This window comes from Amblyraja radiata, chromosome 38 (assembly GCF_010909765.2).
Source record: "Amblyraja radiata isolate CabotCenter1 chromosome 38, sAmbRad1.1.pri, whole genome shotgun sequence".
Lineage (NCBI taxonomy): Eukaryota > Metazoa > Chordata > Chondrichthyes > Rajiformes > Rajidae > Amblyraja > Amblyraja radiata.
The window spans coordinates 1957057-2029145 of NC_045993.1; the positions used below are offsets into that span (position 1 = coordinate 1957057).

The 72089-nt window shown below is 48.7% G+C and overlaps 2 protein-coding genes across 2 annotated transcripts; one reads left to right on the top strand and one right to left on the bottom strand.

Annotated features, from left to right (window-relative positions):
- Positions 1-7798: 7798 nt before the first annotated feature.
- Positions 7799-39882, top strand: slc17a7 (solute carrier family 17 member 7). Its single transcript, XM_033013303.1, has 12 exons — positions 7799-8459; positions 26463-26715; positions 27687-27805; positions 30432-30546; positions 32096-32183; positions 32966-33052; positions 33819-33961; positions 34764-34913; positions 36384-36516; positions 37509-37619; positions 38442-38569; positions 39312-39882. The coding sequence occupies exons 1-12, from the start codon at positions 8398-8400 to the stop codon at positions 39642-39644; spliced, it is 1722 nt and encodes a 573-aa protein (XP_032869194.1). The 5' UTR covers positions 7799-8397; the 3' UTR covers positions 39645-39882.
- A 12239-nt stretch (positions 39883-52121) lies between these two features.
- Positions 52122-54206, bottom strand: LOC116966780 (uncharacterized protein C1orf94-like). The gene has a single exon (XM_033013120.1). The coding sequence runs from the start codon at positions 54204-54206 to the stop codon at positions 52158-52160; it is 2049 nt and encodes a 682-aa protein (XP_032869011.1). The 3' UTR covers positions 52122-52157.
- Between the last annotated feature and the right edge of the window lie 17883 nt (positions 54207-72089).

The following is a 72089-nucleotide window of genomic DNA, read 5'->3' on the forward strand; positions in this document are numbered from 1 at the left end:
ATTTTGTAAATAACTGGGGTCCCAGCACAGAGCCTTGTGGCACCCTACTAATCACTGCAGCCTTGTAGCACCCCACTAGTCACTGACTAGTAGGGGTTCAGAGAACAAGGGGGACATCGGTGTGTACATTGGGGATGCAAGCAATGGAGATACATACAGTGGGCACCATGTTATAGGAAATATATTGTCAAGCTTGAAAGGGTTCAGAGAAGATTTACAAGGATGTTGCCAGGACTAGACGGTCTGAGCTATAGGGAGAGGTTGAGTAGGCTGGGTCTCTATTCCTTGGAGCGCAGGAGGATGAGGGGTGATCTTATAAAGGTGTATAAAATCATGAGGAATTAATTGGGTAGATGCACCAAATCTCTTGCCCAGAGTAGGGAAATTGACGACCAGAGGACATACGTAGGTTTAAGGTGAAGGGGAACAGATGGAATAGGAATCTGAGGGGTAGCTTTTTCACACAAAGGGTGGTGGGTGTATGGAACGAGAGATAGTTAGAATGAGGAGGTAGTTGAGGCTGGGACTATCCCAATATTTAAGAAACAGTTAGACAGATACATAGATAGGACCAAACGCAGGCAAGTGGGACTAGTGTAGCTGGGACATGTTGGTCTGAAGAAGGGTTTCAGCCCGAAACATTGCCTATTTCCTTCGCTCCATAGATGCTGCTGCACCCGCTGAGTTTCTCCAGCATTTTTGTGTACCTTCGATTTTCCAGCATCTGCAGTTCCTTCTTAAACACATGTTGGCCAGTGTGGGCAAGTAGGGCCGAAGGGTCTGTTTCCACACTGTATCACTCTATGACTCTATGACAAGCGAGGGTTTGGTCATTGCAAGTGTCAGGGAGGGAGCAAAGCCTTTCTTCCATCCAGGCAGGTCCTCACAATTGGCAACGTTTGACATTTTTTCTCCGGCTGTGACCCAGTCACGCCAGAGCCAGAGCGGAGCTGGTCAAATGCCCAAGGCTGATTTGGTGGGGAGTGGGAATGGGCAGGTTTCCAGTCTCCTAAGCTGAGCTTTGCTTTGACCCAGATTTGGTGCTGCAGTCTGTTTGAATGTACATACTGGGGGAAAAAAACATTCTCTTCATATCTTTATCCAGGACAGGCTGAATTCCTCGTTAGATTATAGAAACTGGCGGGCACTGCCCAGTCCACCATGGGTACTAACCTACCCACTATTGAAAGGATTGACAGGAGATGCTGATATCATCGCACCACCCTGGCCACGCTCTCGTCTCACTGCTATCATCAGGAAGAAGGTACTGAGCTATAGGGAGAGGTTAGGCAGGCTAGGCAGTACGAGAGACCCGGGTTCAATCCTGACTACAGGTGCTATCTGTACAGAATCAGAATCAGAATCAGAATCACAACTTTATTTGCCAAGTATGTTTTGCAACATACGAGGAATTTCATTGGCCAGGTCGGTCATACAATTATAAGCAACCGATCATTCAAAAACCCATTTTAACATGAGTTTGTACATTCTCCCTGTGACCATGTGGGTTTTCTTCAGGTGCACCCGTTTCCTCCCACACTCCAAACACGTACAGGTTTGTAGGTTTAAGAAGGAACTGCAGATGCTGGAAAATCGAAGGTAGACAAAAATGCTGGAGAAACTCAGCGGGTGAGGCAGCATCTGTGGAGCGAAGGAAATAGGCAACGCTTCGGATCGAAACCCATAGATGCTGCCTCACCCGCTGAGATTCTCCAGCATTTTTGTCAACCTTCAGGTTTGTAGGTTAATTGGTTTTGATAAAATTGCCCCTCGGGTGGAGGACAGTGCTTGTGCACAGGGTGGTCGCTGGTCAGCACGGCCTCGTTGGGCCGAAGGGTCTGTTTACACGCTGTATCTCTAAAATCGTTTTTTTTTTAAAGGGTGGGGAGTCAGAGACTTTTTCTCAGGACCAGGAAGTCTCGAACTAGAGGGCACAGGTTGAAGGTGAGAGAGGAGAAAATGTAAGGATATCTGAGTGGGAAAGTTTATCCATACAGGGAGTTGTGGATATCTGGAATGAACAGCCAGAGGAAGTGGTAGAGCAGATATAATGACAACATTTAAAAGGTATTTGGATGTACTTGGATAGAACAAGTGGGATTTGTATGGGTAGTTGTGGATGAGCTGGGCTGTACGACACTGGGATTGTGAGAAGATAAATGATGAGAATATGAGTTCTGTGGAGAGCAGAATTTCATCAAAAACTCACAACTAATGTAAAACACCAAAGGGTCAACATTCAAGAGGATGATGAGTTGTCAATTGGAAAATTGTGGGCCTGTATTGATCACAGCCAATAATCAGATCAGGATCTCAGATAACATCATAGAGCAGGCAGATGTGGCCAGCTGTGGATAGTACTGGTCAGAATCCATCGAGGCTGCACAAAACGATGCAATGGTTTGTCTTTTCCACTTATGGCTCCTCCAGCCCTAATCTAGTATCTACACCCTTCCCCCACCTTCTCCCTCCACTACCCACACTGAAGCCACTGACCCACTGAGGCGGCATGGTGGCGCAGCGGTACAGTTGCTGCCTCACAGCGCCAGAGACCCGGGTTCGATCCTGACTACGAGCTCCGTCTGTACGGAGTTTGTACGTTCTCCCCGTGACCTGTGTGGGTTTTCTCTGGGTGCTCTGGTTTCCCCCCACACTCCAAGGACGTCTGGGTTTGTAGGTTAATTGGCTTTCGGTAAGGATTGTAAATTGTCCCCAGTGTGTAGGATAGTGTTAGTGTGCGGGGATCGCTGGTCGGCCCGGACTCGGTGGGCCGAAGGGCCTGTTTCTGCGCTGTATCTCTAAACTAAATGAAACTAAATTACTATTAACTGGGGGCTTGAAGCAGTATCTTAATAACTGGGTGACCCTGGCCTTTCCTGAGGAAGTCCCTCTGGATGAGGATGACTTGCACACCTCTGGGTTTGTGCATTCAGAGGCCAATGTGTTCAGAGGCCAGACGTTCATCCCAATCACTGTGGCACTTTTTTACACAGAGCGTGGCGAGTGTCTAGAAGGCGCTGCCAGGGTGGTGGTGGTGTAGGCAGATACAATAGAAACATAGAAACATAGAAATTAGGTGCAGGAGTAGGCCATTCGGCCCTTCGAGCCTGCACCGCCATTCAATATGATCATGGCTGATCATCCAACTCAGTATCCCGTACCTGCCTTCTCTCCATACCCTCTGATCCCCTTAGCCACAAGGGCCACATCTAACTCCCTCTTAAATATAGCCAATGAATTGGCCTCGAGTACCCTCTGTGGCAGAGAGTTCCAGAGATTCACCACTCTCTGTGTGAAAAAAGTTCTTCTCATCTCGGTTTTAAAGGATTTCCCGCTTATCCTTAAGCTGTGACCCCTTGTCCTGGACTTCCCCAACATCGGGAGCAATCTTCCTGCATCTAGCCTGTCCAACCCCTTAAGAATTTTATAAGTTTCTATAAGATCCCCTCTCAATCTCCTAAATTCTAGAGAGTATAAACCAAGTCTATCCAGTCTTTCTTCATAAGACAGTCCTGACATCCCAGGAATCAGTCTGGTGAACCTTCTCTGCACTCCCTCTATGGCAATAATGTCCTTCCTCAGATTTGGAGACCAAAACTGTACGCAATACTCCAGGTGTGGTCTCATCAAGATCCTGTACAACTGCAGTAGAACCTCCCTGCTCCTATACTCAAATCCTTTTGCTATGAAAGCTAACATACCATTCGCTTTCTTCACTGCCTGCTGCACCTGCATGCCTACTTTCAATGACTGGTGTACCATGACACCCAGGTCTCGCTGCATCTCCCCTTTTCCTAGTCGGCCACCATTTAGATAATAGTCTGCTTTCCTGTTTTTGCCACCAAAATGGATAACCTCACATTTATAATTTATAGTGACCTTTAAGAGACTTTTGGATAGGAATATGATAGGAATATGAACATGGAGAGAAATGGATTATGTCTGAAGTCTGAAGAAGGGTCTCGACCCGAAATGTCACCCATTCCTCTTCTCCAGAGGTGAGAGGTGCTGCCTGACCCGCTGAGTTGATTTTGTGTCTACAATGGATTACGTGTAGGCAGATAGGTGATGGTTGGCATCTTTATCAGCACTGACATCGTGGGCTGAAGGGCCTGTTCTAGTGCTGTACTGTGCTATGTTCTATGTTCCAGTGCTGGTTACTGCTAATCAATGGTTAGAGTGCCAAATAGCCCATCTTATACTGTGCCCATAGCATCATCCATTTATCAATGTCTCTCCTCTGGGATTATCTTTATGTCCATTAGTTTGCATCTATCTAGCTCCCCACATCTCTCTTTACGTTCTCTCAAGCTATTTCCTGACATGGTAACATTGTCCTATAAAAAGCATAGAGTGATTTCAGTCAATGCTCTTAGAGTGCTGCCTTTAATCATTTATTTATGGAATATGTAGCTATGAATGTATTTAAGCCTATATACTTAGCCAATGATAAGGGAGTTGTCGTTACCATGGTTATTGCTCAGGCAGATGTTGCCATCGATGCACATTAATGAATGTCATAAGACTAAGGAAGTTCAGCATGTCCTCCATAACTCTCCCCACTTTCTGCAGATGCACAGTGGAAAGCATCTTATCTGGATGCATCGCAGCTTGGTTTGGCAACAGCTCGGCCCAAGACTGCAAGAAACTAGTACAGAGATATTGTGGATGTAGCCCAGTACATCACACCGACCAGATCAGACCAGACCAGACTCGCCACCATCGACTCCATCTATATTTCACGCTGCCTCGGGAAGGCAGACAACACAATCAAATAGCACCCACTGCCCCGCTCATTCCCTCTTCTTCCCTCTGGTGTTGGTCAGAAGATGCAGAAGGTTGAAAACATGCACCATCAGATTCAGGATGTTATCAGACTACTGGCCAGCCTTCCCATAAAATAGGGGAGGGGTCTCCAAACTATGGCCCGCGGGCCACATCCGGCCCGCCATGACATGTTATCCGGCCCGCACAAGCTCGTAACACGTCCCATGCAGCGGGCTATTTAGCACGGTGGGGCAGCGGTAGAGTTGCTGCCTGACAGTGCTTGCAGCGCCGGAGACCCAGGTTCGATCCCCACTACGGGTGCTGTTTGTACGGAGTTTGTACGTTCTCCCCGTGACCAGTGTGGGAGGAAACTGGTTCTTCGGTTTCCTCCCACACTCCAAAGACATGCAGGTTTGTGTTTGTATACCTGTAAATTGTGTAGGCTTGTGTTAACGTGCAGGGATCGCTGGTCGGTGCGGACTCGGTGGGCCAAAGGGCCGGTTTTCGTCCTGTATCTCGAAACTAAAACTAGACTAAAAAGCTCTCCGCTGTACCTCGGTACATGTGACAATAAACTGGACTAGGCAGTGAAGGCATTCATATCCAGATGGATTCTCATAATGATCCGATAGTTTCTTCCTGCTTGATGCTCGTGATACTGCCTCTCTATTCCAAATATATCCATCTAGCTAAATTTAAACCCCCTGCTGGCTTAATACTCCATAAACCTCCAACCACTATCACTTCAGCATACTGCTGATATCACACTTGGAGCACTGCGTGCAGTTCTGTTCACCCAGCTACAGGATGGATGTCATTGAGTTGGAAAGGGTAGAGAAGAGATTTGCCAGGATATTACCTGGGCTTGCGGGCTTGAGATATAGAGAGACGTAGGATAGGATGGGATGGGATGGGACATTTCTGTTTGGATCATAGGAGCATGAGGGGTGACATTATTGAGGTGCACATGATCACGAGGGGCATGGATAAAGTGAATGTAACAGTCTTTTTCACAGGGTAGAGGATTCTAAAACTAGAGGGCATAGACTTTTAAGGTGAGAGGGGACTGATTTAAGAGGAACCTCAGGGGCAACGTTTCCACTCAGAGGGTGGTCCGTATCTGGAATGAACTGCCAGAGGAGGCTATAGAAATAGTTACAAGCATTTGGACAGATAGATGGGTAGGAATGGTTGAGAGGGATATGGGCTAAATGCAGACAGATGGGACTAGCTCAATATACCAACGATCAGTATGGGCCAACAGGCCTGTTTCACCGTTGTACAAGCTCTTTGCTTCTACAGGCAGTGAAGAAAGCAAATTGCATGTTGGCCTTCATAGCGAGAGGATTTGAGTATAGCAGCAAGGAGGTCCTACTGCAGTTGTACTGAGCCCTGGTGAGACCACACCTGGAGTATTATGTGCAGTTTTGGTTTCCCAGTTTGAGGAAGGACATTCTTGCTATTGAGGGAGTGCAGCGTAGGTTCACCAGGTTAATTCCCGGGATGGCAGAACTGACATATGATGAAAGAATGGATCGACTGGATTATATTTAGGACTGAGATGAGGAAAACATTTTTCACACAGAGAGTGGTGAATCTCTGGAATTCTCTGCCACAGAAGGTAGTTGAGGCCAGTTCATTGGCTATATTTAAGAAGGAGTTAGATGTGGCCCTTGTGGCTAAAGGGATCAGGGGGTATGGAGAGAAGGCAGGTACAGGATACTGAGTTGGATGATCAGCCATGATCAAATTGAATGGCGGTGCAGGCTCGAAGGGCCGAATGGCCTACTCCTGCACCTATTTTCTATGCTTCTATGCTTCTATATTCACTGAAATTTAGAAGGATGAGAGGGAATCTTATAGAGACATATATAATTATTAAGGGATTGAACAGGCTAGATGCAGGAAAGATGTTCCCGATGTTGGGGGAGCCCAGAACCAGGGGACACAGTTTAAGAATAAGGGGTAGACCATTTAGATTGAGATGAGGAAAAACATTTTCACCCAGAGAGATGTGAATCTGGGAATTCTCTGCCACAAGAGGCAGTGAAGGCCAATTCACACAATGTATTCAAGAGAGAGTTGGATGTGGCTCTTAGGGCTAATGGAATCAAGGGATATTTGGGGAGAAAGCAGGAATGGGGTACTGATTCTGGATGATCAGCCATGATCATATTGAATGGCGGTGCTGACTCAAAGGGCCGAATGGCCTACTCCTGCACCTGTTTCCTATGTTTCTATGTTTCCATCCTTACATTCCTGCAACTATACTTGAATCTACACAATCATACTGTATGTGTTGTTTAACAAGTAGTTATCTTATTATTGCATATGGAGTTAGTCATTGTCTTCAACATGAGTGGGTTTGATACTACTTTCTCTGGATGCTTTCAAGAGAGAGCTAGATAGGGCTCTTAAAGATAGCGGAGTCAGGGGATATGGGGAGAAGGCAGGAACGGGGTACTGATTGGGGATGATCAGCCATGATCACATTGAATGACGGTGCTGGCTCGAAGGGCCAAATGGCCTACTCCTGCACCTATTGTCTATTGTCTATTGTCTACTTTGGCTTTGGGCTTGGTTCTCATGGTTCAGAGCTTATCCTGGTGCTATAGCACAAGTACTTTGTGTTTTAATAGTAATTTCCTGGCCACACTTGATCTTGGCTTTCCTTTCAACCCATCCATGGAATTAGCTCCACAGTGCTCTACAGGAGAATGGATAGAGAAGTTTCACTTGAAAATTTCATTCCAGATTTATTCCTTCTCACGTTTCAGATTCCCTGACACGTTTTCACTGTGCATAGATTGCACAGATAGACGCGTTGTTGTACGCTGCTAATTTGCAATGTGTGACCATATGCTCTCAGCAGTTAAGATGATCAAATCTCGGATGGTTACCATAGCATCCGCGATGGGAAACCAAGACCGATTGGCTTCAACCCAGACAGATAGAGGAGAGTGGCGGTGCGGGGAGCCAATGGCCGGCTCATTCGAGCGAAGCGGGGTTGGTAGGGATTGGTAAACGCCGTGAAGTTTAACGCTGGCCCGGGTGTGGGATTGAGTGGACAGTGCCGGGGAAGTTTCAGTGGGGAGGAGACTGGAGCTGTCCGCTGTGCTGAAAGGCGCACAGGGAGCTGTCCGGCTGCCGCGGTGCTGAAATACTCCACTCGACTCCACTCAACTTGGGCCGTGTAGCTCACGACTTGCTCCCCCGACACGATACCATACCATACCATACGATAGAACTTTATTTATCCCAGGAGGGAAATTGACTCTGACGAAAGGCGTGGGTACAAAGGACTTACCGCCTCCCGACAGCAAGATTAATCCGTGAAACCATGACCCAATCGAATCGAATGTGCCTTGAGCACATGTAATCCGTCGGAAGAAAAAAAAACATGTCTCTGTTTTACTATCTTGTCCACGGGACACGTTATATTTCTGTTACAACCCACCAATAGAATTATCAAGGACGTTGGGAAAGAAAAAGCGGTCACTTTACTAAACTTCTTATAATATATTCCGAGCGGCCTTAAATTTCGCGATGGTTGCAACTGGAATTGTTTAGGGCGACCCGCTGATCAGAATAACTGCACACATTCGCGGCGGGGTCGTAGCTGGCGGCAATATGGAGATAAGGAAGGAACAATTGAGGAAATTGGCTGGTGATGGCCTGGGACGCCTGCACAGGTGAGTGGGGTTTTTTCCCCGAGAAAGAGTCGCCCCATAATTGATATGTGCAACTGCCGTGCGTGTTTAAAGGCAGAATTATTCGTTGCTTTCCCCGCGCGCGTTGCAGACCGACTGATCTTCCTCTTCCGGGTGTTTCCAAATGAGAGATTAACATCTTAGATATTGAATATATACCAGGAATATTACCTCTCTTGCAATTAGCGTGTGTCTAATGTGTCGGTAAACTGCCCTGCGATCCGGTTAGAAATGTCCACACCTACTCCTGGAATCCCTCGCCGGCGCCTTTCCACGATGCCTGCAATTCTGATCACTCCTTTTCACCTTTATTTATAATCATGTTATCAATTATTATTTGACTTGCAAGGCGACGGGCTCAAAATGATAAAACGAATATCGTGGATTAATGATTAGCTGGGTGGGCTTTCTATAAACGGGCTGTGAAATTCGACATCCTTTAACGAAGATTACATCCCCTGTTCCAATTATTGTGTTTGGATTTCTTCGTTTTTATTAAATTATCCCGGCGAGGTTTGTTTAGTTTATAATGATAATATTCGTGTTAACTAACTCTGGGGAAATCCATCTTCGCCCCACATTGCTGACATATCCTTACCTGGCGCTACTTTGGTGGATTGAGGGGCATTTCTAACAAGATGTGCACATTCGAATGCTTCATTTTTTTGCCCCTAATCGTGTTCCATCCACCCGATCAATAGTAAAAGAAAAATGAAGGATGTGCCGGCTTGCACCGGCCAAGGATACGACATCTTTATTTTACAAAGTCAAAAGGGGCATTGACTTGACAGGAAAATGGGAGTCTGTATTTTTTTTACTCGGGAATGCATCAAATATGGGCGATTCCTTCTACGCAATATAGCAGAAAATCGGCCACTTTGCGATAATATTGCATCAATTTAACTCTGATACCCTGGTGTACCGTGTCACGTACTCATTTGCCCCAGTCTTGCGCCTGGCCATTCTGTTGGGTGATTTAATCCTTTCCTTCCACAAATTTGCCCGATGCCGTCGAGCAATACACGTCCAGTTAATTTTGCTCTTGAAGTTTAAAATAAGATGCTTATCTGATTTATATATGGCACAGGTTTAAACCGTTCCTTCGGCGATTAGCTTACACTAATTGCAATTTAATGGCTGCACTCTCTGGTCAAAAAATACCGTTGCAAACAAGCGATTTTCTGAATCATATCCTGTTTTGAATTCCTTCCCTTTTAGCTTGGCTGAAAGTCATTCCCCGTAGAAAAGAAATGATCTCTGGCTGATAAATAATTTAAGCGAGTGCAGCGCATTTCTGTCCTTACCCTCTCTAATCATCCCTCTCTTTCTACATTTAGACCATCTTCCATCACGAAAGCAGGCAGATTTCGGCAAATGTAGCCCTGCTCTTAGTAATCTGCATCATACATGTTCTGCAGACAGTAATGTACTTATGATGGCAAGCTCTTGGCTGAAAGGCTGATTATTTGTGACGATTTCACAAGCATATTATCATTCTAATCCTACTGGGGGTTAGATGGAGCGTTGAGTGATTTTTTTCCCCCTCTAAATTATAATTCCACAAGTGAAGTTGGAAATATTGAACGGTGAAGGGGTTGATTTTTATTTAAAACAGCTGCCAGTTATCAAAGCAACATCGTTTTCAAGTTAAATGTTGAACCTAGGAGCTGCAAATACTAATAATTTGAGGGTTTCGCCATTTACCTCGTGTTACTCCAAAGCCGGCGTTAACCACGGTATAAAATGTAGTAACATAGTTTGGGGGAAATATCAGTTTAATTATGTCACTAACAGACAACCAAGAGGTTTTAAAATACAAGAAAGTGACGATTTATTCAGCAATTGTATTGAATCCGATCCAACCCTTTTTTATTAAACCCAACCTTCTGAATTTTGTCCAGCTGAGTTACTCCAGCATTTTGTGTCTATCTTCAGAACGTTACCCCGTTCTCCTCCCGTTACATACTCGGGGGACCTGAGCAGGCGCTTAAAGACTGCATTTTTCGATACGATTATTTTCAATATTTCAGTGTAAATCTGGGGCATTTCCCGTGCAAGACCTACCCTGAAACTTGCCCATCTAAAAACTGGTCTCGAACGCCTTCCAATCGCTTCCTCTTTGAAAGAGTGACATTTTTAAATGTCCTAAAAAAAAACGTGGCGGAATGAAGTCCGACGATGCCGTGTGAATGGCGAGTCTGGTTTCCGATTGGAAACTTCATCAAAAAAAGTCGAGAATTGGTGATAATCAGCCTGAAACCATTGGCTCGGCGACCAACAAACGTGGTAGACGCCGGCACGAAATCTGAGCAAATTGCCGCTTTCTGTTATCAACGCAATTATCTAACATTTACAAGAACGGATCGGTTAATGATAACCAAAATCGTTAATAATTCATGTGATCAATTAGTCCCCGGCCAGGCAGGTTTCGTTTGAATCTCTTCCAGTCTAATTATTGAATCCGCATATAGAAATCCCTAGTTGTGTTGAGATCTAAATATCTGTGAATTATTTGTAAACCTTGTTCTGGTCTGAGATTCCCGCATGTTCTCTCCTATCCGATCTAGTTATTCATTGTTGTAGATAGAATTGGCCGTTCAAAATTCAGTTAGCCATTGGCAAAAGGTATCAACCAAACATTTTTTTTGGGGGGGGGAGATGGTGTTTGCAGGGGGGATTATTGTCAAAACGCAAAAATGCGACGAAATTATTAATCAGGCCAACTCAATTTGATCATCTTTGATTAAAAATCCGTTTCTGTTTAGTTTCAACGCCACGTCAAACGACTTCGCGTGCTGAGGATTAAGATTGATGAATTGGATTCCTGGATTATTGCTTGTACCGGATGGGATTAGAATCAGGTTTCCAATTCTAAAGGGAATAGAGGGAGGGATGTGTGTAGGGATGGGGGGGGGGGGGGGGGGGGGGGGGGGGGGGGGGGGTGCTGTTCGTGTACACACTGAATCGCACCAAAGATAGACACAAAATGCTGGAATAACTCAGCGAAATGTCGCCCATTCCTTCTCTCCAGAGATGCTGTCTGTCCCGCTGAGTTATTCTATCATTTTGCATCTATTTTCTGTGTAGACCAGTTCCATCTTGGCACACTGAATCATATCAACCTGCCTCGCCACAACGCAAACTTCCACTGGCAATTTAATTTTTGTAAACCACCCTTCTTTCTCTCACGACCAGCTAACAGTCCACAATGGGTTACTGACGACAACTCGCCTCCAGATATTCGTTACAAAACCAGTTAGCTTTCCAAAGGTAGACTCAAAAATAATTCAAGCTGCAACATCAATATCAGGAGACTATTCCTACTCGGATGAAAGGGAATGAAGGGTAGACACAAAATACTGGAGTAATTCAGCGGGTCAGGCAGCATCGCTGGAGAAAAGGGGATACGTGACATTTCGGGTCGAGACCCTTCTTCAGACCCGAAACGTCACCTATTTCTTCTCTCCAGAGAAGCTGCCTGACCCGCTGAGTTTTGTGTCCATCTTCGGTTTAAACCAGCATCTGCAGTTCCTTCCCACGCAGTTAGATTTCCAAATTTGGGTTGGACCCAGAACTCACTAGTATTGCTCTAACTCATCCATAATTCAATCCCTGCCTATAGCCCATACTCTGAATTTTCCTATAATTATGTCCATTTATAATGAATGGAAAGCAGTGAAGATGAACCATTAGTCAGATCTATACCGATGTGTTGGTTCATTCTAAATTTGGCGCAGGCAGGCGGATTTAATGTTGGAACGGGGAACATTTGGAAATAACCGGAACCCTGAATCGGAGGCGATTTTCCGTCGGTTTTTTCGATTATTTCTCAATCAAAATTCCGGGCCGGTTATTTCAACAACAAGCGCGGCGAACCTTCGTGCCGTGGGGGGCGTCCTTAGTTCAAGGGACAACATCTCTCAAGGGCGGCTTAAGGATGGGTAAAACGGCCAATGTCATCACTATCACAGGAACCGAGATGAATAATAGATTTCACATTTCCACGTGATCTGATCAAGAGGTCAGATAATTCCTCTGGGGAACGAGATTCAGCAATTTATCCGCCCTACAGCGGTTTTTGGATATCAAGTACCTTGCAAATGAGGGCTCTCAACGAGGGCCTGAGCTACAGGGAGAGGTTGGGCTGGCTAGGACTGTTTCCCCTTGGAGCTCAGAAGACCGAGGAGTGAGCTTATGGAGGTGCATAAGATCACGATGAGAATCGGTGGGGTGAATGCACAGACTCTTTCTCCCACAGTAGGGGAATCAAGATCCTGAGGGAATGGGTTTAAGGTGAGAGGAGAAAGATTTAAAAGGAACCTGAGAGGTCCACAACATAAACCTTTCCTATCCGTGTACCTGTCCAAATGTATTTTAAATGTTGTTATAGTACCTGTCTCAACTAGGTACTATAACAACCTCTGGCAGCTCGTTCCATACACCCACCACTCTCTGTGGGGAAAAGGTGCCCCTCAGGTTGCTATTAAATTGTTTGTCTCTCACCTTAAACCTTATGTCCCCTGGTTCTTGATTCTGTTAGTTAAATCTGACAGCATGTTCGGCGTGGACATGGTGGGCGCAAGGACCTGTTGCTGCACTGTACTGTTCTATCTTCTATGAGTATTTTGAAAAGGATGTGTAAGGCACTATAGAAAGGCACTGTGGCACTCGAGACCCGGGCTCGATCCGCTGTCTGTACGGAGTTTGCCTGTTCTCCCTGTGACGTAGGTTTTCTTCGGGTGCTCTGGTTTCCCACCACACTCCAAAGATGTACAGGTTTGTAGGTCACAAAAATGCTGGAGAAACTCAGCGGGTGCAGCAGCATCTATGGAGCGAAGGAAATAGGCAACGTTTCGTCCCGAAACGTTGCCTATTTCCTTCGCTCCATAGATGCTGCTGCACCCGCTGAGTTTCTCCAGCATTTTTGTCTACCTTCGATTTTCCAGCATCTGCAGTTCCTTCTTAAACAGGTTTGTAGGTCAATTGGCTTCTGTAATAATGGTAGATTCGTCCCTAGTGTGTGTAGGACGGTGCTGGCGGACAGGTGTGATCGCTGGTCGGTGCGGACTCGGTGGGCTGAATGGCCTGTTCCCGCACTGTATCTCTAAACTAAACTAAATGTAAGTCTGCCGCGATTCAACATATATCCCAATTAATCAATAAAGCATTTGGAGGATGCAGTTATTCGTCAGAGGCTGTTTGACGTAATATTTGATCAGGAGTGAGATGATGTTCCCGTCAACGTTGGATCGACTGACACTGAATTGAAGTTATTGAGATGGTGCCAGAATTCTTCAGCCCCCCCCCCCCCCCTCCCCTGGAGAAGCAGCTGTCAGCCACAATTGTATAGCACCATGGCACAAACTCCAGGCAAGGTTATCAGCCTGTTTCCCTTTGCTCTGCTTTATTTATCTGTAAATGTTTTTCATTCTATATTATCCAATTGATCCCAGGACGTGGGTCTTTGCATCTCGACTGGGCTACAGCTCAGGCACTCTGACCGTAGAATCACCAGAGCTCTGGCCTTCGTGTTATAGTCAAGCAAAGCCAGGCCTTTATTTCAAGAACGCTTTGTTCTTTAAGACTTAAGGTCATCAGTCTGATGCTTGACGCATGCGTCACAGAACCCTTGACGGTGTGTTTCGAATCTTCCTTTTATCTTTCGAATGTGAAGACACCAAGGTGGAATCGCAAGGAACTGCAGATGCGGGTTGACAAGAAAAGGCACAAAGTGCCGGAGGAACTGTAGAAGGGTCCCGGCTCATAAACGTCACCTATATCCGCCTTCTCCAGAGACCTGCTGAGTTACTCCAGCGCTTTGTGTTATTTTGTGGAAACCAGCATCTGCAGTTCCCTGTTTCCAGTACTGGAGTAACTCAGCGGGTCAGGCAGCATCTGTGGATAGGTGACGTTTCGGGTTGTGACTCTTCTTCTGATTGAACCGTCCCGGCTTGAAACGTCACCTATCCATGATCTCCAGAGATTCTGCCTGGGCCGTTGAGTTACTCCAGAGCAGCTTCAGCCCAATGGTTCATTTTGAGACGGATCCATCCCAGGTTTAACACCTTGCATTACTTTAATCCTCATCGCTGCCCTGGGGGAATAGTGTTGGGTGACAAAGAGTTGCTGTTCCATCCAGTCCCAGTGTTTTTTCGTCTAGTTTAGCCTTAAAATTGTGGTCACTGCCAAACCAAACCTTTAATGCGGTAACCGCCTCGTGAACGATCAGCCATTTTGTGAATATCTGCAAGAGTTACATTTGGAGACTTTCAAAATGATGACGAGATTTAAATCTATTTAAAAAAAGTCCATGCCGTGAAATGCGTCAATAGTATCTAGATCAGAATGAAAGGTTGTTAAAGATAGCAAAAATTGCCGTTAAGCTGGAAAGGCTGAAGGAATGATTTACATCAATATTGCCTGAGTTGAGGGTTTGAGCTACAGGGAGATGTTGGGTCGACTGCGACTCTATTCTTTGGAGTGCGGGAGGATGAGGGGCGATCTTATAGAGGTGTATAAAATCATTGGGCAATATATAGGGTGAATGCACAGAGTATTTTTCCTAGAGTATGGGGAATCAAGAACCAGACCGCATAAGGGAAAGAGTTAATTGGAACTGGCAATTTTTTTCACACAGAGGGCGATGGGTATATGGAACGAGCTGCTAGGGGAAATAGTTGAGATATTTAAATGAGGTAGGCAGGTAAATTGATTGGAAATGTGTAAGACCATAACACAAAGGAGCAGAATTAGGCCATTCGGCCCATTGAGTCAAACGTGGCTGATCTATTATTCCATTTGACCCCATTCTCCTGCCTTCTCCCCATAAGACTCAGGGTTTTTTTTTTAGCCAAACACAGACTGATTCCTGGGGTGTCAGGACTTTCATATGAAGAAAGACTGGATAGACTCGGTTTGTACTCGCTAGAATTTAGAAGATTGAGGGGGGATCTTATAGAAACTTACAAAATTCTTAAGGGGTTGGACAGGCTAGATGAAGGCAGATTGTTCCCGATGTTGGGGAAGTCCAGAACAAGGGGACACAGTTTAAGGATAAGGGGGAATTTTTTAGGACCGAGATGAGGAAAACATTTTTCACACAGAGAGTGGTGAATCTCTGGAATTCTCTGCCACAGAAGGTAGTTGAGGCCAGTTCATTGGCTATATTTAAGAGGGAGTTAGATGTGGCCCTTGTGGCTAAAGGGATCAGGGGGTATGGAGAGAAGGCAGGTACAGGATACTGAGTTGGATGATCAGCCATGATCATATTGAATGTCGGTGCAGGCTCGAAGGGCCGAATGGCCTACTCCTGCACATATTTTCTATGTTTCTATGTTTCTAAGAAGGGTCTCGACCCGAAACATCACCCATTCCTTCTCTCCAGAGATGCTACTTGTCACGCGGAGTTACTCCAGTATTTCGTATTTCGATTTAAACCAGCATCTGCACTTCCTTCCAACACAGGCAAATGGGACACGCTTAAATGGTCATCTCGGCTGGCATGACGAGTTGGGCCGAAGGGCCTATTTCTGTACTGTGTGACTCTATGACTCTAAGTGTGTGCCTTAAACATTGTGTCATACCAGAGCACAGGAATAAATGATTCAGTCCTTCATTATTTACCGATCTTTGTCCGTAATCGCTGATATTTTTACCCAATTAAAAATCTATTGATGTTTGAACATCGTTAGGGTCATCTTCGGTTGAAAGAGGCTGAAGTTAAGAGCTACAAATGTCCTCGACCACCAGGAGTGAAGGTAAAACAGGTTCACCTACAAAATGATTTGCATTAAGTTGAGCTGCATTCCATGGAGTTTAGTTGAGTTATGATCTAATTAAGATCTAATTTAAAAAAAAGATGAAGTGCTGGAGTAAATCAATGGGTCAAGCAGCATCTCTGGAGAATGTTCATAAATCATAGGAACGGAAAAGTAGGCCATTCAGCCCATCAAGTCCACTCCGCCATTTAATCATGGCTGATCTGTCTCTCCCTCTCAACCCCATGCTCATGCCTTCTCCCCATAATCCTTGACATCCATACTAATCAAGAATCTGTCAATGTCCACCTTAAAAATACTCAATGACTTGGCCTCCACAGCAGTTTGTTCTCCAGAGATGCTGCCGATCAGTGAGTTACTCCAGCACTTTGTGCCTTTTTTGTTGTTGTAAACCAGCATCTGCATTTCCTTGTGTCTCTAAGTTCTAAATAAGTTGAACAAAATGGCCAGCTGTGATCTTGTGGGTGGTGGAGCTACTGGGTCCATTCTTGCTGTTACTTGTGTTTTAAAGAGATTCAGCAGTCACTGGTCAGTGAGGCTAAAAGATAGACACTAAAAGCTGGAGTAACTCAGCGGGTCAGGCAACATCGCTGGATAAAAGGAATAGATGATGTTTCTGGTCGAGTCCCTTCATCAGACTGAAGAGAGGCCATTCTGGAATGAGATAGATAGATCGTGGAAGTTTGTAACCCTCTCTCCATCCTTGACCTGGGTGCCGCGGTGGCGCAGCGGTAGAGTTGCTGCCTCACAGCGCCAGAGACCCGGGATGCATCCCAACCACGGGTGCTGTCTATACGGAGTTTGCACGTTCTCCCCGTGACCTGCGTGGTTTTTCTCCGATATCTTTGGTTTCCTCCCACACTCCAAATACGTGCAGGTTTGTAGTTAAATTGGCTTGGTATAAATGCAAATTGTCCCCAGTGTGTGTGGGATAGTGTTTGTGTGCGGGGATCGCTGGTCGGTACAGACTTCGCTACAAGGGCCGGATTTCTTGTTGTATCACTAAGAAACTAAAAACTAAACTTAGCCCCTCTAAAAAAAAAACACAACCAATTATTTTTTTAAAAAAGATCTGTTCCTTTCTGAGACCATGTGTTCAGACGGTGGGTAAGGGACCAAGAACAGCACATGTTTTACCCAGATTTAACATCTAGCTCCCTGAGTGACTTGGGTCAACTTTGTAATCTTGTTTGCACCAGAAACTCTTGTGTGAAGACTGCTGCACGGTTTTACCGGGTTGTACCACAAAGTATTTCACTGTGCCTCGGTACACGTGACAATTGAGTATCATTGAACCATTGAATTAAATCGAATCATTTAATTTAGTTCAGTTTAGACAGACAGTGAGAAAAGGTGCCCTTTGGTCCACCGAGGCTGCGCCGACCAGCGATTGGCGCACACACTAGCGCTATCCTGTTCATTGTCAATTATACCAAGCCAATTAACCTACAAACCCGTCCGTGGGAGGAAACCGGAGATCCCGGAGAAAAGCCACATAGGTCACGGGGAGATCGTACAAACTCCGTACAGCCAGCACCCGTGGTCGGGATGGAACCCGACCCGAGCTTGTCTCATCTCGGTCCTAAAATACTTCCCCCTTATCCGGATAAGGGGCAAGTCTTTTAGGACCGAGATGAGAAAAAAAAATTCACACAGAAAGTGGTGAATCTGTGGAATTCTCTGCCACAGATGGTAGTTGAGGCCAGTTCATTGGCTATGTTTAAGAGGGAGTTAGATGTGGCCCTTGTGGTTAAGGGGATATGGAGAGAAGGTAGGTACGGGATACTGAGTTGGATGATCAGTCATGATCATATTGAATGGCGGTGCAGGCTCGAAGGGCCGAATGGCCTACTCCTGCACCTATTTTCTATGTTTCTATGTTTCTAACCCGGACCTCTGGCGCTGTGAGGCAGCAACTCTACCGCTGCCGCCCTTGTTGCCGGAGCTGCACCTTTCAAGGTCAAGTGAAGATGCAATCTTTGACGGCTGTATAATTGGTGAGGAAGGACGTGTGGAGATGAGTGATGAGCCACTCGCTGCGGAGTTTGCAACCTCTGGATCGCTGCCGGGACCCATTGGGGGGAAATGTTGGCAGCGATGTTTCAGTGTGAAAATATCCAGCTGAACCAATTTAGTTTGATTAGCATTTGAACTTTTTTTTAAACTTCTAGTCGGCCTGAAAATGTAACTTCTTGTTGAATGAGGTGTAGCTAAGCATTTAACAGAATGCTAATCTATAATTACTGCTTAACAACTTGTCTGCCGCTAAAAGCAAATTGATTTTCCCTGCGCTGTTGATTTCTCTCTGATAAGTATTTTCGTTCTTTGAAAAAGTAGTGTAATTTATTTTTATTTATATTTTAAGATGTTTTTCATCTCTAAGCTACCAACACTGCAGGCTCTTGTCTCCTGGTTGCTAACTATTTTAACTCTCCTTCCCATTCCAACACTGACCTTTCTGTTCTGGGCCTCCTCCACTGACAGAGTGAGGCTACACGCAAACTAGAGGAACAGCACCTCATATTCCATTTGGGTAGCTCACACAACCAAACAGTATGAATATTGAATTCTCCAATTTTAGATAACCAACTTACACAAGATCCCACCCCTTCCCCCCCACTCTTCTCATCCTCCCTGTCTATCCACTTCCACCTATATTCCTTTGTCTAGCTTCACAATTCATACCTCTTCTATCCTTACCTCCACTCTCGCACTTATTGGTATTTCATCTCTGGCATTTGTTTACCATCTGCCTATCAACCTCCCCTCTCCCTCGCTCACATGTATCCACCTATCACTTGCCAGGCTTTGTCCTGCCCTCATTTGCAGCTTTCATTCCCCCCCACCCCCCATCCCACCCACATCAGTCTGAAGAAGGGTCCCAACCCAAAACCGCCTATCCATGTTCCCCACAGATGCTGCCTGACCCGCTGAGTTACTCCAGCACTCTGTGAAACGTCACCTATCCATGTTCTCCACAGATACTGCCTGACCCGCTGAGTTACTCCAGCACTCTGTGAAACGTCACCTATCCATGTTCTCCACAGATACTGCCTGACCCGCTGAGTTACTCCAGCACTCTGTGAAACGTCACCTATCCATGTTCTCCACAGATGCAGCCTGACCCGCTGAGTTACTCCAGCACTCTGTGTCTTTTTTTTGTTAACCAGCAACTGCAGTTCCTCATGTCCAAGCTGTGATTGCCTGTGCCTCTGCCTCTCTTACCTCCTTAAAGACCCATCCTTTGCCCAAATCTCCGCCTCTGTCCCAATACGTCGCTTTTGTTTCAAGGCACCGCGGGCAATTGCTGTAGGATGTTTTGCTACATTTAAGAAGTTTCATGGGTTTTAGTTACCAGGGTGGGGCATGGGCTCTAATGCAGGTCTGTTTCTGCAGAATAGACCCAGAGGGTTGTGAATCTGTGGAATTATGAAGGCAGTGAATGACACTAAAATAGTTTAAGAAGCACTGACCTAGAATTCCTCCCTCTTACGCTTCAACCTCCTTGCCATTCTGTTTAAGAAGGAACTGCAGATGCTGGAAAATCGGTGAGACCAAGCGTAGGCTTGGCGATCGTTTCGCCGAACACCTCCGCTCGGTCCGCATTAACCAACCTGATCTCCCGGTGGCTCAGCACTTCAACTCTCCCTCCCATTCCGAATCCGACCTTTCTGTCCTGGGTCTCCTCCATGGCTAGAGTGAGCACCACCGGAAATTGGAGGAGCAGCACCTCATATTCCGCTTGGGCAGTCTGCACCCTAGCGGCATAAACATTGACTTCTCCAATTTCCGGTAGCCCTTGCTGTCTCCTCCCCTTCTCAGCTCTCCCTCAGCCCTCGGGCACCTCCTCTTCCTTTCTCCTTTCTTCTCCCCACCCTACATCAGTGTGAAGAAGGGTTTCGCCCAGAAACATTGCCCATTTCCTTCGCTTCATAGATGCTGCTGCACCCGCTGAGTTTCTCCAGTACTTTTGTCCTCCTTGCCATTCTGACAGTCGCTCTGTCCCCATCACTAGATGCCTGCTCCCACCACTTTGCCAGCTCTGTGTTTCATCGTGCCCAAGGTACAGTGTGCCAACATTGATGAGTTTCTCACTCTGCCCGGCAATCTGCCTGCCAGTTCCATACTGAGTCACTTGACCTTTAGCAAATCCTTCGCATCCTTCTCACTTTCCATCGAGCTTAGCAGCATCAACACACTTGGGGGCATCTTTTATTCTTTGAACATTTTTGCATTGATATAAATTTGGAGTCGCTGAGGCTCAATGCAGGTCCTCATGACTCCGTCAGTAACTGCCCATCAACTTGAAGATATCAAGGTGACCTGTCCTCTAAGAACGGTCTCGACCCAAAACGTCACCTATTCCTTTCCTCCACAGATGTTGCCTGACCCGCTGAGTTACTCCAGATTTTTGTCTATTCTTTCTAATCCATCACTCCCAAAGCTAAGTAATACTTTTAAAATCAAAACACAGAATTGCTGCAGGAACTCAAAGCATCAGGCACTGTGTGTGTGTGTGTGTAGGTGTGTGTGTAGGTGTAGGTGTAGGTGTCAGGTGTCAGGTGTCAGGTGATGTTTCAGGTCAGTACCTTTGTCCTAGATTGAAGAAGTCTCATGACCAGAAATGGCATCTGTCCAGAAATGTCTCCACAGATGGCCCGCTGAGTTCCTCCAGCACTTTGTATTTTTCTCAAGATTCCAGCATCTGCAGTTTCTTGTGTACCCTTTTTTTTCCTGTTTGACCAACCTGCTACTCCAAAGCTGGGTGGTTTTGCAGATAGTGAAACTGGTTGTGAAAAATTGCAGCAGGATCTTGATCGATTGGCCAGGTGGGCTGAGGAATGGTTGATGGAGAAATGTAAGGTGATGCTTTTGTGGAAATCTCTACACAGTGAATGGCAGGGCTCTGGGTAGTGCTGTAGAGCAGAGTGATCTAGGAGTACAGGAGCATGGTCTTTTGGCACATTGGGCTTCAGAATATTGAGTAAAGGTCATGTTGCAGTTGTACAAGATGTTGGTGAGGCCACATTTAGAATATTGTGTTCCGTTCTGGGCACCATGTTAAGGAAAGATGTTGTCAAGCTGGAAAGGTTACAGAGAAGATTTACGAGGATGGTGCTAGGATTAGAAGGTCTGTGCTATAGGGAGAGGTTGTGCAGGCTGGGACTCTATTCCATGGAGCCCAGGAGGATGAGGGGTGATCTTATAGAGGTGAATAAAATCATGTGAGGAATAGATCAGGTAGATGCACAGTCTCTTGCCCTAAGTAGGTGAATCGAGGACCAGTGGACATAGATTTAAGGTGAAGGAAAAACGGTTTAATAGTTATCTGAGGGGTAACTTTTTCACACAAAGGGTGGTGGGTGTATGGAACAAACTGCTAGAGAAGGTAGTTGAGGCTGGGACTGTCCCAACGTTTAAGAAACAGTTAGACAGGTACATGGATAGGACAGGTTTGGAGGGATATGGGCCATACGCAGGTAGATGGGACAAGTGTAGCTGGGACATGTTGGCCGGTGTGGGCAAGTTGGGCTGAAGGCCCTGTTTCCACGCTGTATCACTATAGGTTAGGCATTTGGTCTACCTACACCAGTTTACTGCCTTCTCTTTATGCCCCCAATTTCTTACTCAAAGTTAATGAAGCCAGTAGCAGTCATATTAGATACAACGTGCATTAGTTGCAAAAGAACAAGGTCAGATTCTCTCCGCCAAGTGTTTGAAAGAGTGACAAGAAGAGTCCTGACCCATAATGGCATCTGTCCATTCCCTCCCCTGGATGCTGCAACACACCGATGTACCTCCAGCACTTTCTGCTTCGTCACTCCCAAACGTTACCCTGTGTTGGGCTCAGATCTCCCTCTGGCCAGTTTACATCGAAACAACTTGTTTGTCTTGCACCACAGATTGGCTTCCTCAGTAACAGTGACAGCGTATGTTAGTGTTGTTCTTATTGACGTTACTGATCTACAGAATTCCTCGTCCATAACTTCATAGGTTCCAGGAGCATCATTAGGCCATTCGGCCCATTAAGTACACTCTGCCATTCAATCGTGGCTGATCTATCTCTCCCTCTCAACCTCCCTGTTTAGTTTGGAGATACAGCGCAGAAACAGGCCTTTTGGCCCACCGAGTCCACACGGACCACCACCACGGATGGTGTTGATGCCCCCTCACATCAACACCATCCTTCACGCACTGGGGACAATTTACATTCATACCAAGCCAATTACCGTACAAACCTGTACGTCTTTGGAGTGTGGGAGGAAACCGGAGCGCCCGGAGAAAACCCCACACAGTCACGGGGAGAACGTGCAAACTCCGTACTGACAGCACCCGTAGTTGGGATCAAACCCGGATGTCAAGCGCTGTAAAGCAGCAACTCTACCACTGCGCCACTGCGCCAACCATTATGAAAACCTTGCTTGAAAGTTAATGACAATGTAGAGGTTTGTGTTGTATTGGGATATAGTCTCTAATATTCCTTGCTGCTTGTGTACAGTTTGTTGTAATATAAAATTCCTATTTCTGTTCATTATTAGCTTGGAGATCCAAATGCTATTGTGTATTTTGATGTATAAAAGGTTGTGCGCCCCCCCCCCCCCCCCCCCCCCCCCCCCCCCCCCCCCCCCCCCCCCCCCCCCCCCCCCCCCCCCCCCCCCATTGCTGTGGCCAGCACTAATTGGCCATAAGGGGATACTTGGTAAAACCATGTGTTTAAGAAGGAACTGCAGATGCTGGGAAATCGAAGGTAGGCAAAAGTGCTGCAGCATCTATGGAGCGAAGGAAATAGGCAACGTTTCGGGACGAAACCCGGAAGGGTTTCGGCCCGAAACGTTGCCTATTTCCAGAAGGGTTTCGGCCCGAAACGTTGCCTATTTCCTTCGCTCCATAGATGCTGCTGCACCCGCTGAGTTTCTCCAGCACTTTTGTCAACTTGGTAAAACCATGTTCACTGTGAAAGGGCAACCAAGCTGCTTCTAAAATGCAGATACAAGGAACTGTAGATGTTGCAATCTTGAGCAAAACACAAAGTGCTGGAGGAACACGGCAGGTCAGACAGCATCTCAGGAGAACATGGACAGGTGACGTTTATGGTTAGTCCAGACTTGATGCACCTGACCCTTCAGATCCTATTTCATGAGTCTGGAGTAACTCACCAAGTCAGGCAGCATCTCTGGAGAACATGGATAGGTGCCGTTTCGGGTCGAGACCCTTCTTCAGACGGTCTTTCCTTCGTCACCTATCCGTGTTCTCCAGAGATACTGCCGGACCTGCACAGTTACTCCAGCACTTTGTGTCTTTCCTTGGCAAACCAGCATCTGCAATTCCTTATTCTTCAGACTAATTGTGGGGGTGGGGGAGAAAGCTGGAAGAGTTTGTGGTCAAAATTGTTCCCTACGTTGCGGCGTGTGACTAATTTCTGAAGGGCATTTCGTGAAGCCAAGGGGTCTGACTGACGCCAGCATTTACCTGGAGTATTTCGCTGCTGCTGCTGCTGCAGTGACTCATCTCTACATCAGTGAAAACTCGTGACCATCCTTCAAGGATGAGCCGACATTGGCCTTGCAGCTGAGAGGCACACAATGGTTTCAGTCAGTGTGACAAGCCCAAGATAGGCACAAAATGCTGCAGTAGTAACTCAGTGGGACAGGCAGCATATCTGGAGCGAAGATAGGCACAGAATGCTGTAGACTCTGGATCTATCAGATATTATAGACATGTTCTTCCACACTGCTCAGCTGGTTTAGTTTAGAAATACAGCATGGAAACAGATACAGGTGCAGTGCAGGCCTGGATAGAATGGACGTGTAGAGGAGGATGTTTCCACTAGTGGAGGAATCTAGGACCAGAGGTCACAGCCTCAGAATTCAAGGACGTTCTTTTAGGAAGGAGATGAGGAGGGATTTCTTAAGTCAGAGGGTGGTGAATCTGTGGAATTAATTGCCACAGAAGGCAGCCAAGTCAATGGATATTCTTAAAGCAGAGACGGATAGATTTTTGATTAGTGCGGGTGTCGGGGGTTATGGGGAGAAGGCAGGAGAATGGGGTTAGGGGGGAGAGATAGATCAGCCATGATTGAATGGTGGAGGAGACTTGATGGGCTGAATGGCCTAATTCTGCTCCTATCACCTATGACCTAAATCCACCCACACTCTGACCTGCCGTTAATGCTCTGGGTGTGGGGCTGCTATCTCAATGATGGGATACACAGCAACAACAGCATTGAGCGGGTAGCTATTTTTAGCTTCGGTTCCACGGAAGCCTTGATCCGTCTTTAATCCGGATTAAAGTGCGGCGTGTCTTTGCAAAGCAGTCTTGTGTTCACAGAGGGTAATTATTCCTACAATAAATAAAACCAGCCGGGAGATTAATCTTGCCCATCGCTGAAACCAGTTGTCCTCATGACACTGACAGCCAGTTCGTAACAGAGTCATAGAGTGATACAGCGCGTATCACTCAGAAATCGCAATGACCAATCTTTCAGTTTCACTCATCTCTGTGGTAAGTGAAATAGATCAGAATCCTTCTTTCCATTCCTCCAGGTTTAATGTAATAGACAGTAGACAATAGGTGCAGGAGTAGGCCATACAGCCCTTCAAGCCAGCACCGCCATTCAATGTGATCATAGGTGATCGTCCACAATCAGTACCCCGTTCCTGCCTTCTCCCCATATCCCCTGACTCTGCTATCTTTAAGAGCCCTATCTAGCTCACTCCTGAAAGTTTCCAGAGAAACCGTCTCCACCGCCCTCTGAGGCAGAGAATTCCACAGACTCACCATTCTCTGTGTGAAAAATTGTTTCCCCCCATCTCCGTACAGTTACAGAGTGATACAGGCCCTTCGGCCCAACTTGCCCACACCTGCCAACAATATCCCAGCTACACTAGTCCCACCTGCCCGCAATTGGTTCATATCCCTCCAAACCTGTCTAACCAGTTAGTGTTACTATCCTCAGCTTCTCCACACTTCCAGAGCGATGTTTCAGATTACGACTTTTCCTGCAACTTAATATTTTCCAGAAATGGAAGATCGACACAAAAAGCTGGACCCGAAACATCACCCATTCCTTCTCTCCAGAGATGCTACCTGACCCGCCGAGTTACTCCAGCATTTTGTGTCTGTCATCAAATCTGACTGGTTTAGATGGGGTATGTTGGCCGGCATGGTTGAGTTGGGCTGAAGGGCCTATTTCCATGTTGTACGACTCCAGGTCTCCAAGTTACTGAGACTCCAGGAGTTGCTGATCGCTGTTTCGGTGGCTTGGAGAGGGTCAGTTCAGTTTAGTTTATTGTCACGTGTACCGAGGTACAGTGAAAAGCTTTTGTTGCATGCTGTCCAGTCAGCAGAAAGACAATACATGATTACAATCGATCCATTTGCAGTGTACAGATACATGATAAGGGAATAAAATTCAGTGCAAGGTAAGGCCAGCAAAGTCCGATCAAGGATAGTCCGAGGATCACCAAAGAGGTAGATGGTCATAAGGAATAGGAGTAGAATTAGGCCATTTGGCCCATCAAGTCTATTCTGCCATCTATCTCCCCCTACTAACCCCATTCTCCTGCCTTTGCCCCATAACCTCTAACATCTGTCATAGAGTGATACAGCAAGGAAACAGGTCCTTCGGCCCAACTTGCCCACACCGGCCAACATTCCCAGCTACACTAGTCCCACCTGTCTGCGTTTGGTCCATATCCCTCCAAACCTGTCGTATCCATGTACCTGTCTAACTGTTTCTTAAATGTTGGGATAGTCGCAGCCTCAACTACCTCCTCTGGCAGCTTGTTCCATACACCCACCACCCTTTGTGTGGAAAAAGTTACCTCTCAGGTTCCTATTAAACCTTTTCCCTTTCACCGCTGTTCGGCCAAGGTTGGATGCTTCAGTTGCCTGACAACAGCTCCTGGCAGTGACAGGTTTGTGTTTTGCTGCTGTCCACACAAGGTCGAAACATAGAAACATAGGTGCAGGAGTAGGCCATACAGCCATTCGAGCAAGCACCGCCATTCAATGTGATCATGGCTGATCATCCCCAATCAGTACCCCGTTCCTGCCTTCTCCCCATATCCCTTGATTCCGTTAGCCCCAATAGCTAAATCTAACTCTCTCTTAAAAACATCCAGTGAATTGGCCTCCACTGCCTTCTGTGGCAGAGAATTCCACAGATTCACAACTGTCTGGGTGACGATGTTTTTTCTCATGTCAGGGTGCTGGAGAAGAGGCAGAATGTGGGCGAGACCATCGAGCTGACGGAGGAGGGGCGAGTGGTCGGCGTGGCCGAGAAGCAGAAGCCACTGCTGGACTGCACCTGTTTCGGGCTGCCCAAGCGCTACCTCATCGCCGTCATGAGCGGCCTGGGCTTCTGCATCTCCTTCGGCATCCGCTGCAACCTGGGCGTGGCCATCGTCAGCATGGTCAACAGCCACTCTGTCAAACGCAATGGCAAGCTGGTCATGGAGGTGAGAGATGCACCGCACCGCACCGCATGGTGCATGTACACAACGACGCAGGAAATGGTGCATGCACACATCGATGCAAGGCAGAGTGTGACCACACAACAAGGCAGGGAATGGTGCATGTACACAGCCATGCAAGAAATGGTGCATGCACACATCGATGCAAGGCAGAGTGCGACCACACATCAAGGCAGGAAATGGTGCATGCACACAGCAAGACAGGAAATGGTGCATGTACACAACGACGCAGGAAATGGTGCATGCACACAGCAATGCAGGTTATGGTGCATGCACTCCGCAACATAGGTGACAGCGCATACACACAGGAAGGCAGGGAACGATGCATGCACATATTAATGCAGGGCATAGTGCAACCACACAGCAAGAAATGCATGGTGCATACACATAGCAATGCAGGGCACAGTGCCGGCACATAGAAATGTGGGATGCAGAACTGGGACAACAGAACTAGTTAACGGGTGGTCGATGGTGTGCATGGACTCGGTGGGCTGAAGGGCCTGTGTCCGTGCTGTATCTCTAAACTAAACTAAGAAACATAGTAACGTCGAAAATAGGTGCAGGAGTAGGCCATTCGGCCCTTCGAGCCCTTCAATATGATCATGGCTGATCATCCACAATCAGTACCCCGTTCCTGCTTTCTCCCCATATCCCTTGATTCCATTAGCCCTAAGAGCTAAATCTAACTCTCTCTTGAATACATCCAGTGAATTGGCCTCCATTGCCTTCTGTGGCAGAGAATTCCACAGATTCACAACTCTCTGGGTGAAAACGTTTTTCCTCGTCTCAGTCCTAAATGGCAGACCCCTTATTCTTGTTTAAGAAGGAACTGCAGATGCTGGAAAACTTTTCCTGCAAGTTTGAGAACTAAACTAAACCATTCCTCAGTGCCACTTTGGAACCAAGAGGAGAGGGGGAGAACAGAAAGGTCTCATCCCTCTCCCTTCTCTCCGCAGAAAGCCATCTTTAACTGGGACCCGGAGACAGTGGGGATGATACACGGTTCGTTCTTCTGGGGCTACATCGTTACGCAGATTCCCGGAGGATACATCTCACAGAGGTTTGCTGCCAACAGGTAGGAATTTCTCCTCTCCCCACACCCTCTCTCTCTCCCCAAATATAGACACAAAACGCTGGAGTAACTCTGCGGGACAGGCAGCATCTCTGGAGAGACGTTTTGGGATGAGACCCTTCTTCAGACTGAAGACTTCAAGTATAATGACAGGCAGCTGTTGGATAGCGTGCCGTGAGCTCTCTTGGGGGTGGCACGGTGGTGCAGCGGGTGGGGCCGATGCCTCACAGCACCAGAGAGCTGGGTTCGATTCTGACTACAGGTGCTATCTGTGTGTGCGGAGTTTGCACGATATCCCCGTGACCGCGTGGGTTTCCTCCGGGTGCTCCGGTTTCCCGCTGCATCCTAAGACATGCGGGTTTGTAGGTTAATTGTTCCTCTGTAAATTTCCCTCCGGCGTGTGTGGGCGAGGGCAGGAATCTGGGGGGGGGGGCGGTTGCGGTTAATGGGAATGAAGGAAGAATGAAATGTTTGAGGGTTGGTTTGGTGCAGACATGGGTCTGATGAGCCCTCTAGGCTGAGTCCCCCCCCCCCCCGGGCCTGTTTCTGTACCTCTCTGTCCGATGGCGATGGAAACTTCACCAGGGTCGAAACCCAGGTCAGTGTTATGGGCGGCCACGGTGGGGCAGCGGTAGAGTTGCTGCTTTATAGCGCTTACAACGCTGGAGACCCGGGTTCGATCCCGACTACGGGTGCTGTCTGTACGGAGTTTGCACGTTCTCTTCTCGGTTTTCTCCCACACTCCAAAGATGTAAAGGTTTGCAGGTAAATTGGCTTGGGTATAAATGTAAAAATTGTCCCTTGTGTGAGTAGGATATTGTTAGTTTGCAGGGATCGCTGGTCGGTGCTGACCTGGTTGGCCGAAAGGAAGGGCCTGTTTCCACGCTGTATCTCTAAATTAAACTAAACTAAACCTACGTCAAGATGAGTTTCACATCTGCTATCTTTGCAGAGACAGTATTACATATTCAACAAATGATTAAATATCGTGTGGGAGAGAGAGACTTCCCACTGTGATGCTGATGGTAAGATTAGTTAACAGTTTTTCAAAGCTGGAGCAGGGGGATTGGCCGTTTGCCCAGACCTGCAGTTAACCCATCTGCCTGACTCTCACACCATCTGATCATTCCTCTTTTCCTTCCAAAACTTTCTTTCCTACTTCAGCGCACAATTTCTGCTCTTCGGAGGAGAAGCTGCTGAAAAATGGCTCCAACCTCATCTACTGCTTCCTGTGTACCCGATGTAGCCTCCTGTACATCAGCGAGACCCCCTAGTCCGAGACTCTCCCACGAGTGGAAACACCCTCTCCGCACCCACTCTATCCAAGCCTTCTACCATTTGGTATCCATTTACCATTTGCATTACGAGAATGGTCCCAGGACTGAGTGGGTTAACGTACGATGAGCGTTTGACGGAGCTGGGCCTGTACTCGCTGGAGTTTAGAAGGATGAGGGGTGACCTCATTGAAACCTACCGAATAGTGAAAGGCTTGGATAGAGTGGATGTGGAGAGGATGTTTCCTCTAGTGGGAGAGTCTAGGACCGGAGGTCACAGCCTCAGAACTAAAGGACATTTTGGAAGGAGATGAGGAGGAATTTCTTTAGTCAGAGGGTGGTGAATCTGTGGAATTAATTGCCACAAAAGTCTGTGGAGGCCAAGTCAGTGAATATTTTTAAGGCAGAGATAGATTCTTGATTAGTGCTGTGTCAGCGGTTATGGGGAGAAGGCAGGAGAATGGGGTTAGGTAGAGAGATCGATCCGCTATGATTTAATGGTGGAGGAGACTTGATGGGCTGAATGGCCTAATTCTGCTCCTGCCACTTATGACCCATGACCTAAATCCGCCCACTCTGACCTGCCCTGCGTTAATGATCTGGGTGTGAGGCTGCTTCCTCAATGATGGGATACACAGCAACAACAGCATTGAACGGATAGCTATTTTTAACTTCAGTTCCACGGAAGCCGAATGGCCTAATTCTGCTCCTAGCCCTTGTGAACTTGAGGCGAAGAGATCACGATAGATCTGTGGGCCTCCCGCAACAGTGCAGATGTTGACGAGAGTGAGAGGCGGCAGCTAAAGGGTTAACGCCGGCGCTGGACACCGTCTCCGACGCAGGTGGACTATTTCTGGGGTAATGACCAGCATCCCTCAGAAAGCCTGCAGTTGAATCAGCAGCATGCTGGAAGATTCACAAGTGATGCTCCCACCCCATGGGAACTCATTAAAACCCAGAACAGGAGATGTTTCTATTTCTGCGGCTCGCTCCGTGACTGATGCTAGTTTGAAGAGAGACCTGGAGAATCGGGGCTCAATGTGACCTGTGGTCCCAGCTTGTGGTCACCCTGACCAACCCAATAGACAATAGGTGCAGGAGTAGGTCATTTGGCCCCTCGAGCCAGCACCGCCATTCAATGTGATCATGGCTGATCATCCCCAATCAGTACCCAAACTAGATGGGACGGCACAGTGGCACGGCGGGGACAGGCACTGCCTCAGACCTCCAGTAGGGGTGGGAGGAACAGGTTGGGCAAGGTGTGGGTGCGGTCTTTCTAGTGAACTGGTGGCCATCCAACTGAGCTCAAATCTTTTTTTAACTATTTGAAGCAAATTTGTGTTTCCTTCCCACAGAGTGTTTGGCTGGGCGATCGTAGCCACATCTTCACTCAACATGCTGATTCCCTCTGCGGCCAAAGCCCATTACAGCTGCGTAATATTGGTCAGGATTCTGCAGGGCCTGGTTGAGGCAAGTGTTTAGTTTAGTTTACAATACGACACGATAGAACTTTATTTATCCCAGCAGGGATATTGATCTGCCAACAGTTACCAAAACACAAAATAAGTGAAACATGAAATTAAAGTAACGCGTGGAAAGGATTGGGGGATGTGCAAAGATTGAGGAGGGGAGTTCAGCGCCTAGTCCCACTTGCGATTTTTTTTCAGCGACTGCCGGCATCATGTCAGGGTCGCCAAAAGGTTTTGAACATTTCAAAATCCAGCGGCGACAAAAAATGTTGCGAAATGTTGCGAAACTTTAAAAAAACACAGGCTCGATACGTCATCACGCGGCAAATTTTTTGGTGACCTGATACGTCAGTCAATGATACCGGAAATCGCCGAAAAAAATCATCAAGTGGGACAGGCCCTACAGTCTCAGTCTACCCCATGACAGAAGGGGGAGGAGTTGTACAGTTTGATAGCCACAGGGAAGAAGGATCTCCTGTGGCGTTCTGTGCTGCATCTTGGTGGGACCAGTCTGTTGTTGAAGCTGCTCCTCAGGTTGACCAGTGTGTCACGGAGGGGGTGAGCTGTGTTGTCCAGGATGCTCTGCAGTTTGAGGAGCACCCTCCCCTCCAAGACCCACCCCCCGTGAATCCAACTCCAACTCCACCCCCAGGACGGAGCCAGCCTTCCTGATGGGCTTGTTGATCCCAGTTTAGAGATAGTGTAAAAACAGGCCCTTCGGCCCACTGAGTCCCCGCTGACCACCCCGTACACGAGTTCTATACTACACACACTAGTGACGATTCACAGAAGGCTAATTGACCTACAAACCTGCGCGCCTTTAGAATATGGGAGGAATCCGGAGCACCCGGAGAAAACCCACGCAGGTCACGGGAGAACGTACAAACTCCGTACAGACGGCACCCGTAGACAAGATCGAATTCGCTTCTCTGGCGCTGTGAGGCAGCAACTCTACCACTGCGCCACCGTGCCGTCCGTAAGGTGGATCAAAGGAAGTTGGTGCAAGGCTCCTTGCGTTCATTTATTTGCCTGGTTTTCATTCCTTTCAATCACCTGGACCCCACAACAATTGTCCAACTGGGAAGATGCCCCTGGTAGTGAGGGCAAAGCTTCAGCAGGTTAGTGCAGATGTTGCTTTGCTATGAGGAGAGATTGATGGGGGTTATTGCAGAGACTTGGGCTAGATATGCAGGCACCCAGGTATGCATATACACAGGTATGTACACAGACACAGGTATGCACATGCACAGGCACAGTTCTGCACATACTCCGATATGCAGACACACAGATATGCACAGACACGTGTATGCCCTGTCAGAGGTACGCACAAGCACATGTATACGAACATACACAGGTATGCACACACAGGTATGCACAGACACTGGTATGTACATGCACAGGTATACACACAGGTATGCAGATACACAGGTAGACATACTGACAGGTATACACTCACACACACACACACACCACCTATTCTTGCCATGTTCTTGCTCCTGTCAGGGTCAGGCCAGTGTGGCTGACCTTCGTGTGTGTTTGTTTGGCTTTAGGGGGTGACGTATCCCGCCTGCCACGGAATCTGGAGCAAGTGGGCTCCTCCGTTGGAGCGAAGCCGACTGGCCACCACCTCCTTCTGCGGTAAATATGCGTGTGGGACTCATGCCGTTCGCGTGTTAGTCCCCCTGCTCGCGGGGCGGAAGCCAGTGTGGAACTTCCTCAGTTCACCAGAAGGACAGTCTAGGTAGGTTGGACTCTCCCTGGATGTCGTCAACTCACTGAAAGATGCAGAAAGCTGGAGTAACTCAGCGGGTCAGGCAGCATCTCTGGCGAAAAGGAATAGGTGACGTTTTGGGTTGAGTCCCTTCTTCAGTCCTTTCCGTACACTAGTTTCCCGTTCTCCCTGACGCTCAATCTGAAGAAGGGACCGAGCCGAAACGTCACCTCTTCCTTTTGTGTCTATCTTCATTGTAAACCAGTATCGGCAGTTCCTTGTTCCTGAACCTCGATGAATGTTCTGCAGACAGATCGGAAGCTATGTTATAAAAAGAGACGGAAGCAGTGGGTGGGGGTGTGGGGAAGATTAACTGACGGCTTTCCTGGACTGGAAACTGAGCCAATGTTTTTTCCAAAGATAGACACGAAGTGCTGGAGTAGCTCAGCGGGTCAGGCAGCATCTCTGGAGAAAAAGAGTGGGTGACGTTTCGAGTCAGGACTCTTCTTGTTTTTCCCCAATGGGAGTGAGTTTAACCTGAACCCCTCGATATGCGAGGGTCACCCAGATATTCAGTGGGGAAGTGGGAAGAAGCTTCAATCTTAAAGAGTAGCGGGGATGTGGGCATGCTGCTGTACAGCAGCCTCCAACGATCAGTGTGTCTCTGGTCCCCTTGTCTGCCCTGCCTCACATGTCCGTTTCCTTGCAGGTTCCTATGCTGGGGCGGTGGTGGCCATGCCTCTGGCTGGGGTCCTCGTTCAGTACTCAGGGTGGCCTTCAGTCTTCTACGTCTATGGTATGTATGTGGGGGGGGGGGTCCGACTCGCTCAATGTCTATAAGTCATAGAGCAGAATTAGGCCATTCGGCCCATCAAGTCTACTCCTCCATTTTGAATCATGGCTGATCCATTTCTCCCTCCTAACCCCATTCTCCTGCCTTCTCCCCATAACCCCTGACACCCGCACTAATTAAGAATCTATCTATCTCTGCACGGCACATGATTACAGGATGGGACTAATCGCTACCGACTATCCTGGTTGTCGTTCATTTAGCTGGGCGTGTCCCAATGTTCACTCCTTCACGCTATGAAGCCCAGCTTTGGCTTGGTAAGGCAGCAACTCTACCGCTGCACCACTGAGCAGCCTTGTTGTACTTCACCAGCTGACCGTACCTAACTGGTGCCTGCTGTTCTACTGTTATAGTTTAGTCTAGTTCAGAGATACAGCGTGGAAACGGGCCATTCAGCCCACTGAGTCCACGCCGACCAGCTATCACACCCTTGCGCACACACACTGGGGACAACTTGCAGACCGCCAATTGACCTATAAATGTGCACGTCTTTGAAGTGTGGGATGAAACCGGAGCACCTGGAGCAAACCCACGTGGTCACGGGGAGAACGTACAATATCCCACACACTAGGGACAATTTTTTCAATGGAAACCAGTTAACCTACAAACCAACAATTCCTGCACCAAACATTAATGATAGGGTTGGACAGAATATGTTGGATGTTCTAAACCACAATATTCATCTTTTCCATCATTATGTTTGCTCCCATAGGAAGTTTTGGCATGGTGTGGTATGTATTCTGGCTGCTGGTGTCGTTCGAAAGTCCAGCCAAACATCCCACCATCACTGAAGAAGAGAAGACTTACATCGAGGAGGCCATCGGGGAAGGGGGCAACCTGATGAACCCACTGGTGGTGAGTACGTGCGTCCACCCCCGTAACCCCCACACCGACCTAAGCAGAGGGTGGGAGGTCCAGCCCAGACCCCCTAGTCCAGAGATGGGGGGAGTCACTGTAGACCCCAGGTTGAGGGCGAGCCGTGTTTGGAAAGGGCCTCAAATGCCCTCTTCCCAGTGAAGTCGGGAGCAGCAGGTCACAGAGTGATACAGTGTGGAAACTGGCCGTCAGCCCAACTTGCCCACACTGCCCAACATGTCCCATCTGCCTATGCTTGGCCCATATCCTCTAACCCTGTCCTATCCATGTACTTGTCTAAATGTTTCTTAATCGTTGCAATAGTCTCAACTACCTCCTCTGGGAGCTCATTCCATACACCCACCACCCTTCATGTAATAAAAGTTACCCCTCAGGTTCCTATTAAAGTTTAGTTTAGTTGAATGATACAGCATGGAAACTGGCTCTTTGGCCAGCGATCCCCGCACACTAACACTATCCTACACGCACAAGGGATGATTTTACACACACCAAGCCAATCAACCTACAAACATGTACATCTTTGGAGTGTGGTAGGAAACCGGAGCACCCGGGGAAAACCCATGCAGATCACGGGGAGAAGGTTCAGACAGCACCCGTAGTCGGGATGGAACCCTGGTCTCTGGCGCTGTGAGATGTGTGAGGCAGTAACTCTACCGTTGCACCACCCTGCAGCCATTTCTGTTCCTATTGGGAGATAGGGGACAGGCTGGGCAAGGTGTGGGTGCGGTCTCAGCTTGACGTTGCCTTGACCTGATTGTCCTCTCCATTGTGCCCTCGACAGAAGTTCAAGGCTCCCTGGCGCAAGTTCTTCACCTCGATGCCCGTCTACGCCATCATCGTGGCCAACTTCTGCCGCAGCTGGACATTCTACCTGCTTCTCATCAGCCAGCCCGCCTACTTTGAGGAGGTGTTTGGATTAGAAATCAGCAAGGTACAACTTGCACCCTCTTCACGTGAAGATTTGTGTAGGAAGGAACTGCAGATGCTGCTTTAAACCATAGACATAAAAAGCTTGAGTAACTCAGCAGGACAGGCAGCATCTCTGGAGAGAAGGAATGGGTGATGTTTTGGGTCGAGACCCTTCTTCAGTCACCCATTCCTCTTCATGTGAAGTTTAGAGATACAGCACGGAAACAGGCCCTTCTGCCACCGAGTCCGCTCCGACCAGCCCCCGCACGTTAACACTATCCTACAAACACATCAGGGACAATTTACATTTTATCAAGTCAATTAACCTACAAACATGTACGTCTTTGGAGTGTGGGAGGAAACTGAAGATTCAGAAAACACCTGTAGTCAGGATCGAACCCAGATCTCTGGCGCTGTAAGCGCTACAAGGCAGCATCTCTACCACCGCGCCACCCACAGTGGAGTTTAGTTTAATTTAAAGGTACAGCATTGCAACAGGCCATTCGGCCCACGTCAACCATTGATGACCCGTTCACACTAGTTGAAGAATGGTCTCGACCTGAAACTTCACCCATTCCTTTTCTCCAGAGATGCTGTCTGTCCCACTGAGTTACTCCAGCTTTTTGTGTCTATCTTCAGTTTAAACCAGCATCTGCAGTTCCTTCCCATCTTAAGGTCATAACTTTATAAGTTATAGGTGTGGTTACCTGGTCACTTGGTTACCTGGTCACTTGGTTACCTGGTCACTTGGTTACCTGGTCACCTGGTCACCTGGTCACCTGGTCACCTGGTCACTTGGTCACCTGGTCACCTGGTCACCTGGTCACTTGGTCACCTGGTCACCTGGTCACCTGGTCACCTGGTCACCTGGTCACCTGGTCACCTGGTCACTTGGTAATGGCTCAAATACTGGAACACTGATCTGTGGGGTAAGTCCAAATCCAGATGGGAGCTGGAGAATTTAAACTCGATTATTTCAGTAAATTAGTATTTGTAGTATTGTGTTTGGTTCTGGTCACCATGCACTAAGAAAGTTGCATTAAGCTGGAAAGAGTGCAGAGAAGATTTATGCGGATACTGCCAGGACTCGAGTGCCTGAGATATAGGGAGAGGTTGGGCAGGCTGGGACTTTACTCCTTGGAGTGCAGGAGGATGAGGTGTGATCTTATAGAGCTGTATAAAATCTTGAGGGAGTCCCCTCATAGGGTGAATAGATAGGGTGACTCTTTTACCAAGGGGACGGAATAGCAAGCGAGCAGGTGATCAGGGCACCAGGTGATCAGGCACCAGGTGACTAGATACCAGGTAAGCAAGTGACCAGGTGAGCAGGTGACCAGGTGAGCATACTCAGACAGTGCCACCTCACACCTGGCGTGTGCCAAGGGGGGGGGGGGGGGGTTGCTGCATCTCGACCCATGGCTGAAGATGGGAGTTGTTGCCAGCGCGGGAGCATCTGGGATGGATAACCCACGTCCCTCTCCCCCTGCACCAGGTGGGCCTGCTGTCCGCTCTGCCCCACCTCGTCATGACCATCATCGTCCCCATCGGCGGGCAGCTGGCGGACTTCCTCCGGAGGAAGAACCTCATGTCCACCACCAACGTCAGGAAGATGATGAACTGCGGAGGTTTGTTTCTGCGGAGGGGCTGGAGTGGAAACATCTTCCATCGCTTCACCCAACACCCACGCTCGGTCCACCAAGGCCTGTTGGATCTCCCAATCACTAACCATTCCCTCCCCTCCCTTCCCATTCTCACACTGTCCTTTCTGTCCAGGGCCTCCTCCATTGCCAGAGTGAGGCCACACGCAAGCTAGAGGAACAGCACCTCTTATTCCACTTGGGTAGCTCACAACCCAAATGTGTACACATTGAATTTGGCAATTTTTAGGTAACTACAAAACACTTCCCCCCCCCCCCCCCCCACTACTCTCATTTTTCCTCTAACCCCCTCCCATTCCACCCCCTTTGTGCCCGTACAGACAGCACCTGTAGTCAGGATCTAACCCGGGGCTCTGGCGTTGTGAGGCAGCAACTCTACCGCTGCTCCACTGTGCAGGCTCCAGGGGTGTTAGTGATCATGTCGCATCATTGACATTCTTGATCACCTGTGGTGATATCCCATCCCTTGTTAGAAACCGAGAAACATAGAAAAATAGGTGCAGGAGAAGGCCATTCGGCCCTTCGAGCCAGCACCGCCATTCAATGTGATCATGGCTGATTATCCCCAATCAGTACCCCCCGTTCCTGCTTTTTCCCCATATCCCTTGATTCCTTTAGCCCAAAGAGCTAAACCTAACTCTCTCTTGAATACATCCAGTGAATCGGCCTCCACTGCCTTCTGAGGCAGAGAATTCCACAGAGTCACAACTCTCTGGGTGGAAAAGTTTTTCCCCATCTCAGTCCTAAATGGCCGACCCATTATTCATTGAGGGGTGTCTCCGTCATACTCTGCCCCTCAATTTCCAGCAGCGGAAGGTCCCCAGACTGTGGTCCTCCCCCACAGAGCCTTGGCGTTGGTTGCACCGAGCTTCACACGTCCCTCAAACCTCACCAAGGACCTCTACATCCCTTCCATTGACCTTGTTCTCCTCTGTCATTCTCTCTCCTCTTGTTTGAAGGTTTCGGCATGGAAGCCACCTTCCTGCTGGTGGTAGGGTTCTCCCACAGTAAAGGCGTCGCCATCTCCTTCCTTGTTCTGGCCGTGGGCTTCAGTGGGTTCGCAATCTCAGGTGAGTCATCATCTGAACAGCATCTTGTACTTCGCTTGGGCAGCTTGCACCCCAGCCGTATGAATATTGAGTGTAAGAAATAACTGCAGATGCTGGTTTAAATCGAAGGTAGACACAAAATGCTGGAATAACTCAGCGGGTGAGGCAGCATCTCTGGAGAGAAGGAATGGGTGACACCAAGGCCTGCTGGATCTCCCGATCACAAACCATTCTCTCCCCTCCCTTCCCATTTCGGACCCGTTCCTTCTCTCCAGAGATGCTGCCTCACCCGCTAAGTTCCTCCAGCATTTTGTGTCTACCTTCAGTCTGAACATTGACTTCTCTAACTTCAAGTAGCCCTTGCTTTCCCTCTCTCTCTCTCCATCCCTCCCCCCCTTACCTGTTCTCAGACCAGTTTGACTGTCCCCTGATTACATTTTATCTCTGTATACTTCGTTGTTGCCTTCTCCCAGCTAGCAATGAACCATTCTAGTTTCCTTGAGCCTCATCTCTTTTGATGTCTCATCTCCAAAACCTTACCCATGCTTATCTCTGTGTCTCCCTCCCCTTTGACTCTCAGTCTGCAGAAGGGTCTCGACCTGAAACGTCACCTATTCCTCTCCACAGATGCTGCTTGTCTTGCTGAGTTACTCCAGCATTTTGTGTCTATCTTAGCAAAAATGTAGATGGCCTGAATCAGCTATTAGCATAAACGTGACTGCGTTATCATATATTACCATACATTAGCATGTGTAATTTATTGGCGATCGAACAGACAGAAGCACGACTGAGGTTTAATCCGCTTGCCGCTTCTCTGCCTCCTGTCTGTTGTTTACTCTCCAGGGTTCAACGTCAACCACCTGGACATTGCCCCGCGCTACGCCAGCATCTTGATGGGACTGTCCAACGGCGTGGGCACTCTGTCGGGCATGATCTGCCCGCTCATCGTGGGTGCTATGACCAAGCACAAGGTGAGCAGCCAGGAACACGGACAGGCGGGATTGTGCCGTGTGTGAGGGTGAATGTGTGTGTGTACGTGTGTGTGTGTGTGTCTGAGTGTGTGTGTGTGTGTGTATATGTGCATGAGTGTATGTCTGAGTGTGCATGTTCAACTCTGTGCGTGCGTGAGTGTGCATGTTCAACTGTGTGTGTGTGTATGTGCATGAGTATGAGTATGCATGAGTGTGCATGTTCAACTGTGTGTGTGCATGTGTATGTTAGTGTTTGGTTCGGTCTAGTTTATTGTCACGTGTACCGAGGTACAGTGAAAAGCTTTTGTTGCATGCTAACCAGTCAGCAGAAAGACAATACATGATTACAATCGAGCCATTTACAGTGTACAGATACATGATAAGGGAATAACATTTAGTGCAATGTAAAGCCAGCAAAGTCCAATCAAGGATAGTCTGAGGGTCACCAATGAATAGTTCAGCACTGCTGTATGTGTGTGTGTGTGTGTGTCTGTGTGAGAGTGCGTGCATGTCTGTGTATGTGAGTGTCTGTGTGTGAGAGTGCCTGCATGTATGTGAGTGCATGTGTCTGAGTGTGTGTGTGTGTGTGTGTGACTGTGAGAGTGCGTGTCTGTGAGTGTGTGTGTACAACAATCACACAACCTGTTAGTCTCTCTCACTGCTGTTGCTGTTGTTTCTGCCCCCTTTCCCATGCCCTCCCCTACCCCACATCACTCCCCTCCTCGGACGGGACGGGTGTCAGACACGGGAGGAGTGGCAGTACGTCTTCCTCATCGCCTCGCTGGTTCACTACGGCGGCGTCATCTTTTACGGGCTGTTTGCATCGGGCGAGCAGCAGCCGTGGGCCGAGCCGGAGGATCAGAACGAGGAGAAGTGCGGTTTCATCCACGAGGATGAGCTGGCGGAGGAGACGGAGGCGGGCGGACAGGGCTACGGCAGCTACGGTGCCACCAACACCACGCAGGTCACCAACGGGGGCTGGGCCAGTGACTGGGACAAGAAGGAGCAGCTGGTGCAGGAGGAGGGCAAGGATGTGTACATGTACGGCAGCGCTGAGGACCGGGACCTGCCCTGAGAGGGGCAGCGCGCTGGTCACCGTATCCCACCCCCCCCCCCCCCGCACCGCCACTAAACCACGGCCTACCACCGCTCCCCCACAAGGGGAACTGCAGGCGCTGGAATCCTGAGCAAAGCACAAAGTACCGGAGGAACTCAGCAGGTCAAGCGACATCTGTGGATGTCGACGGGATGGACAGACGACGTTTTGGGCCGGGATCCTTCTGGGAGCAGAATTAGGCCATTCGGCCCATCAAGTCCACTCTGCCATTCAATCACTCTCCCTCTCAACCCCATTCTCCTGCCTTCTCTGCCTCACAGCGCCAGAGACCCGGGTTCGATCCTGACTACAGGTGCAGTCTGTACGGAGTTTGTACATTCTCTCCGTGACCCGTGTGGGTTTTCTCGGGGTGCCCGGGTTTCTCCCCTGACATCCGTACTAATCAAATAACCTTCTTCAGACTGATTTTTCCCGCTCCACTGCGGAATCTCCTGAAAGTACACCTACTTTGAAAAGGTTCTCCCCCTCCCTCCATCAGTCTGAAGAAGGGTCTTGACCCGAAACGTCGACTGTCCTTTACCTTCCACAAATGCTGCCTGACCCACTGAGTTCTTCCAGTACTTTGTGCTTTGCTCAAAACTCCAGCAGCGAACCGTTTTAGTGGAGAAGACGTGTAGAATATTCTGTACATAAGTAACCAAGTGTTTAACGGACTATTTCTCCCTCTGAAGCAAGGTGTGTGTGTGAGTGTGTGTTTGTGTAAAGGTCCTTGTTCTGGGAGAAGTGCGAGTGAACCCTCCCCCACCCCTCGTTCAACTTGTGGCCTGGATACCAAGCCATCCCCATCCTTGGCCCCGCTCGTTCATGCTATCCCCTCTCTTGGTCTTGGGGCCGGAGATTCATCACTTTTGTTAGCTGGTTGAGGCAGAGCGGTGTCTGAAGGAGGGTCCTGACCCACATCGCCCTCTGTGGACCTCCCTCCAAAGATGCTGCCTGACCCGCTGAGTTACTCCAACGATGTGTGACACCGTTTGTTGAGTGAAGATCAAGTTATAACTGTGGTGTGGTCAAGACCCTTCTTCAGACTTCTGAAACGTCACCCATTCCAGAGACGCTGCCTGTACCCGCTGAGTTACTCCAGCATTTTGTGTCCATCTTCGGTTTAAACCAGCATCTGCAGTTCCTTCCCACACACAGTCATTGTATGGCTTCATAAATGAGTAGTTGACCCAATGTCCATGATTGGACCTACTGAACCAAGTGAGTAGATCATGGGTCATGGCCACATGATGGAACCATCACTCAAGGATGGGTTCCATCTTGTATGCTCATGGTTACAATGAGTCAGTTTAATATGACATGAGTGACCTACTGAGACATCGCCAGTGTGAACGCAGTCTAGAGGTGAGGACCAGCTGAAGTAAAGGGAGCAGCAGACTGCTGTTACAGGGTCCATGGGCTGCCCAAGATGATCAGAGATGGACACTGCAGAATTATTTGCCCTCCACAGTCTCCAGCCCCACACGGCCCGCCCTTGCCTTCTCCCCAAAACCCATAAGCAGAACTGCCCTGGCAGACAGACAGACCCATTGTTTCTGCCTGCTCTGACCCCACTGGAAATAATTTCCACATGCCACGATTCCATCCTACCCCTCGCTTGCCCAATCCCTTCCCACCTCGGTCCAAGATGCCTTGTGCCCTTCGCCCCTTTAATAACCTTCGCTTTCCAGGCCCCCGTTCCCTCTTCTTTACTATGGATGTTCAGTCGCTAAAAAAAGGTCTAAAGAAGGGTTACGACCCGAAACATTTCATATTCCTTTTCTCCAGAGATGCTACCTGACCTGCTGAGTTACTCCAGCATTTGCTGTCTATCTTTGGTGTAAACCAGCATCTGCAGTTTGTTCCTGCATTCACCAGAGAAGTATTGTCCAAATCTTCCAGGGACTCTGCAAAAGTTTAGTGTCGTTGGGGGTCAATGTCAGATTCTCCACTGTGGCGTAGTTCCACGTCTCCAATAATTCCAAGTTTAATCCTGACCTACTGTGTGGAGTTTGCACATTCTCCGTGACCTCCCCCCCCCCCGCCCCTTGGCCATATGACCTGTAAACCTACTAATGCGGGTTAATTGGCTGTGGTAAATTAGCACCCAATTACCAAACCTCCAACCAAAACCATAGCAACGCCAACATCTGGATCCAGCAACCGCCAAACACCTGGTCCAAGAAGGTGCCAACCTCCAGGCCAACGGCCTGCCAACATGTCCCAATTATTTGGTGCAGTAAACCCCCAACCACCAATCCCTTCATCTCCAGGTCCAGCAGACCTCAAACCATCAGGTCAAACAGGTCAATGGTTAGTGATCCCATTAATTCATCACTTCACTAAACTTAGCCATTCTCATCTTGACCAGATAAAGGGACTTTCAACTATAAACCCCGATGTTTTATAGCACGAGGAGTTGGTCCAAAGTGTGTTCATGTTTTAATGCTGTATCAACTGACAACATTCAGTCTGGTGTCCCAGGTGATATTGATGGAACCCAGTCATTCCCAACTTTAAACCTCAACCTCAGACCCCATATAATGAGGGACACAGTGAGGGACGGCTGCAGAAGTTGTTCATGGTGTGAGGGCTGAGGGATGTATTTACATGTTGCTCAGGATGTGGGGGCTGAGGGAAGTGTTTACATGTTGCTCAAGGAGTGGTAAATGAGGGAGGTGGTTAGATGTGACTCAGGGAGTGGGTTTGAGAGAAGAGTTTAGATGTGACTCGGGGAGTGGTAACTGGGGGGAGAGTTTAGATGTGACTCAGGGAGTGGTAACTGGGGGGAGAGTTTAGATGTGACTCAGGGAGTGGTAACTGGGGGAAGAGTTTACATAGAAACATGGAAAATGGGTGCAGGAGGAGGCCATTCGGCCCTTCGAGCCAGCACCGCCATTCATTGTGATCATGGCTGATCGTCCCCTATCAATAACACCCGTGCCTGCCTTCTCCCCATATCCCTTGACTCCACTAGCCCCTAAAGCTCTATCTAACTCTCTCTTAAATCCATCCAGTGACTTGGCCTCCACTGCCCTCTGTGGCAGTGGAGGCCAAGATGTGACTCAGGGAGTGTGGTTTGAGGGAAAAGTTTAGATGTGACTCGGGGAGTGGTAACTGGTGGAAGACTTTAGATGTGACTCAGGGAGTGGGGGTTGAGGAAAGTGTTTAGAAGTTGCGCAGAGAGTGGTGACTTGGGGGGGGGGGGGGGGGGGGGGGGGGGAGATTGGGGGAGGTTTATAATGTGACTCTGGTTGAGAGAAATGTTAAGAGGTTTCACAGGGTGTGGGGGCCGGGGGTAATTTTCCAGCCGTTCTCAAGCCAAAAGACCCAGGTTGCACGGTGATGGATGAATCTGAGACCCACTTGTGCAGCAGCCAACACTTGGTGGTGGGGGGGGGGGGGGGAGAGGACACACAGACTGGGAGCAGAGAGTGACGGTGGGAGTGAAGTGTCAGAGCGACCAATATTACTCTTCGACGGAAAAGGATCATCTGCCCTTGCCCTCAACATCGACAGGGAACATCAACTAGGCAAGAGCGAGGTGCACGCCAACCATTTTTATTTGGTAAGTGTTTTAAAGGCCATGAAATTGAGGCAGATACATAGAAAAGTAGACCAGGAATGATCGCACTGACTGATAGTACCGTCATGAGAGGCCGAACGGCCTTTTTCTGTACTCCTGCTCCGCACAGATACAGGACTCCAGCCCCATCCCAATCCCCTTCCTGAACGTACGTGGATCTGACGTGAAGCCCCCCCTTGTATAACTATGCTCCCACTCCACCAGTGTCTATCTCCTTCAAAAACCCTGAATGCAGAATCTTATTGTTATTCCCCAATCTTGGAAAAAATCGAATAAAAATATCACACAAGGAAGCTTTTCAATAATTTAATTTTGTATTTTGGATAATATTCAGCGGATAAACAGATCGGTATGAAAGTAGATCGGGGTCAATGTTGCTTATATACACTGTGACGGATCTCGCACCATAACACATTTACAGATAAAGGGATAAGTTTACTTTCATCTATATTTTGCTAACTCTTTCCACTTTTCCAATGTTCTTGAGGATGGGTTTTATGGGAGCCTCGGGTCTGCAAACCAGCATTTTCCCCAGAAACTGGTTTGAAGAGTTAGACCCATTACATCCACTTCCCAGACCCAACAGTTTTGGTTGCAGGATTGAGTAAAGTATGAGCATGAAGGCTGGGAATTTCCACGTTTGCGCTGGTGCCTCTAGTACCAATGAAACTCTCCAGACATCTGAGGACTTCCGAGCAAAATCGGAATCACCAAGGTCCAAGGGAACCCATGGAGATCTGATGCAAGGGAGGTATGGTAACAGATATGGACCATTGGAAGTCTATGCTCACTGAATGTGGAAGGGATGTGGAGCAAGGGAACTCCACACAAAAATGCGAAAGACATTCATCCATGGAATTCTAGTCATAAGGGGTCATAGAGACATACTGTGGGGAAACGGGCTCTTGGGCCCAAGTTGCCCATGCCGACCAACATGCTCCATCTACATTAGTCTCACTGCCAGCCTGCCTTTAGCCCGTATCCCTCTATATCTGTACTATCCGAGGGGAGGGAACAAGAAAGCTTCCATCCACTGGAATTCTGCACAAGCAGAAGGAAAATGCAGACATGAGGAAAGAAGTGAGGACTTAAATCCATCGGCATTGTATTGAATAGTCTGAAGAAGGGTCCTGTCCCTGAAACGTCACCTATCCACGTTCTCCATAGATGCTGCCTGACCTGCTGAGTTACTACAGCACTTGGGTGGCATGGTGGCATAGCGGTATCAACTCTACCTCACAGCGCCAGAGACCCAGGTTCGATCCTGACCACGGGCGCTGTCTGGACGGAGTTTGTACGTTCTCCCCGTGACCGCGTGGGTTTTCTCCGGGTGCTCCGGTTTCCTCCCACACTCCAAAGACGTACAGGTTTGTAGGTTATTTGGCTTTGGTAAAAATTGTAAATTGTCCCTAGTGTGTGTGGGATAGTGTTAGTGTGCGGGGATCGCTGGTCGGAGCGGACTCGGTGGGCAGCAGGGCCCGTTTCCGCACTGTATCTCTAAACTAAAAGGTTCTGACTGCCTACTTATCTATGCTTCTCATAATACACTTCTATCAGTATCTCTGTAGCTGTATCTCTGAACTAAACTAAACACTAGGTGTCTTTATTTTTTGACCTTCTACGGAGGGGGCTTTGGTCTGTTAGGACTTGACGCAGAGAGATCAGCAAGGACTGAGAGAATTTTTGAAGTATTTACAATGAAGTAAACCCTCTTTAAAAAAAAAATTTAAAAAATGCCCAGTACATTCCTTTGACCACAACACCCACATTGTGAATGAATCCTGGCTCCTTGCTTTGGCTGCTCAGCTATTATCCACTGGAGCCCACCCACTGTCTTGCCCTCTCTCAGGGTAGGTGAGAGTGTGGGCAGGGCAAGTGTGAAGGAAAGAGGCAGGGAACACCGGAATGCTGCTTACAAACAGATTTAGGACCTCACTGACAAATAAATAATTCAATCAGTCTGCCCTGGGAGAAGACGTTTTAATGTCATTTTCACGTATTACAAGCCCTGTAGTCGATGCGCACAATAAATTTTGATGAGCTGCTCTTTGTTCAGCTCTGGTGGAGGAGCAAGGTTGAGGCAGCCTCAGCTCCCAAGAGGTCTATCCAGCCTACGATTACATCCACAATTGATGTCGTCGAGCAGCCTATATCCATATGATTTATTGATCGGGTCCCAGGCGTAGCTCGTGTGTGGCAGGGCATCACTTCTGCCTTTGTAAACCCCCCCCCCCCACACTGCGTGTCAGCTTCCAGGAGCTGACTCTCGCTCAACGCTCAAACATCAGCTTCTGCCCAATTTCTCAGCAAATAAAAGACTGGTTAACAGCTGCCATCATTCACCAGGGAGCTGGATTAACACCAGCAGGGGCACAGTCAGTGACACAGGGTGCTGGGAGACAGGGGGCAATGAGGGAGCTGGACTCATTCACAGATAGGATGATAGATAAGACAGATTACTGAGTAGATTGATGAACAGATTATACATACCTGCATAGAAATTAATAGCAATTGATAAGCAAATGTTAAAAATGGAACGAATATATAGAAAGAGGGAAAGGAAAGTAGGTGACAGACAGTGGGAGGTGGATAATAATTTCATAATGTCCCCACCCTCTCCTCACCGTCTCCCCTGCATCTTCTGTCAGACTAACTCTGGGAGTGACAAATGCCTCTTAAACTTCCCTGAACACCACAGGCTGGCTCTGATCTGATTTTTCATGATCTTTTTCTCTATAAGAGTATAAGCCGGGCAGATTTACCATCTTCAATATGGATCGCTTACAACAAATGGCAGCAGGAAGGAAAGAAAACGTAGAAAGTCCAGGAACTCGAAACGCCGGGACGGCATGCAATAGAACAGATGTCATCGGCAGAGTTATGGAGACCAAATCCTCTAATCCTCTGGCTCAGGGGATATGTGGGTGGGCAGGTGATGGGGGTGGGGAAGGGATAGGGGGTGTGCGGAGTGGATGTGGGGGGAGGGGAGTGGAGGTGGGGTTGGGGAGGGGGAGGGTAATATGTTGGGTGGGGTGTGGAGATGGGGGGAGGGGAAGGAGTGGGGAGTGGAGGTGGGGGGAGGGGAAGGGATAGGGGGGTGGGGAGTGGATGGAGATGAGATGTGTGGAGGTGGGGAACAGGAATGGTGGGGGCCCACTATGTGGAAATGCAACAGACCGCCTGCTAACCGCGTAAATAATGGATAAGGCCGAGTCTGTGTTGATGCATTTTTCATGTGACGAGAGCAGGGTGTCATTAGATTTCTGACCATTTCTCCGGAATTGTGACATCTCTGTCAATTTAGATAAAATATCCAATCTGCTGTTCTGGGCAGGGAAAATACCCAAGGGGGTGTGAAATAAATGTTTAGTTGAGTTGAGTTTAATGTCACGTGTACCGAGGTGCAGTGAAAAGCTTTTGTTGCGTGCTAACCAGTCAGCGGAAAATCAATACATGATTACAATCGGGCTATTCACAGCGTACAGATACATGATAAGGGAATAACGGGAATAACATTTAGTGCAAGATAAGGATTTTAGTTACACACGTGTTCTTTGACTTAGAAGTTATTTAAGAGAAAGTAGGCGAGTGTTATTTGACCTACGCCCAAAGATGAATCCAGTGCAGAAAATGCTTCATTCTTTAGTTCTTGCAGTTTTTAGTGGGATTTTGAAATAAATGAGGTGATTTTTCTCCACTGAAATAGAAATCGTATGGGACTAATCTCTCTCAGAACTCATTCTTCTCACAAAAACTCCTCACCCCTGGTTCCCCTCCGTTCCCCTTTTGCATCTTTCTCCACGTTTGTTTGTTATCACTGAACAGAGCTGCCTGGAACTTCCTTGCATTAAGGGCCTGTCCCACTTACGAGACTTTTTCGGCGACTGCCGGCACCCGTCATAGGTCGCCAAAAATTTTCAACATGTTAAAAATTCAGTGGCGACCAGAAAGACGCTACGACTCTTTGGGCGACTGAGGAGACGACTCACGACCATACAGGCGACACCCTGGTGACATGTCGCAGGGTGAAGCCTGTATGGTCGTGAGTGGTCACCCAAAGAGTCAAACATTGTTCTGGTTGCCGCTGGATTTTCAACATGTTGAAAATTTTCGGCAACCTGTAACGTCCTATGACGGGTGCCGGCAGTCACCGAAAAAGTCGCGTAAGTGGGACAGGCTCATTAGGCTCATACTTGTCATCGGAAATAGATCAGGTAGAGACGCCCACAGTCTCTTGCCCAGAGTAGGGGAATCAAGGACCAGAGGACAGAGGTTTTAAGGTGAAGGGGGAAAGGGTTAATAGGAATCTGAGCGATAACTTTTTCACACAAAGGGTGGTAGATGTATGGAACAAGTTGCTGGAGGAGGTAGTTGAGGCTGGGACTATCATAATGTTACGAAACAGTTGGACAGGTGCATGGATAGGACAGGTTTGGATGGATATGGACCTCACACAGGCAGGTGGGACTAGTGTAACTGGGGCATGTTGGCTGGTGTGGGCAGGTTGGGCCGAAGGGCCTGTTTCGTGTGTACCTCGGTACAGTGAAATTCTTTATTCTTGCACACAATTCGGTAAAATCACACAGCAGACCTCACCTGGGCAGTACACAAAGACCACACAGCAGACCTCACCTGGGCAGTACACAATGTAAACCACACAGCAGACCTCACCTGGGCTGTACACAAAGACCACACAGCAGACCTCACCTGGGCTGTACACAATGTAAACCACACAGCAGACCTCACCTGGGCTGTACACAATGTAAACCACACAGCAGACCTCACCTGGGCAGTACACAATGTAAACCACACAGCAGACCTCACCTGGGCAGTACACAATGTAAACCACACAGCAGACCTCACCTGGGCTGTACACAATGTAAACCACACAGCAGACCTCACCTGGGCAGTACACAATGTAAACCACACAGCAGACCTCACCTGGGCTGTACACAAAGACCACACAGCAGACCTCACCTGGGCTGTACACAATGTAAACCACACAGCAGACCTCACCTGGGCTGTACACAAAGAGTCGCACGTTTCTGGCACCGACTATGTTACAAAAACTAAATTGCAGGATTGCGATTACCCGAGTGGAAACTTTTTCACCCAGAGAGTGGTGGGTGTATGGAACGAGCTGCCAGAGGAAGTGGTTGAGACAGGGACTATAACGACATTTAAAATACATTTGTACAGGAACATAGAAAGGAAAGGTTTAGAGGGGGGGGGATACAATGGGGAGTGCAGGTTGACATGGACAAATTGGGCGAAAGGGCCTGTTTCCGTGTTTGTAATCACTTGGGAGATATTGGTTAGTTAAAAAAACAAGAAAATCAGTCCTTGATTCACTAAAATAACTGGTCTTAATTAGGATGGCGAACTCATACATCAATCAGCCGGTCATTTAAAATTCCTGGTGATGTAAATTCCGCAGAAGCTGCCCTTCTGTTACAACAAGGCTGAATGTTCATTAGCCGCCAAGGGCAGGCAGGAACAGCTGAGTCCCTGTGTTGTACGTCAGAGTTACCCCCCTCCTCCTCGATGCCCCTCCTCCAACTCCTTGCAGCTTTGCAAGGCCAGGTTTGGCCCGTGTCCTTGTCAGAGAAGGCAGGATAATACACAGGGCACGCAGAGACCATCTGTCCCATGACAGCAGCAAGTCGCTGAAGTTAGACACAAAATGTTGCGATTAAAAAAAATTCAGTTGAGAGATACAGCGGGGAAACAAACAGACCCTTCGGCCCACCGTGTCCGCGCCGCCCAGTGATCCCCGCACATTAACATGACCCTGCACCCACTAAGGGATCATTTACATTTATACCAAGCCAATTAACCTACACACCTGTACATCTTTGGAGTGTGGGAGGAAACTGAAGTTATCAGAGAAAACCCACGTAGGTCGCGGGGAGAACGTGCAGACTCCGTACAGACAGCACCCGTAGTCAGGATCGAACCCGGGACTGGCGCTACATTCGCTGTAAGGAGTTTGTACGTTCTCCCCGTGACCTGCGTGGGTTTTCTCCGAGATCTTTGGTTTCCTCCCACACTCCAAAGACGTGCAGGTTTGTAGGTTAATTGGCTTGGTATAAGGGTAAATTGTCCCTAGTGTGTGTAGGGTAGTGTTAGTGTGCGGGGATCGCTGGTCGGTGCTGATTTGGTGGGCCGTAGGGCCTGTTTCCATGCTGTATCTCTAAATTAAACAAAACTAAAATTTGATCTGCCATAATCTACTAGATTACCGACACAGAGTGGAAACTGTGTTTTATCCAGAGCTTCCCTTTCTGCGCCTGTATTTGATTGATTGATTGACTGGATTGATTGATAATTTATTGCACACGTATTCGGTACAGGGCAGTTCTATGTTCTGCACACAATACACAAGTGTGCAAAGAGTCGCCATATTTACGACGCCGACAACGTTACGAAAGTATTCAATATTGTCCCAATGGTCCCTCTGCCCCCTCGCAGCGGAAGGATCCTAGACTGTGGTCCTCCCCCACCGAGCCTTGGCGTTGGCTGCACCGAGCTTCAGTGCGTCCCTCAGCACGTACTCCTGCAGTCTGCAGCGGGCCAGTCGGCAACATTCCCTGACGGACATCTCGCTCTGCTGGGAGATCGCCCCTCTCACCAACCCTGCTCAAGGCTTGTTGTGTAGGAAAGAACTGCAGGTGCTGGTTTAAATCGAAGGTAGACACAAAATGCTGGAGTAACTCAGTGGGACAGGCAGCATCTCAACCTCTCAGAGTATGAAGAAGGGTCTCGACCCGAGACATCACCCATCCCTTCTCTCCAGAGATGCTGCCTGTCCCGCTGAGTTACTCCAGCATTTTGTGTCCATCTCCCGCTCAAGGCTTGCTGCCCTCTCTGCCCCGGCCCGTCACCACCAGAGGTTCAACTCTCCCGCTCTCCCAATTAGTTCAGGATGGAGCACAGATGGGGAAATAAATAACTCTATAATAAGCTGCAAACGTTGGAGGTAACAGATTGAATGAGGTGCCCTGGGCAGCACATTGGGTCAGCATGGCAGTGCATCTATCACAAGGAAATATGTCAGTACTCCACACACTCTTAATTGAGAGGCAAAGGCTGCCGCATTCTGTGCCATACACAAACAGCACTTTAATTACAAATCACAACGGCATCAAATGAGGGAAAGTTTAAAGGAGATGTTTAATGGTTTCAATGGTACTTTATTATCACATGTACCAAGCGCCAGAGACCCAGGTTCAATCCTGACCTCGGGTGCTGTCTGTGTGTGGAATTTGCACGTTCTCCCCGTGACTGTGTGGGTTTCCTCCGGGTGCCCCAGTTTCCTTCCACGTCTCATAGACGTGTGTGTCGGAAGGTTAACGGTTGAAATCTGAAGAAGGGTCTTGACCCGAAAAGTCACCCATCCCTTCTCTCCAGAGATGCTGCCTGTCCCGCTGAGTTACTCCAGCATTTTGTGTGTTTCTTTGATTTAAACCAGCACCTGCAGTTCTTTCCTACCCATATCTAATCAAAATACTGTCCTGGTCAGTATTGCATTGTGTATTGCCTGCTGGACTTCCCACAATAGTTGAGGAAGATAATTTAGAAAGGCAAAGAAGAGAAATGAATAACCTCATTTTTTAATACATTTATTTATTTGTTAGTAACCACCAATAGGCATCCCGAACTGCCCCAAGCTGTGGGCGATGGAGAGGAGAGTATTTGCCAACATGTCAGTAATCAGGCCTGTTCGATGAGGGGCAGGGAGTTCCAGTAGGTGAGAGGCCACTTTTGTCTGAAACACCTCGCTAGATGCTCACGGTCGTACAAAGACTTGTCCCTGTGGCTGCAGACTGGGGCTGCTCAATGTTAACCACCATTCCATATACCAGGGAGCCAGCAAATCTCCCAAAACGATCCAATTCCAACCGAATCCCTTCCAACAGCATAACAACGAGGCCCACAGCTCCCTTTGGTTACGCTGTAGGAGTTGTGGAAGCTATTGGTGAGACTCAAATTTCTCCAGATAAAATATAGGGACCTCATATGGGTCTAAAATGTGCTTCAGACAGCTGCAGAGATATGTGTGAGCCATCTGGGGATCCACTGTATGCTATAGATAGAATACAGAGGATATAATGTGATCTATAGACATCTGTAGCATACATTAGATAGACTGAGGGACATCTATATCCCACAGGAGCCCGCTATGCATTTTAGTAACAATGACAAACAGAAATATTACAGACTTTAGTAACTTACTCAAGGAAATTATAGCAGAAAAGGTTATAGTGAAGTTATACAGACATTTGTAACTTAAGGAAGTCTTTGTGAAGTTCTACAAATATTAGTTTTGTAACTTGAGAAAAGCATAGTGAAGTTATTAAGTATTGTAACTTTGGGAAGTTATAGTGAAGTTATACAAAAGGCAACGTTTTGTAACTTAAGGAAGACATAGAATTTATAGAGTGTAATTTGAGGAAATCATACATGTTATAGAGGATTGTAAATTAAGGAAGGCATTGTGATGTTCAAGAGTATCGTAACTTGAGGAAGTTATAGAGTATTGTCTCTTAAGCAAGTCATAGTAAAGTTATACCACTTATAAAGTTGAGTAATTTAAGGGAGGCACAGTGAAGTAACAGAATATTTAAACTTAAGGAAATTATAGTAACGTCATAGAGGAAATTACAGTGAAGTATAAAAGTTAGACTTTTTAAGGAAGGCATAGTGAAGTTATAGTGCGTTGTAACTTTAAAAAGTACTGGTGAAGTTGTATAAAGGTTACAGACTTTGAAGGAAGTTTAGTGTGGGGAGATTAATCTATGAAACAGGGTTGTTTTGGACCCCCAGAGTGGGTGCCAGTGGGGACGGGCTCGGTGCTTGGTGGTGGGGTGGGCAAGTGGGCGGGGAGTCCCTGTCTGTGCCGCCTGCTACCAGCAGTTGTAGCCGCTGCTGTCGGCGGGGTAGTACACTTGGAAGTTGCTGCCGCTGTAGAGGGGGCCGGAGCGGGCCGAGCCGAAGCGTGTGGCGGTCAGGTTGGTGTCGAGGTAGCCGTAGGCGGGCTGGAAGAGGCACTGCGGGCCGTCGCCGGCCATGGGCGGGGGGTTGTTGGCAGCGGCAGCAGCGGCGGCAGAGGCCAGGGGCTTAGCGGTGGTGGCATTGCCGCGGGCACTGTAGGGGTACTCGGGCACGAAGGACCAGTAGCCCAGCAGCGGGGCGTAGGCAGCTCGGATGTAGGCGTGGCGCGGCACAAACTCTTGTGCCACCTGGCCGTAGGTGTAGGCCCCGGGACCGGGCCCCGGGCCTGCTGAGCGCAGGAAGCAGCCTGCGGCTTGCGGGTAGGCAGGCTGCTGCAGCGGCAAGCGCAGGCCGCGGCCCGGGTAGAAGGGGGGCTGCTGCCCGTAGCCGGTAGCTGGTGAGGCAGTGGCGGTGGCTGTGGGGGGAGCGGGGGCCGGTGGAGCAGCTGGGTAGTTGATGAGGGCTGGCCGGCCGGGCAGGGCTGGGTAGCGGGTGGGGTACAAGCCACTGCTGCCGTACTTGGAGCCAGCGTCGGGTAGCGGAGGGGGAGGAGGGGGAGGAGGAGGGGGAGGGGGAGGGTTGGAGCCCGCTAGGACCGAGGCATCGGCCTCCATCTCACGGCCGGCCCGGTGTTTGTGAGGCCCGGGACCCACCGGGTGCCGCTCGGTGTCTGGGAACTCAGGGCCCAAGTGGCCGCCGTTCCCCGAAGCCTCGGCCTCCACTGTACTCCCGGCCTCTCCCTCTGCTGCGGCTGCCTCAGGGGCCAGGTCCTTGCCTCCGTCACCTCGCCTGGCCAGCAGGTGCTGGGGCCCAGCCAGCTCCCGGGGTCTGGTCACATCCTTTGGCCCGGCCCTGCGTGCTGATGGTGCCAGGCCCTTCAGCGAGTGGCGGCTGGTGCTGTAGCTGTGCTCCGAGCGGCTGGGCCTGGCATCCGGGGACGAGGCCTCTGGCGAGTCGCGCCCCTCGGCCTCCTTGCGGTAAACCTCCCTCGGCGCCCCGCAAAGCAGGCGTACCAGCTCGCTGCCCGACGACGGCCTATCCTGGGCTAGGCCCAAAGCCAGGCCTGGGCCCGAGGTCAGAGCCAGCGGCGCACTGTGGCCCTCGTCCTCACAGGCCGGTGGCTCCTCGCACAGCTTGGCAAAGACGGGGAGCTGGCGCCGGGCCTGCTCGTCCTGCGGCTCCCGCGAGGCCAGGGGCAGCGGCGGCGACACTTGGGCCCTCTTGTCCCCGGCAGAGCTGAACATGCTGTTCTGCAGGAAGTCTTTGATGATCTGGGCCTCCTCCATCACCACCTTGTTGTCCGGGGCCTCTGACTCGTGGATGTGCTTGAGGGAGAACTGGGCCAGTAACTGGCAGATCTCCTTGTTGGAGGCCACCGAGACTCCGCTGCCCACTTCCAGATCCTCCTTTGAGCCACACCTCACCTGCTTCTCCTCTGCCACCTCTTCCTTGGCCAGGCTGTCTTTGCTCAGCTCCGTCCCACTGCCGGACTTCAGGAAATTATTCAAGAAGTTGGTCTTATCCAGAGATTCTGCTTCAGAGTCCTGCAGCTCCTTCGTCTTGGTCTCCAGGATGGACACCATTTGGTCGTTCCCTTCCAGATGGTTTTGCTGGAGGTCCACGCCCCCACTGTTCTCCGCCACGATGCTCAGATACTCCAACTGCACCAGCAGGGAGACGTCATCCTTGCCACAGCTGTCCGCCACCCTCTTGCCCGCCTTGCCCCGCACTGTATCGCCCGCATCCTCGGCCTGGCCTGGCTCGGAGCCCGTCACCTCCTTGGAGCTACAGTCCAGCTGGGCTGAGAGTTGCTGCACCCGCTTCCAGATCTCGTAGCAAGCCTTGTCCAGCCCATCCTCCGGTGTGTCCTTGTGGATCCAGGTATAGCGCGGGTATGGACCCAGAGGGAAGGAGCACTTGGTGTCTCTCTGGGTGTGGACCAGTTCCAGCTTTGCCAGCATGGTCCCAGAGGGAGTGTCTCGGTTAGACCGATTGTCGATCTTACTGTTACTGGGCAACAGTGTAAAACTGTAAATAAATAGTCACGACCTCACAATATTGCAGCCTGACAGCGAGTTCCATGTCTTTGGGGCTCAGAACATCAATGAAAAGTTGGTCCTTTGTGATGTAAGAAGCTTTTGTGACAACCGGGTTTAAATAGATACAATCACGAGGTCACAATGTTACATGAGGGAGAGGAGAAAGTGTCCCCCTGAAGAACATTGAGGCAGTTCCATTGGGCTCTTGTTCAGTCTCATTGGGAGGATTGCGTGCAGTTCTGGTTACTCCAGTACAGGAAGGATTTGGAGGCTTTGGGCGGCATGGTGGCGCAGCGGTAGAGTTGCTGCCTCACAGCGCCGGAGACCAGGGTTGGAACCCAGCTACGGGTGCTGTCTACGGAGTTTGTACGTTCTCCCCGTGACCTGTGTGGGTTTCCTCTGAGATCTTCCGTTTCCTCCCACACTCCAAAAACGTACAGGTTTGTAGGTTAATTGGCCTGGTGTAAATGTGAATTGTCCCTAGTGTGTGTGGGGTAGTGTTAGTGTGCGGGGATCACTGGGCGTTGTGGTGTCAGTGGGCTGAAAGGCCTGTTTCTGTGCCGTATCTGTAAACTAAAAAAATAAAATAAAATAAAAAAGGGGCAGAAGAGGTTTGCCAGAACGGTGCATGGATTAGGGGCATTAACTAGAAGGAGAGGTTGGTCCCATCGACTCCATCTACACCTCACGCTGCCTCGGCAAGGCCAGCAGCATCATCAAGGACCAGTCTCACCCCGGCCACTCCCTCTTCTCCCCTCTCCCATTGGGCAAGAGGTACAGAAGAGTGAAAGCGCACACCTCCAGATACAGGGACAGTTTCTTCCCAGCTGTTATCAGGCAACTGAATCATCCTACCACAACTAGAGACCAATCCTGAAGTATAATCTACCTCATTGGTGACCCTCGGACTATCCTTGATCGGACTTTGCTGGCTTCACCTTGCACTAAACATTATTCCCTTATCCTGTATCTGTACACTGCAAATGGCTCGATCGTAATCATGTATTGTCTTTCCGCTGACTGGTTAGCCCGCGACAAAAGCTTTTTACTGTACCTCGGTACATCTGACAAAAACTAAAACTAACCAAACAAACAGATTGTTCAAAAGGGAACTGCAGATGCTGGAATATCGAAGGTACACAAAATTGCTGGGGAAACTCAGCGGGTGCAGCAGCATCTATGGAGCGAAGGAAATAGGCGACGTTTCGGGCCGAAACGTCGCCTATTTCCTTCGCTCCATAGATGCTGCTGCACCCGCTGAGTTTCCCCAGCAATTTTGTGTACAAACAAACAGATTGTTTTCTGGAGAACGCTGGAGGATGAGTGGTGACCTAGAAGGAGTATATAAAATGATGAGAGACACAGAAAGAGAACTACATTCCCAGGATGGTAGTGTGATCAACTGGAGGGCATAAGCCTGGGGTCAGCCTGAGTCTGACGAAGGGTCACGACCCGAAATGTCACCTATTCCTTTTCTCCAGATATGCTGCCTGACCCACAGAGTTACTCCAGCTTTTTGTGTCTAAAAAGCTTCTGATTGTCCACCATATATCTAGGATGTTTTATGCATCTCAATCAAGTCTCCCCTCAGCCTCTGACGTACCAGGAGGAGATGGCGTTGGGATTGAGGGGATTGGCACTGGGAGCTGGCATGGAGTTGAAGGGCAGAATGATATGCAGTGTGGATGAGCGTGCTTCTTGAGTCTCTGTGCGGAGGAGGGAGTGTGAGCCTGTGTCGGCTGTGCTGTGGGGGAGGCGAGGCAGTGACAGATATTCAGATAGTGACAGATGGTCCCACCGCACGCCAAGGGGAACTGACAGGTGAGAAATGAGCAATGAAATGTGAGCACAGTTCCTGGCCACTGTATTGTGCCTCACCCAGAGCGTGGCTTGTTCAGCCAGGACCAGAGTTGCCGAGAGTACAATCAAGGACCAGTCGCACCCTGGCCACTCCCTCTTCTCCCCTCTCCCATCAGGCAAAAGGTACAGAAGTGTGAGAACGCACACCTCCAGATTCAGGGACAGTTTCTTCCCATCTGTTATCAGGCAACTGAACCATCCTACCACAACTAGAGAGCGGTGCTGAACTACTATCTACCTCATTGGTGACTCTCGGACTATCCTTGATCAGGTTTTGCTGACTTTACCTTGCACTAAACGTTATTCCCTTATCATGTATCTGTACACAGTGGACGGCCCGGTTGTAATCATGTATTGTCTTTCCGCTGACTGGATAGCACGCAACATAAAGTTTTTCACTGTACCTCAGTACACATGACAATAAACAAAACTGAACTGGACTGAAGACGTCAGCAACATTACATTCGCACCACTGACACCCCTCGCGCAAGAAGTAAAAATCTCAGCTGCTGAATACAAAGATGAGAGAATCGATGACTCATGGACGGATTGTGGAACAAGATATCCCAGGTATAGGCAGCAATGATGACTCATTCACCTTCAGCTCTTCTTTCAAGTCCTGCAGCTCCAGCTGTAAGTGGATGTGCAGAGCCTTATTGATCATGAAGTATTTTATCTGGTTGTCAAAGGCACTTGTGGCTTTCGACGCATCGGAATTAAAACAAGGGAAGGACTTTCAGATCAAGAACAAACGCAAACTGCTCATCATATTTTGTGTGGGCAGCTTACAGCCCAGCGGTATGAGTAGTGATTTCTCTAGCTTCTCGTAACCTTTGCATTCCCTCTATCTCCATCTCTATCCCACCCTAGACGGCGTACTAGCTTCACTGTTATCCTGTTGAGTTTCATCATCTGTCTAACTCGTTATCACCTATCCACAGCCAACAATGGACCAGTGTGGGCTCCACCTTTCCTTGATTTTTTTTGTTGCATATTTTTTGTTCTATATCTCTCTACATCACCGTCTATATCTCTTGTTTCCCTCTCCCATGACTCTTAGTCTGAAGAAGGGGCTCGACCCGAAACGTCACCCATTCTTTTTCTTCAGAGATGCTGCCTGGACCCACTGAGTTAGTCCTGCATTTTGTGTCTATCGAGGGGCTTTGACCGTCGGGAACTATCCAAACGCTCAGCATCTCCTCAGCTCAACACAGGTAATGACAGGATATAATTCACAGTAAAAGCCCAAAGTCCCTTCACTTTCCCTCCGTCATACAATGTAGGAGCAGGCCATTCGGTCTGTTATGCTTATGCTAGCCCTTTGATTGAGCCAACTAATTAACTCCATGCTTGTTGCCTTTTCCCATGGCTTTCCCAACAGGATTCTTTTCAATTCCCCAATGGATCGGCTCCCACAGCCCTTTCCAGCGCATTGTGTTTATTCCGATGGTCTTCCATCTGCCTTTGGAGTTGGTCCTGGTCCAAGAACACAAAGCAGTACTCCATGAGCGGCCATCAACAATAAACACAGAGCCGAAGCACAGCTGAATATTACACAGGATCAGTGAGGAGGTCAATTATTCATCGGTTCTTGGCACAGTCATAGCCTAAGCCTAGCCTCTCCGCTGCAGAATACTCTACCGAACCCCCACACGTGTACGGTAGGGAGCACACCGACGCGGCCTGGTTTGTAACGTGAGCCCAGGAATGAAGGAGATGACAGAGAATGATAGACACTGCCCAATGAATATATGATTTCATGCTGTCTTTTAATTCTTTTGGTATCTTCCCCATTATCTATTTGTCTCCCTGTTACATTCTTCCTTTTGCTGTTTCTACATTTTGTTCCACATACAGTGGAAGCAGGCCCTCCGGCCCAACTTGCCCACACCGGCCAATGTGCCCCATCTACACTAGTCCCACCTGCCTGCGTTTGGCCCATATCCCCCCTCTAAACCTACCCTATCCATGTACCTGTCTAACTGTTTCTTAAATGGTGCGATAGTCCCTGCCTCAACTACCTCCTCCAGCAACTTGTTCCATACACCCACCACCCTTTGTGTGAAAAGGTTACCCCTCAGATTCCTATTAAACCTTTCCCCCTTCACCTTAAAACCTCTGTCCTCTGGTTCTCGATTCCCCGACTCTAGGCAAGTGACGCTGTGCGTCTGCCCGATCTATTCCTCTCATAACTTTGTCAGATTTGTTTCCATGTCTCTCAAACTTTTCCTGTCTTCTTTCCTCTCCTGATTTCCTTCAATCTCCACAGCACCATTTACATGTGTGATAGTCTTAGACTCTGTCTTCCTGCCCTCTCATCACCATTCTCCACACCCTACCCTCTCTCTCTCTCTCTCTCTCTCTCTCTCTCTCTGTTCATTCTCCAGTTACTAGTTCTATAATTTGCGCTCTCTCTTTCTCCTTCTCTCCTCACCTCTCCGGATTGCTCCCTTTTCCCCTCATTCTTTCATCTGCTCTCTCAGTCATTTTCTCTCTGTTCCCTCCCTCTCCTTACTATCGGCCCCTCCTCTCCCTATCTCTCTCCTGTTTCATTCTCACATTCTTTCTCTCCCTCTGTCCATGGTTCTGTTTCTGTCTCCCACATTCTACACTGTGGCCATCCTACAACTTTAGGCTGTGCATGCCATATGCAAGAAGAGTACACTGTGGCCACAGAACCAGAGGCTACAGTTTGAGAATAAGGAGTCGGCCATTTAGAACGCAGATGAGGAAAAACTTTTTCACCCAGAGAGTCGTGAATCTGTGGAATTCTCTGTCTCAGAAGGCCGTGGAGATCAATTTTCTGGATGCTTTCAAGAGAGAGTTAGATAGAGCTCTTAAAGATAGCAGTCAAGGGATTTGGTGAGAAGGCAGGATCTTTGGTACTGATTGGGGATGATCAGCCATGATCACATTGAATGGCGGTGCTGGCTCAAAGGGGTGAATGGCCTACTCCTGCACCTATTGTCTATTGTCTATTGACCTGCGACACGGACTCTTCCTTCTTTCAACTCTTTTATCACCAGTCCTTTCTTTTATTTCCACACTCTCCTTTTCTCTCCTCTCTCCCTGTCTCTGTTTATTTCTCCTTTCTCACTCTCACACATTCTCCACTCTTATTCTCACCCTCCATTTCCCTCCTTCGCCTCCCTCACCATCCCTCATAGAACAGTACAGTACAGCACAGGAACAGGCCCTTCGGCCCACAATGTCCATGCCGAACATGGTAAACTAACCTCTGCCTGCACACGATCCATATCAGTGTGTGTTTCTCTCGACTATTAAACACCATTATTGTATCTGCCTGCACCACCACCCCTGGCAGCACGTTCCAGGCACCCACCACCCTCTGGGTAAAAACGCAGGCTCATATCTCCTTTAAACATTGCCCCTTTCATCTTAAGGCTATGACCTTAATGGGTTGGACAGGCTTGATGCAGGAAGATTATTCCCAATGTTGGGGAAGTCCAGAACTAGGGGTCACTGTTTAAGGATGAGAGGGAGGTCTTTTAGGACCGAGATGAGAAAATCAGTTTTTACACAGAGAGTGGTGAATCTGTGGAATTCCCTGCCACAGAAAGTAGTTGAGGCCAGTTCATTGGCTATATTTAAGAGGGAGTTAGATGTGGCCCTTGTGGCTAAAGGGATCAGGGGGTATGGAGAGAAGGCAGGGACGGGATACTGAGTTGGATGATCAGCCATGATCACATTGAATGGCGGTGCAGGCTCAAAGGGCCGAATGGCCTACTCCTGCACCTATTTTATATGTTTCTATGTTTCTATGACCTCTTTGATACAGTATTTCTACTCTGGGGAAAAGACTGCCCACCCTATCTATGTCTCTCATCAATTTATAAACTATCAGGTCTCCCCTCAGCATCCAACATTCCTGAAATAACAAGCCAGGTTTCCCTCACCCTTGCTCCAATCCTCCCTCTCCCATAATCGCTCTCTCTCTCTCTCTCTCTCTCTCTCTCTCTCTCCCCACATGGAGGAATGCGCTCGCAAATCTGTGCCTGAAGGAGGGAGCCCTCTGCATCATTTGTTACTAATTAACTGCTGGTGTCTGCCAATTACACAGGCAGTGGATCATCACACAACACCTACAGACCTAGGGCCGCAGCTGACACAAGCCTCCAGGGATGTTATCACAGCTCTACGCTGACTGGGAACAGGCAGGCCTCTCCGTGGCCACGAGTAACACGAACAGCAGCTCTCACAGCCAGGCTGAGACCAATTACAGAGCAGGCCTTCTACGGGCGGCAGTGTGTGTGTGTGAGCTGGGTTAACGTCAGCGGGGAGACAGTCAGTGACACAGGGGTCAAGGAAAGAGCATTCACGTCGATCGCGGCCCTGTTTTCACCAATCTTCCCACCACCACACACAAGACAGACACCATTGCATGCAGATGCCGAGAAGTGTGTTCTCTCCCTATCTCTCTCCTGTTTCATTCTCACATTAGAACTCTAATCTTGTGGCGTGTTCAACTCTGGCTGAACAACTTCTAATCTTGTTTGTGGACCACGTGAAGGTTGTAATCTTCCACCCCGTGTGTGGACTGGATAATAATAAGAAGTGACACAGGGCGCACATACCAGTCAGTGACAATACGGTCAGATACACAGGGTGCTGGGGCACAGGGCTCAGTGAGGAAGCTGCATTAACGTCAGTGGAGATGCAGTCAGTGTCAAAGAGACCTTGTGGATAGCCTCAATAACAATCAGCACGGGAGCACCTCAAGGCTGCGTGCTCAGCCCCCTGCTGTACTCACTCTATACCCATGACTGCGTAGCGAACCACAGTGCGAACTCCATCATCAAGTTCGCTGACGACACCACTATTGTGGGGAGTATCACTGATGGGGATGAGTCAGAGTACAGAAGAGAGATCGAGCAACTGTCCATATGGTGCCAGCGCAATAACCTGGCCCTCAACACCAGCAAAACCAAGGAACTGATTGTGGACTTTGGAAGGAGTAGGAGGGGGACCCACAGCCCCATTTATATCAACGGGTCGATGGTTGAAAGGGTCAAGAACTTCAAATTCCTGGGCATGCACATCTCTGAAGATCTTTCCTGGTCCGAGAACACTAATGCAATCATCAAAAAAGCACATCAGCGCCTCTACTTCCTGAGAAGATTACGGAGAGTCGGATTGTCAAGGAAGACTCTCTCTAACTTCTACAGGGGCACAGTCGAGAGCATGCTGACCGGTTGCATCGTGGCTTGGTTCGGCAATTTGAGCGCCCTGGAAAGGAAAAGACTACAAAAAGTAGTAAACACTGCCCAGTCCATCATCGGCTCTGACCTTCCTTCCATTGAGGGGATCTATCGCAGTCGCTGCCTCAAAAAGGCTGGCAGTATCATGAAAGACCCACACCATCCTGGCCACACACTCATCTCCCTGCTACCTTCAGGTAGAAGGTACAGGAGCCTGAAGACTGCAACAACCAGGTTCAGGAATAGTTACTTCCCCTCAGCCATCAGGCTATTAAACCTGGCTCGGACAAAACTCTGATTATTACCAACCACTTTCTGTTATTTGCACTATCAGTTTATTTATTCATGTGTGTATATATTTATATCATGGTATATGGACACATTTATCTGTTTTGTAGTAAATGCCTACTATTTTCTGTGTGCTTAAGCAAAGCAAGAATTTCATTGTCCTATACAGGGACACATGACAATAAACTAACTTGAACTTGAACTTGAACTTGAACTTGGATAGGTGAAATCAGACAGGAGTGCAGCCTGAAGAAGGGTCCCAACCCAAATCATCACCTAAGCATGTTCTCCAGAGATGCTGTGTAATAAGGAGGAACTGCAGACGCTGGTTTATACCAAAGAAACACACAAAATGATGGAGTAGCTTTGTGGGTCAGGCAGCATTTCTGGAGAAAATGAATAGGTGATGTTTTGGGACCCTCCTTCAGATCCTGACCCAAAACGTAACCTATCCATTTCCCCCCCCAGAGATGCTGCCTGTCCCACTGAGTTACTCCAGCACTTTGTCTTTTTGTGTAAACCAGCATCTGTAGATCCTTGTGTCTGCAATGTCCGTACCGTTGTGTCACAAGCTATCCAAGTAGAATATGCTATGCTGTTCCACCAGTTCTTATCTATTCCCTCTACAGATGCTGGCTGATCCGCTGAGTTCCTCCAGCACTTTCTGTTCTGTGTCACAATGAACAGGTGTCAGAGGTTATGGGGAGAAGGCAGGAGAATGGGGTTAGGAGGGAGAAATAGATCAGCCATGATTGAATGGGGGAGTAGACTTGATGGGCCGAATGGTCTATCTGCTCCTATCACTTGTGACCATATGAATGATAAAGCTGCCATACCAGGGTGCTACCACAGCAGGGCAACACGGAGCACAATTATAATTTGTAAGAAGGAACTGCAGGTGCTGGTTTAAACCGTAGATACAAAACGCTGGAGAAACTCAGTGGGACAGGGTCTGGACCCGAAACATCACCCATTCCTTCTCTCCAGAGATACTGGCTGTCCCGTTGAGTTGCTCCAGCAATTTGTGTCTATATTCACAATTGTAATTGTTGGTAATGCCATAAGTAAGGTTCACAACTGTCCCGTATTAGCCGGGCAAAGTGTATATTGGGCTATATTGGTTTGTCCCAAACGGGACTGCCTTTGTTCCGTATTTGACCGCTACTACTCGGGTCGAGGGGACTGTCGAGTCCGCGCCACGTCCGACCCCCCCCTCACCCATCCCAATGTAGTGCAGCCCATGGAGTGAAGCAGCAGCGCCTCGCCCGTGGCCCCATCGGTCGGCAGCCCGGCCATCTGTCTGACCTTCAGACCTTCGCTTACTGCCGACACCACCACCACCCCTCCTTCTCATGGCCGATCATCGGTTCATGAGTTGGATGGGGTGCCGGACTTTGCGTGCAGCAGAACACAAAGCCTAGCCGGCGGGCCAGCTGAGGGGTTTTGGCCCAGGCGCGCAACGTCGCGCTCACAGTCCGGCGCCCGGGCTGAAACTCCACAGCTGGCCCGCCGGCTGGGCTTTGTGTGCAGTCCAGCAGTCGGGCCAACTCATCATTCACCCAGCCACGGTCGAGTCGGTCAATGAATTGCCGTCGGAACTTGCCACTTATTTTGACCTTTTGTCCCTTATTTGGGAGTGAGAAAGTTGGCAACCCTAGCCATAAGCGGAGAGGTTCCACAGAGTCTGAGGTTAGTGTTGTGCAGCGTTCAAAAGCCTGATGGTTGTTGGGAAGAAGCTGTTCTTGAACCTGGAGATCACAGCTGTCAGGCTCCTGGACCTTCTTCCCGATGTAGATCCCTTCGATGGTGGGGAGGTGAGTACCCGTGATGGACTGGGCTATGTCCACTACATTTTATAATTTTAATTCCTGGGCGTTCAAGTTGCCAAACCAGGCCACAATACAACTAGTCAATATAAGCTTTATAAGTACACCTGTTGTGAAGAGGGGTCCCAAGCTGAAATGTCACCTATCCATGGTCTCCAGAGATGCCGCATGATCCATTTGTGTGCTTGTGTACTCCAGCATTTTGTGTCTACCTTCGATTTTATCCAGCATCTGCAGTTCTTTCTTACACATCTGCAGTTCATTGTATCTCCAATGTTCATACCATTAGGTTGTAAGCTATCCAAATAGGGTATCTTATGCTGTTTCACCAGTTCCTATCCATGCCCTCCACAGCTGCTGCCTGACCCACTGAGTTCCACAAGCGCTTTCTATTCTGAGCCACAATGAATGATAAAGCTGAGGTACCAGGGTGCTGCGACGAGAGGGCAGCACAGAGCACAATTGTAATAGCAGGTAAGGCCACAAGATGGCAGAGCAGCTCCACGGAGGTAGTAGATTCTGAGGCTGGGAGTGTGTCAGTATCAGCAGGGCTTCCCAGGGATTGAATGAATGAATGTCAATGTTTATAGGTGGTCTCAAGAACGGGGCAGTATTTACACGGGGTTTTCGGGAAGTGTGTCAGTATCGGTTTGTGAAAAGGTTACCGCTCAGGTTCTTATTAAATCTTTCTCCTCCCTCCTTAAATCTCTGCCCTCTAGTTCTTGATTCCCTCACCCTGGGGAAAAAGTCTTTGTGCATTCACACTATGTGAGGGAGTTACTGTCTTGGGGGTTAGTATGGGCTAGTTGGCTGAATGGCCTTGTCCTGTGTCAGTATCAGCGACTGCCCCATCTGATGGGCAGAGCTTTCGTTGACCGTGGGTAGTGCAAAGGTGATGACCCCTCCACCCTGACCCTTGTTCTCCCAACCCTTGTACCAGTGTGGTTCGGTGTATCACTGGGACAGGAAATGGGTGAGAGAGGACCAGCGGCAGCAGGAGTATCTGCAACGCTGCCCTCCTCCCTCACTAACAAGTTACACACTCCCGCTGCTTGGCATCAATATCCATTGCATTCCTGAAGATATTTTTAGTTTGTTGAATTATTTTCGAAATGCCTTTGATTTCCTCTCTGACCGGATATTGAGAATAATCCCTGACGATTCTTTTGAGTTTCAAGGTATTTTCCATGTTGATTCATTCACTTAAGAATGTGGACCCCACAGAGACAAGAGATGTCTCTTTCCAACTGATTATTAAGATTCTCCGAATTGCCATGTCCTGTAATTTAGGCTGCTGAATGTGGGGAATTTTCACCCATCGGAAGGTTGGCATGAACTCGTTCAGTAGATGGGAAACCAGGATGCACTATCCACAGCCCCATCATCACCTTGTCCACCGTTTCCACTGTGAGAACTTGGCACAGGGCAGTATTAAGGAACAATATTAAGAGGGAACAGGGAACGCTACAGCACAGGAACAGGCCCTCCAGCCCACAATGTCCATGCCAAACTTGATGCCATGAAACTAATCTCCTCCGCTGCTCGTGATCCATATCCCTCCATTCCCTGCATAGCCATGTGCCTATCTAAGAGCCTCTTAAATGCCACTATGGTATCTGCCTCCACCACCGCCCCCTAGCAGTGCATTACAGGTACTCACCACCCTCTGTGTACAAAACTTGCCCTGCACATCTCTCAGCTTAAATAGAAATACCAGGTGGCACCAGCAATGGCTGCCTCGCCAACAGTCTGTCTGTCCCTTTCTTCTTTGTTGCTTTTTTAGTATGTCATGTATGTTTTTAGTGTTCTTTAGCTTGTTTCATGTGGGGGGGGGGGGGGGGTTGGAGGAAACTTTTACTAATCTCTTACCTCGACGGAGATGGGATTTTTTTCCGTATCGTATCCCCGTCCGCACTGGCGGCCTTTGTTGGAGGCCGAGCGGGACTTACCATCATGAAGCCGGCGATCACTTTGCCAGGGATCGACCTCTGAGCTCCAACCGCAGGTGCCTGCGGACTTTAACATCGCGGAGCTCGTGGTCTCTGGTTAGAGACCGACATCGGGAGCCGCAAGCAGTAAGAGTTTCGACCGCCCCCACATGGGAGCTTCGATTGCCCCGATGCGGGGGCTTCGACCGCCAGCTGCGGGGGCTTCGACTGCTCCGATGGATGGTTCGACTGCTCTGACCGTGGGAGAAAAATGAGGGAAGATTGGATTTTATTGCCTTCCATCACAGTGAGGAATGTGGGGAATCCACTGTGGTGGATGTTTATGTTACCCTTTATGTAGTTGTGTGTCTTGTTGCTTTTTATAGTAAGGCTGTATGGTAATTCGCATATCACTGCACCTTATCTGATACACGTGACAATAAACTGACATTGAAACCTTTGAAATCAATGTTTACTGGTCTTTGATATTTACACCCTGTGGGAAAAGGTTTTACCCTATTTATGCCTCTGATATTGGCATATACGTTTATCATGACAGAGAAGAGATGAAATTCTTCTCTCTTCCTCAGAGGGGGGCGGAACCAGAGGCAATGGCACGGGGGTGTTACCGGGAATAAACATGACCGGGAGTAAATATGAAGGTACATCTGCACAAGGGAGTACAGTTCAACGCTGACGTCCGCCACTGTCGTTGTGGAGTTTGCACGTTCTCCCTGTGACCCTGTGGGTTTCCCCGAGGTGCTCCTGTTTCCTCCCATGTCCCAAAGGTGTTGGTAATTCATTGGCTGGCGATGGGATTGCCCTGAGAGCTGCGATGGATTCAATGGGCTGAATGGACTCCCAGGTTGAGAATAAAGTAAAATAAATGTATACGTAGCTATACAGTCAGATCGCCTATGATCTGGGAGGCCAATAAGTTTCAGGCAGACCAAAGAGCGAGGTCTTTCACTGAGTTGATGTTCTTACAGCAGCACTTGATCTCCCTTGGAACAGAGAGTCCTACATCATGGAGCTGTTCAGGATGAACTGTGACAAGGACTCTGAGCCTGGGTTTGATAAAGCTGTACAGAGAGCCATTAGCTGTAGTTACTGATGTCCACATCCTCACTAGTCCCACATGAGTCATGCTGAATGAAAGTTACTTCATTGAATGACGTTATGCTGTTCGTTAATAATTGTGATAAATAGCACCAATAAAAGAAAACACGTCTGTTCTGGTTTCCTGCACACTCCCTCTCAACTGAGTAACAGACGCAGACTGATTAGATGCGAGAGACCAGCCTCCCCTTGTTGGCATTGCGATGAACTTCTGTTACCCAGCACTGTCCTAAAGCATTCCCGCATCTCACCATCCACGTCTTCATACTGTAGTGGGAACACAACAATTCCAAGTGTTTGGTGTTCTTCTCCCAGAGAACTGTCGTTTGTTCGACCCCTGGATCTTACTGAACGGCAGAGCAGGCCTCAAGGAGGGTCCCGACCCCAAACGTCACCCATCCTTTTTCTCCAGGGATGCTGCCTGACCCGCTGAGTTACTCCAGCACTCTGTGAAACGTCACCTATCCATGTTCTCCACAGATGCTGCCTGACCCGCTGAGTTACTCCAGCGCTCTGTGAAACGTCACCTATCCATGTTCTCCACAGATGCTGCCTGACCCGCTGAGTTACTCCAGCACTCTGTGAAACGTCACCTATCCATGTTCTCCACAGATGCTGCCTGACCCGCTGAGTTACTCCAGCACTCTGTGAAACGTCACCTATCCATGTTCTCCACAGATGCTGCCTGACCCGCTGAGTTACTCCAGCACTCTGTGAAACGTCACCTATCCACGTTCTCCACAGATGCTGCCTGACCCGCTGAGTTACTCCAGCACTCTGTGAAACGTCACCTATCCACGTTCTCCACAGATGCTGCCTGACCCGCTGAGTTACTCCAGCACTCTGTGAAACGTCACCTATCCATGTTCTCCACAGATGCTGCCTGACCCGCTGAGTTACTCCAGCACTCTGTGAAACGTCACCTATCCATGTTCTCCACAGATGCTGCCTGACCCGCTGAGTTACTCCAGCACTCTGTGAAACGTCACCTATCCATGTTCTCCACAGATGCTGCCTGACCCGCTGAGTTACTCCAGCACTCTGTGAAACGTCACCTATCCATGTTCTCCACAGATGCTGCCTGACCCGCTGAGTTACTCCAGCACTCTGTGAAACGTCACCTATCCATGTTCTCCAGAGATGCTGCCTGACCCGCTGAGTTACTCCAGCACTCTGTGAAACGTCACCTATCCATGTTCTCCAGAGATGCTGCCTGACCCGCTGAGTTACTCCAGCACTCTGTGAAACGTCACCTATCCATGTTCTCCACAGATGCTGCCTGACCCGCTGAGTTACTCCAGCACTCTGTGAAACGTCACCTATCCATGTTCTCCACAGATGCTGCCTGACCCGCTGAGTTACTCCAGCACTCTGTGAAACGTCACCTATCCATCTTCTCCACAGATGCTGCCTGACCCGCTGAGTTACTCCAGCACTCTGTGAAACGTCACCTATCCATCTTCTCCACAGATGCTGCCTGACCCGCTGAGTTACTCCAGCACTCTGTGAAACGTCACCTATCCATGTTCTCCACAGATGCTGCCTGACCCGCTGAGTTACTCCAGCATTTTGTGAAACGTCACCTATCCATGTTCTCCAGAGATGCTGCCTGACCCGCTGAGTTACTCCAGCACTCTGTGTTGAACAGAGGAGGTGAGATCTCCACAAAGTACTCCCACATGAACAACAAGTCATCAAATGGGAAATCTACTCCGCGTGGATCTGGCTGAAGGATTAGCATAGAGCACAGAAGCGTACTGCAGAGAAACAGGCCCTTCGGCCGACAATGTCCATGCAGACCATGATGCCAGGTTAAACTAATCTCCTCTGCCTGCACGTCAATTGATCAATTTCCCTCCAGGGATAAATAAAGTTCATTCGTATCGTATTGTATCGTGCATATCCATGTGCCTATCCAAAAGCCTTTTAAACACCACTATCATATTTGCCTCCACCTCCACCATCACCACCATCCCTGGCAGTGAGTTCCAAGCACCCACCACTCTCCCACTCCCAACATACTGAAGCCCATTATCTCAGTGCATCCAGTACGGAAACATTTTCCCCTCGTGCTCATCAATAATTAATCACCCAAACTGACTGAGTTTACAGATTTCTTCATTTATTTGTTTGCTGGTTGAGTCCGATCCAAATCCTGGGTGAAATGAATCATCACGCACTGTTTTTCTTTACGGCAGGAAAATATTTCAGGAGATCAGTGCGTATCTTTCACAGATTTTTTTTCGAGAGGCCAATGTTAATACTTCAGACAAATAAATGTCTTATTTATTTCCTTCCCCTGGAGAAGAGAGGCCTCTTCATTAATGGTCTTGTTGGGAGAGACGTCTTGGCAGGTTGCTGGCCATTAATTCCATCTGGCCTTGTCAAGACACACAAACATGCTTGAGACTGACACAAACTGTTCTTGGGAGACAGAGGCTGGTCAGGCTACTGCCACCACGGATGAGTCACTTCCCGAGGGATTTACTGAATTCCATTCCAGTCTCATCTCTCATGTTGCCTTTCCATGTCTCTGGACTCAGTCCTGCAGCTGACCTAACTCATTGCAGACAGACACAAAAAGCTGGAGTAAGTAACTCAGCGGGTCAGAACGCATTTCTGGTCGAGGCCCTTCTTCTTCGACCCAAAACATCACGTATTCCTTTTCACCGGAGATGCCGTCCTCATTTTAAACCAGCATCTACAGTTCCTTCCTACATACTAGCTCACTGCAGGTTCCATACATCCATACAGTCATACAGCACGAAACAGGCCATTCTGCCCAACTCATACATGCTGACCAACACGGACCATCTAAACTAATCCCATTTGCCCACGTTTGGCCCATATCCCTCTAAATCTTTCCTATCCATGTATCTGTCCAAGTAGATTTTAAATGCTGTTACTGTACTGTACTGTACCAGCCAACTACCTCCTCTGGCAGCTCCAGTAGTTTAGTTTAAAGATACAGTGTGGAAACTGGACCTTTGGCCCACCAAGTCCACGTCGACCAATGATCACCTGTACACTGGCTCCATCGACTCACTAGGGACAATTTACAATTACACCAAGCCAATTAATCTACAAATCTGCACGTCTTTGGAATGTGGGAGGAAGCCGAAGATCTGGGAGAAAACCCACGCAGGTCACGGGGAGAACGTACAAACCCGTTACAGACAACACCCGTAGTCAGGATGGAACCCGGGTCTCTGACGTTGTGAGGCAGCAACTCTACCGCTGCGCCACCTGGCCTCCCGTACTTACTACAATACACAAGCTCCCAGTTTTTCAATGAGTCGATATTAACATGTCTATCTCAGTTTTTAAACCCCTCGACCTTCCCTCTCTGTAAACTTCTCCTGCAGCCTTTGGAAGAGAATGTTGCACTTCTCAATGTGATTTCAAAATCCTGGAATTTAACCCGTTCACCACTGAAGGCAGTGTTTTTAGCAGCTTGGGTCCCGAGCTCTGAAACTATTTCATAGGTCCACCTCTCACCCGTTAAGATGCTGCTTAAAGCCCATAGATTTGTCTGAGTGTCATCTAAATTTAACTGAAGCACAAACCGGGGTGTTTACCTGTGTGCTCCTTGCTAATATTTATCTATCACTAGATCTTTTTCCCATTGCTGTTTGTGGGAGCTTCCTTGTTCAAATTGGCTGTTGTGTTTGATACATCATGACCATGGCTGCACTTTGAGCAAGACCTTCATAGCTGGCAAGATATGGTGGGAGTCACTAAACAAGATGTTTTTCATAGTGAAGCTATGAAAGTGGTCATTATTTAATGTGGTGTAGATAGGGCGGCACAGTGGCACGGCGGGTACAGGCACTGCCTCAGAGCTCCAGTGATCCAGGTTCCATCCTGATAGAGTCATAGTCATAGAGTGATACAGCTCAACTTGCCCACATCGACCAACATATCCCAGCTACGCTCGTTCCACCTGCCTGCGTTTGGTCCACATCCCTCCAAACCTGTCCTATCCATGTACCTGTCTAACTGTTTCTAAAACGTTGGGATAGTCCCAGTCTCAACTACCACCTCTGGTAGCTTATTCTTCGTCTTCTTTCATGTGGCGTGCACAGCCTAAAGTTGTAGGACAACTTGGTCTATTTGATCTTCCGTTTGTGCACGTCGAATTGATTGCATTAGTCGAAACATGGCGGACCACGTGAAAGTAGCAATCTTCCACCCCGTAGCTTGATCCATACATCCACCACCCTTTGTGTGAAAAAGTTACCCCTCAGATTCCTATTAAATCTTTTCGCCTCCACCTTGAACCTATGTCCTCTGGTCCTCGATTCACCTACTCTGGGCAGGAGACTCATGATGCATTTTATACACCTCTCCCTGGGACCATGTGGGTTCACGCAGGTGCTCTGGTTTCCTCACACGTCTCAAAGATGCGCAGGTCGGTGGGATAATTGGCATTTGTAAATAATCTCCAGTGTGTAGGGGAGTGGTAGACTCAGGGGCAGGTTGATGGGGAAATGGGGAGACTAAAGTGTAGGATTGGTACCATTGGGTGCTTGGCGGTCAGCGTGGACTCAGAGGGCTGATGGGTTATTTCTGTGCCGTATCATCTGAGATGTCCAGCATCAACCAGCTTACAAAATAAGGGAGTCTTAACGCTCTTAATTTTAGCATTTAGCAACAAACATTAACCTCAGTGACGGCGACTTGTAAGCCACACAGTAACAAAATGTTCAGACACAGGAAAACCAAAGCAAATAGATCTGTCCCCATGGACACTGACCCCCATGAATTCTTCCTCTCAATAACAACTTGCGTTGAATAGGCATCTTTTGGCAGAGAGAAACCACTGCAAAGTAAATCGGGAGGTGGCATTCGAGTCTGCAGATGCCAGGATCTGCAGCAAGAACAAACTACTGGAGGAGCTCAATGGGCCCCGGTGGGCACCCTCGTGGAGGCAGAGTCACGGTCAATGTTTTAGGCCGGGATCCAACCTCAGGACTGTAAGCAACCTGGGCAGCAAGTTGACACCAGAGCAAAGGAGGATATTTTTATGGAGGTTCTTAAGGGAGGAGGGAAGGAAAGGAGTTTATGGCGGAGATTGAAGAAGTTATGTAACCGGTCAGCAGAGGACAGGGGCATCTGAGGTGGATGTGGGGACTTGAGAATGGACATGAGGAGTGTACTGGAGGAGTGTACATCAGAAAAAGAGTCCCGGCCCGAAACATGATCTGTTCATTCCTTCCACGGATGCTGCCTGACCCATTGAGTTCCTCCGTCACTTTGAGTGGGCAGCTTCCAACTCATCTCACGGATTCAGCACAAGTTAGTCATTTAGTCATGGAGTGATACAGCGTGGAAACAGGCCCTTCAGCCTGACTTGCCCACACTGACCAACATGCATGCCCCAGCTACACTAGTCCCACCTGCCTGCGATGGGCACATATCCCTCTAAATCTATCCTATGCATGCACCTGTCTAAATGTCTTTTAAACATTGTGATATGTTGCTGGAGTGGAGGTGCTGCCTCACAGCGCCAGAGACCCGAGTTTGATCATGTCTGTGTGGATTCTCCTTGTGACCGAGTGGGTA

Excerpts from the sequence above, each read along its gene's own strand:
- slc17a7 (XM_033013303.1), top strand. The coding sequence starts at position 8,398 with ATGGAGATAAGGAAGGAACAATTGAGGAAATTGGCTGGTGATGGCCTG. Across the intron at positions 30,547-32,095 it reads TTCTGCAGGGCCTGGTTGAG|GGGGTGACGTATCCCGCCTG; the intron begins GCAAGTGTTTAG and ends GTTTGGCTTTAG. Across the intron at positions 37,620-38,441 it reads CAGTGGGTTCGCAATCTCAG|GGTTCAACGTCAACCACCTG; the intron begins GTGAGTCATCAT and ends TTTACTCTCCAG.
- LOC116966780 (XM_033013120.1), bottom strand. The coding sequence starts at position 54,206 with ATGCTGGCAAAGCTGGAACTGGTCCACACCCAGAGAGACACCAAGTGC.